This window comes from Crotalus tigris, unplaced genomic scaffold, assembly GCF_016545835.1.
Source record: "Crotalus tigris isolate CLP2741 ecotype Arizona unplaced genomic scaffold, ASM1654583v1 scf7180000017666.379230911805:20528666, whole genome shotgun sequence".
Taxonomy (NCBI): domain Eukaryota; kingdom Metazoa; phylum Chordata; class Lepidosauria; order Squamata; family Viperidae; genus Crotalus; species Crotalus tigris.
The window spans coordinates 15,538,834-15,610,922 of NW_024096552.1; the positions used below are offsets into that span (position 1 = coordinate 15,538,834).

At 37.2% G+C, this 72,089-nt stretch overlaps 2 protein-coding genes across 3 annotated transcripts; one reads left to right on the forward strand and one right to left on the reverse strand.

Annotated features, from left to right (window-relative positions):
• Positions 1–9,063: 9,063 nt before the first annotated feature.
• LOC120305063 lies at positions 9,064–15,533 on the reverse strand. The gene is made up of 2 exons (XM_039336370.1): positions 15,408–15,533; positions 9,064–9,853 (listed from the first exon to the last, which is right to left on the reverse strand). The coding sequence occupies exons 1-2, from the start codon at positions 15,486–15,488 to the stop codon at positions 9,185–9,187; spliced, it is 750 nt and encodes a 249-aa protein (XP_039192304.1). The 5' UTR covers positions 15,489–15,533; the 3' UTR covers positions 9,064–9,184.
• Positions 15,534–35,260: 19,727 nt separating this feature from the next.
• On the forward strand, positions 35,261–51,458 carry HERPUD2 (HERPUD family member 2). 2 transcript variants are annotated; one of them, XM_039336793.1, is made up of 9 exons: positions 35,261–35,778; positions 38,650–38,727; positions 40,896–41,009; positions 41,700–41,851; positions 45,895–46,014; positions 47,679–48,002; positions 49,303–49,422; positions 50,665–50,779; positions 51,151–51,458. In XM_039336793.1, the coding sequence occupies exons 1-9, from the start codon at positions 35,632–35,634 to the stop codon at positions 51,307–51,309; spliced, it is 1,329 nt and encodes a 442-aa protein (XP_039192727.1). In that variant the 5' UTR covers positions 35,261–35,631; the 3' UTR covers positions 51,310–51,458. The 2 variants fall into 2 exon arrangements, with proteins under 2 accessions (XP_039192727.1, XP_039192728.1); XM_039336794.1 differs by lacking the exon at positions 49,303–49,422 and having other exon boundaries at positions 35,268–35,778.
• The last annotated feature ends 20,631 nt before the right edge of the window (positions 51,459–72,089 follow it).

Below are 72,089 nucleotides of genomic sequence, written 5' to 3' on the forward strand. Positions count from 1 at the left end.
TGGCCTGACGAGCCCGGTGGGCGAGCAAGCAGGCCAGGCATCGGGGCACAGTCCTTGGAAGGCACCAAGGCAAAATAAGGAGAACAGGCTCACATCTCCCTCCAGTCAGGGAACTCATGCTAGTAACCCAGAGCTGAGAAGGTCACAGAGAGCAAAGAAATCTCCTAAGTACCTAGAGGATTATATAACATTGCTGGCAAGGCAAAAGCCAGCAAACAGTGGGAGCACTGGGGAACGGAACATTGTATAGAGTAAATGATTATATGTTGGTAATAGTTTTAGCCCGGGGGAAAGGGGTGTTATGTCCCGAGCCTTGCAAACGGCTCGGGCGTTTGCAGGCAGTCCCGGGCAGGTGCAAAGCTGCCCGGGACCAGACAGGCTGTCGCCAGCGCCATGCGCATGCGCGGGTGCTGGCGCGGGAAAAGTAACACAATTACCCGGGAGTTGCCTATATAAGAGGCTGCGAGCGTTTGGGAAGCTATGAAGCCATCTACTTGTAAGCTGAACGCAGAATAAAGAAAACTGAGAACTCCAACTGCTTCTCGTGTCTGCTTTGCGCCAAGGACTCAACAATCCCCATCCACTTGCATTTACCATTAGACCATCTTGCATTGGAAGTAAACAAATCAGATGATCACTATATGGCAATAAAGAGAATGCTAAATATTTTGCTATCATTCATTCATTATCTATATTTTTGCAGTCCAGATAGTTTTCCTAATTTGTATAGAGTTGCCTTCATCACTGAACAGTGGATTCTAAATTATAAATCCACATGCAATTATTTGGGATCATTTCCTTCTCTGGATTGTATTAAATTAGTGAATCAGGAAAAAAAAAATCCTGTGCTGCATAAAGAAAATGTGGAAACTCACTCCCCCATCAAATTTTTTTCTTTTTTGCATATATGATCCTACTGATTTCTCTGAGTAATTCAAGCAAGTATTTAAGCATGGATGCTTCAAATAAGGGATTTGCTATTTTCAAAGCACAAGAAAATCCAATTCCCATACCACTGGTAAGTAACATTCTACATCTTTGAAAATGGGCTGTAAAAGTTATCTCAAATCAACTGTTACAAAGTTAATCTTTATCAGTAAGAATTCTTCTCCAGGGTAGTGAGAATACAATTTCCATCAGCCCCAAATGGGCTGCATTGATGGGGCTTATAGTCTAATATGTATCTGGAGTTCAGTGATTCAACATAGGTTATATGGGACAGAATGCTCATTCCTTACAAAAATGTTTATAAGAAGATGCTAAAATAACTTTCTTGTAAGGAAATGATAAGGACAGCTATGTGGTCAACATTCTTGATTTATTTCAAGACAAATAGGCATTTAGTGAAAGAAAGAAAGAAAGAAAGAAAGAAAGAAAGAAAGAAAGAAAGAAAGAAAGAAAGAAAGAGAAAGAAAGAAAGAAAGAAAGAAAGAAAGAAAGAAAGAAAGAAAGAAAGAAAGAGAAAGTTCTCATACTATGAAACTTTTCAGCTGAGGTGGTCTATTATACATATTTGGAAAAGTAAATATAGTAACATGACAGGATTGCCTCCATTCCATGGCTGTTATATCATAAAAAAGGGAAAGCAAAGTAATTGTGTGAGTGCTGATTCATCTTTTTTAATTAACAGAAAAGCAATCAAAGAAGTAGCATATTAGAAGAACAACGCCAACTGAAATTGGAGGGTCTTTTCACAAAAACTCCTACACAAGAATTCAACAAGTATACAGTATGAAGTTAACATTATCTTATCCTTGCTTTATTGTTATTATTATTATTTAGAACAACTGTATCTAGAAATAGTTCAGCATGTCTCTTATTATTATTAGTTTAAATCAGTCTCAACCCCTCCCTAATTCAGCATCCTGTTTCTCACAGTAGCCAGAAGGTTACATCTGGGAAGTTCATAAGTATGAAAAACAACCAGCTGAGAGATAATTTGGAGGTGGCAATAGAAAGAAACGAGTTAGGATTGCATACTCTTGAAGAAAATTTTACAGAAATGGAGGGGAACAGATCTGTTGTAGCTGACTAATTATTAGCAAATCAAATAATCTTCTATAGTTCACTACATTACTATTTCCAATAATTTTTGAGGGGAGCCATCAGAGTTGAAAACAAGATAAAAGTATTAACTTTTTTGAGGAGTGAAATATGATTTCACTACATATGATATCAACTACATTGATCCTATATGGTTTCCTCTATGGTATTTGTAGCATGAGAATAAACTAATATTCCTCTGATTTTAATAATTTAGCTGTAACTCAGATTGATATAAATATATATAACAATAATGAACCTGTTTCATTTGAAATAATAGAAGAAACTAGATAAGGAAAGTTAATGCTATTTCTTACTGTATTCTTTAAAAAGAACAACAGAATTGTTGGTTTTATTTTTTCCAGTATTTGACCTTATGTGATATTGAGAAATATTCTGCTTCTATCTTATCACCAATACTGTATTTAGAAGAAATCTTCCCTATAGTGCAAGCTGCTTAGAGCAGCTATTTTCAAATTTCTGATAGATTTCTGTACTCAAATTCCTCATAGTTTGGCAGTGAGCCAATTGATGTAAATAATTAAAACTCCAGGCTAGAAACTGGAAGACTGTGAGTTCTAGTCCCACCTTAAACACAAAACCCATTGGACCACTTTGGGCCACTCACTTTGTTTCAGCCTTAGGAAAGAAGCAAAGGCAAACCTCTTCTGGGGAAAAAAAATCCTAAGAAAATGGCAGAGACTTGTCTAGCATCTCTGAGAACCAGGCATGATTGAATGGAGGAAAAAATAGTCTGGCAGTAAAATATAGAGAGTGTTAACATCAATTTTTTCTACTTAACTCTTTAGATCTCTCAAGGCACTGCAAAAGAGCTGGCAGTGTGTGGAGGGGACAGAAATGATCTGCAGTAAAGCATGCATTCAGCTGAACTGGCTTCCAAGACTAGTGCTTTTTTTGTAAAAAAAAAAAAAAAAGGTGCCAGAACTCACACATGTCATACAGCCTGCTTTGCCTACCTACAAGGTTCCATCCAAAAAAGGTGCCGGAACTCAATTCTGGACGTTCTATGACAAAAAAAAAAGCCCAGTTCCTAATATGCTCAGGAACTGTTGCTTTACATGGTTATTATTCAGACAACCATTACACTTATCTGCATCCTCATGGAAACTTAGAACTGCAGACTACTATAAAAATTTTCCATGATTTTTTTAAAAGTGTATTCTTTATTGTTAGTACGGTAGTACACTTTAGTGATGCAATCTTGTAACTATCTTTTCAGCCTGTAGGATGTGGATAAGATTTCTGAATGAATGAAAACTACTAGTTTTTCCCTTGATCATGTTCCTTTTGACTAAAACCAAATCAGAATTATCCTCAGATTGAGAAGGGTCCATAAACTGGTGCTGGGGAACTATTGCTCAGTAACTAGGGCAATGACTATGACATGAGTTTCCTAAATTATTGCCTACATAAGAACCAAACAAAGAAAAACAAGTGAAATTAAATTCTAATAAAATGGAATTACTGTTGGTCAGCTGAATTATGAACCCATATGCAACTATTTGGGATCATTTCCTTCTCTGGTAGTATTAAATTAGTGAATCAAGAAAAAAAACTTGACTAGATCTGAATACTGAGTTTTGACTTAGATGGGTTGCATTCCCTGAAAGAGTAGAAATGTCCCCCATCTTTGATGTTATAGGTGGTATTTATAGTGCGGTGAATATTTGCATAATTAAAACTGACATGTCAGCAGATACTGTTTCTGAGCCCATTGAATTTGGCAGTAGTTATCCAGAATTATTTACATTTGCTTAAATCCTGTTTTGTGTTCCGCAGGAGACTGCCCTTATACAGTCTGGAATGCAGTAAGAAACTCATTTATCTTGCATGTGGAAGAGTCTTCCCCCATGTCATTCCCACCCTGTGGAATGCACTCCTTTAGAAATTTGATCTGGCATCCATTTTTCCTTCTTTTAGAAAATGAGTCCAAGGTATTAACTATAAATTAAGTACTACATTCATGTTAACTTGCCTGTTAGAAGATTTCTGTTAAATTTCTCATTTTTTCTCATAATTTTTTGACCTTGGGTGATCAAATTGAATAGAGTGTAGAGACATTAATAAACAAATAAAACAAAAGGCTAGATAGATATATGTATTAGTTCTGAGCAATGACCTTCACTAGAGAGGAATGGAGAAACTGCATGCCAGTTCTAATTGTCTTTGATCACTGGGATATTGATAACCTAGTCAGGGCAAATATATCCAGGGGGATTGTTCTTTGTTCATTATTAAATGATGAAACATTTCATTCTCTTTTCTATTCATCAAGCATATAAGACTGCTTGAAAACCTAGTGTTTGAATGTTTGAACTAAAGCAGTGACCCCCAATATTTTGAGCACTGGGGCAGGTTCTGTGAAGGGTGGTTTTTTCCGCAGACCAGGGGTATGGTCCCATGTGCTACCCAGATCCCACACATGTGTGGATGGGCTTTGCTCACTTGTGTGGCCCAGTTCCTGATGACAGTCCACAGCCTGAATTAAAACATTACCAGAATCCTGATGAATTCCTACTTCCTTTCTCCCAAGGACATAAATTCCTTTATAATCTTAATTCTACTTTCTGTATCTGGAACAACTGAGTCATTGGATGACTGCAAAAACATAAAGGCTCAGCTTTTCAATTATATGAGTCCAATAGCATACAGTATATGGTAATTGGAGACAGAATCATTTAGGGGGAAAAGTTATGGTTTCCCAATCAATAATTTTCTTATAATTTTATTGAGGCAAGATCTCTCAGGAAACAAATTGCAGGTGAAAGAAAAGTGTTTAATTTCCTGTCTATCTGACAGGACGTATGTCAAGGAGTGCAACCTAAAAAACTGATTCGTCATGAAAAAAGAGACCACTGAACAAACACATTTCCTGGCTCAGAAAAAGATGAATGCCTGGTAAGTTCATCCAAGTTTAAAAATGCAACATTATTATCTCACAACAAATAGTAATAACACAAGAGCTAGTGAATATGAAAAGAGTTTTCTGTGATATGAAGTTCCCCTGTGGCATGCGGCTGCATGGGAGCTAAAAAGGGTCAATGCTGCTAAAAATTACCTCCCATTGATTTTTAACAATTTCAGTATATCCAAACCTGAAGTAGTACTTCTTCGAGGTTTTGCTCAGTTTCTCATTTTCCCTGCTACCCTTGTTAATACATATATTCCCAAGAGCAATTTTAAGAAGACATTTTCATGTTCTTTTACTACTATAAGAATATATCTACCTACCTACACCACTTAATTAATATTAAAGGCTTCATATCATGCAGGAGAAATCCACAATATGGCTTCTAACAGAGACATTGCTTTATTTCCTGGGATGTCATTGACCCATCCACATGCCCTGGAATATTTGACATTATAAAGGCACAGTGGCTCAGTGGCTTAAAGACACTAGAAATGGTATCTGCTCCAGCAGTTCACTCTGCATTGTTTGGCAGAGTGAGCTCCTATCAGTCGCCTCAGCTTCTGCCCACTTAGTAATTCAAAAGCATGCTACCTGTGAGTAGATAATAAGTACCACTTCAGTGGGAAACATGGTGGTATTTCATGTGGCTGATCAGACTTCTGCCAATGCTTGATGTGCTGCCCAGATGTGGTGCCTGACTGTGAGGTGCCATCAGTGGTGAGAGAAGACCCCGGATGATGCCACATGATACCACTTGTCTTTCTGGTGTGGAGTTAGTTCGCCCAAGTAGTGCACTATGTATAAGTGGATCAATGTGAACTAAACAGAGTGGGACAGCAGCCAAATAACTATTATGTACTAACGTTGTAGACTCTTGGCTAATTGTAACATCACCATATATTAAATAATAAATCTGACATTATGAGGCAGGGATAACAAAAATTCATATTGCTCTAGTGTCCATTTGTTAGGTGATATTGGAAGGATCCCTAAACCATATTATCATTTTACATAGAATCACATAATTGTAGAGATGGAAGGGACTTTCTGTTGAGATTAACTGTCTGTATCTCAGACAAGAAATTCATGGAAATATTGGTAACAGGCCTAGGAATAAATCTACTTCTTTATGATTGAATGCTGAAAAGAATTGTTCTTTATATTAAAACATGCACTTAAACATTTACTTATTTATCAAATTTGTATAGCCATCTATCCACAAAAAACAATTCTGGGTAGTGTACAGCATCCCAAAAGCCTTGAACAATAGGAAGCTTTGCATTTGGCAGGGAACATGTGATCGATCTTATATGGATTCCTTCTAATTTTCTCCTTTATCTCCTGTTCTTTTATTGTAACCATTAACCTGTTTGTTTACAGGATTTTTTTTTAGTTTGAGATACTCATTGCACAAGGCAGTCTCAGGATTAAGATATATTTTACATATTATATCATTAAAGTGCAATCCAACAAGAACTAATCAGCTTTATCAATCATCATGTCCTATCCAAATCTTCTGCTCCTTTGTGTCCCCAGCTACTAATACTTGTTAATAAAGATCATCTAGCTTTGGGCATTTTATCTCTGGAGCCCTTGATTTGAAACTGAAATAGTTAATATTTTGAGACAAGACTTTCATTCATAAAATCTAAAGAGAATATGTTCAACTAATGTGTATCTTGACAATTTCAACTGCAGCGTTCCTTTCTTAGCTTGAATAAACAACTTTTGGAAACAGTGATGTAGGGAAAGAAAAAATAGTTTGAAGAGGTAAGAAAATATGAGGCCCTAGAGCAGGGGTGTCAAACCCACAATGTCACATGACGTGTCATGACATATTGTGACTTTTTTCCCATTGCTGGCAATAGGGTGGGCGTGGTTTCCTTTTGATGTATCCGGCCTGCGGGCCGGGAGTTTGACACCCCTGCCCTATAGGCAACTTTAAAGTAGTGTAACTCAGCCAGGAATTATTACAATCATAATAGAGTGGCTCAACAATAGAAAATAGATACTTGGAAATGTAACTTGAGGAATACGGAGCAATTGCAAAAAGTAACGGTATATATCCAGAATAGAAGTTTGAGTAAATTTAAGCAAGAATCATTTCCCTTTTTATTATATGCCATATAAAAAGGCAAACTTTTTAAAGAGGAAATCTTAGATGGAAATATAGTAATTAGAAACAATTTTAACATTTATAAATAATTTGATATGAGCACCAGTAGGTGGAATGGGAGAAAAATATTGTTTCTTATGTTATTTTTTGTTTTTCCCCATAAAATCATGTGCATTTATTTTAAATAATAATAAATAGTGATAACATCAATATAAACTGAAAGTTTTGTAGTGGCTTACAATTACTCCTGATGATTATATGAACCTAGTTTAAATATTCAGCTATAATCAAAAGAATAATGGATTTTAAATTTTATGACAATTGTTCATTTTGTTTATTCACTGATATTTTACTTTCCATCCAGTATGTTTTTTTCTTTTTGTTTTTTAATGTAGTCCTTCATTTATTTCTTAAATGTTTTAAAATAAATAGAAAATAAAAATCAGAATCAGAATAGAATGGAATGGAAGAGATCCACGGGTCCATGGAGTCATGTAGTCCAACCTCCAGCCCCATGTAAGAGTCTAGTACATAGAATCACAGTATGGAATAGTTGAAAGAATCTATAATATGGATGTGATGATGATCACAAGATTTGGTTTGGGCCTCAATTCAGTGATGTAAAAAATAATCAGTTTCAGTTCAAATCAATCAGATGTGGTTTGAATTCAAAATGATTTAGAGAAAACAGAAGCTTTAGATCTGATTTGTCATGGACTTAACAAAGGATTCTGAAGCAAAGAAATCTAGCAATCCTACCCAAAACCAATAGCTAACCATGAGTAAATTCAAAATGAATTCTCCATTGGTTATGTTGCTAGAACATACTAACTCATAGTTTGAAGTAATTAGAGACCAATCATGGCAGGGTGCAAGGATGTCTGACTGCTCTTCACAGTGTTTATTGCTTTTTATACAGTTATTCCAAGCAGCAAAAGGTAACATAGAAACAGGATAGCAACAGCATTTTATTGGTGGATTCTCCTTGTCAATCCTTAAGAATATGTCAGCCAGGGGCACCAGGAAGGGGCAGATTTCTGCAACATCCTGCTGGTGTGAACCAGATGAGATCATGTGAATGAGGTGAGATCATGTACCTGCCAGAGGTAGTTTCCTACATCACCATGGCAATATGAACGGGGTGAGATCATGTATTTGAGCCGAGGCAGTATGCTGCACATGAACTCTACATGACCTCTATCCCTACATCTCACTCTTTTGTTTTTTTAGACGAAACATCATCGTAAGCGGGGTTAGTAAAAGAATCATAATCAGGAGAGGAACATCCTTGCAGTTGTTTATATAGGGCAAAATCTTGACCCTGAGGCAATGTGGGAGAGGTTTTGAGGCAAAAAGCTGTGATACATATGTTGAAAAAGGAAGGAATACACTGAACAAAGCAGCACCCACTAATCAAAATAGCACATATAATGATGAAATAATGTAGGACATTTCCCAATAATCCTGTGGGCAACCAAGCCCAAAGGCTTTCCCACCAAGATCCTAAAGTATCAATTTTCAAATCAGAGGCCAAATTGTGTAAAATATTGATATGGTGCTGGATGGTTCGTGACTCATCTGAAATTTTAAAACAACACATTCCTTCAAAACTTTCACAACCCAAATGCTGGCGCAGAAGCAAATAATCAATAGCAACGCGATTTTGCAAGATAGCCTTTCTCAAATCTTGCAGCTCATGGTTAATTGCTAAAATAGCTGAAGAAGTAGCATTAATTATTTTTGCTAAATTACACGCAACAGAGTTAATGTTAAGGTGAGCGCGAACAGCAAGTCCTGGCATACCCACTAGAGACACAGCCAGCGCTACATATTCTGCTTTATTAAGTAAGGCTGTCTCAGAGTCACAAGTGCTATCTAGAGTGACCCCACGTCGAGAACGGTTTGAGTGAAATTGTTGTTTGGAAAGCAAAACAGAAATCAGCCAGCTGAGGCAGCACTGCGCTTCACTAATATTAGCAGGAATATAATTAAAAGTTTCTTGACCACATGTAAAAAACCATCCTTGTGGTAGCCAAACATGGACAAAATTAAAGGAAGTCTTTTCAAAAGCTGTGCAGTTTAAAGTAGGTGAGTTAATACGAAGACAGTGAGGTTTTTTTACTTGAAGAAGTACAATCAACTACTTTACATTTACAGGAATTGCTACTACCGGGGTGTGCAAAGCAATAGCATCGGGGTAGATAATAAGCAGCGAACCCCCAATTAGATATAATCCCATAATTAAAGTTCCCATTTAATAGAAATCCACCCAAGCCAGTGAAGTTTTGAATTACTGCAGAAGGGGTGCAAACAGGGACTAAACATGTAGAAAGCAAATTTTCCATATCATATGCTTCAGATAAGCAAAAGACATCATTTTGTGTGATGTTAGCTAGCTGCACCCATAAGTTTTGCTTTATTCGTTGCTCGAGTGCTTGTTTGGGTGGGATGGCAGCTGCTGCTGCCAAAGGGCAGCTGTTAACAAACAAACAGAAACAAATGATGGCTAAGGAATTTGTAGTTAAAACCGCAAAAATGGCAGCACATAGGTTCTCGGGGGTTTGCTCTACTTGATGCTGCTGCAGCACTGCCTGTGGTTTGGCGGTCAAGTTCTTCACATCTCCACACGTCACTGGCCGACTGGCACGACAGGATCGGATTGGTCGCTGTGCCGTCTGTGCCATTTTTGGGACTGGATCCAGGGACTGATGCCACGACATCCTTGGCTGGGTGAATGCAATGTGCTGGAATCCACAAAGGTCCTGTAAGAGCAAGCACAGCAGCATAGCCCCACCTCCAAGTAATCAGAGGGACCGATCCCAACCATGTTTTATCTGGTAATGCCTGATAATATACCAGAGGGGGAGGCAAGCTTGTTTTCTGTTGAAAATGTCTCTGCTAAGCGGTGGAATTTTGAATGGAAACATTCAATTGGTTTAATGTAAATAATACTTTTTGAACCTGTTGTGTTACCCATGACAAATTGGGTACCCTAGAGCCCTCCTTTTTTATTTGTTTGTGGAGGCAGTCCTTAAAGGACCGATTAACACATTCCACGATGGCTTGACCCGTGGAATTATAGGGGAGACCATGAGTAAGAACAATATTCCAGGTTGTACAAAATTGCAAAAAGGCCACTGAACAATAGGCTGGCCCGTTATCAGTTTTTAAGGAAGAGGGCTTGCTCAAGGCTGTAATGGCCGAAAAAAGATGAGAAATAACATGATTAGCTGTTTCCCCTCGTTGAGGCGTGGCCCAAATTGCTCCTGAATAGGTATCAATAGATAAATGAATATACTTCCAGGGAGCCAAAGAGGGAACATGAGTAACATCCATTTGCCATAGTTGATTAGAGGTAAAACCATGGGGATTAACTCCCGTGTCCCCTGAGGGGGATACCCCAGAACATTGGGGACAAGATAAAACAATCTGCTTGGCTTGATCGAGTGGAATATGGCAAGCTTGTGCCAGCCCCCTAGCATTTTGATGAAAAAAGAGTGACTGAAAAAAGGGTCAGAAAATAGAGTGGGGAAAACATAAACCGCAGCATCAGCACGATTATTCCTTCAGAAAGAGGCCCAGGAAAAGATGAGTGACTGCATATATGAGAAATAAAATATAAATGCTTCCGATATTGTAGCAGCTGCTGTAAAGTTAAAAACAAAGCCATGAGATTGGGGTCAATCCTAGGCGTAATACAATTATTTTTGTTGGGTATTACTGTAGATTTTGATGTTAAAGAAACTAATTTGATGTTGAATCTTATAACAGCTGCAAGATTATTGGTGGGGCAATATTGGAAGAAAAATTTGTTGCCTACTTTGGAAGAATGGATACTTAAAGTGTCTAATTTAGCAGATATGGCGAAGATCTCAGCCTACTTGAAGGACCATTCAGAAGAAAGATATATTATGGTTTGGAGAAGATGCATTGATTATATTCAGAAGAAATATGAAGTTGAAAAGTATTATCTTGCTTTTGAGTAGATTTTAGATAATTATTAATAGTTTTAATTATATTATTATTTTTGACTTAATTTGTTAATATTTGTATTGAAAAGGAGTTAAAGTGTCTTATGGTTTTGATTAATAGTATAGTTGGTTTATGTTAGTTGGATTACATTTGTTTATTAGTTTGTTTTACCCTGTAATCAGCTCTGGGATGGGGGGATGGGGTGGGGGGTTTATATTGTAATAAATTTATAAAACTTTTAATAAAAAAAATCCTAGGCGTAATATAAGCACCTGGAAGATTAAAAATAAGTTGACACACATAATGAGAGTCAGAGATTAAATTAAAAGGTTGTTGAGAAAAGGTGTGGAAAGCTAGCATAGCAGCACATAATTCTCAGCATTGTGATGAAGATTGCACTGCAGTGTAGGACACTTTCTAGGTATCATCATGAGGATCCTTATAAGCAATTGCTCCTCTCGTTCGCCCTCCATCAGAAAAAACGGTAGGAGCTTGCGACAATGGAGAAGGAGAAAGCAGTGGGTGGACAGGAAAGGAAGAAGTCATTAAACAAGCAAACCAAGGATCTTTAGGCAAATGATATGAAATACAGCCTACATAGTCAGTTATAGCACACTGAAGAGATAAGTTATTCTGAAAATAAAATTGAAAATCAGATTTTGGGAGAGGAAGAACAATATTAATTAAATCGGTCCCATTTCGATGGCAAGCTCGAGTGTGTCCTAAGATTATTATTTCAGCAACTGCCTGGATAAATGGTAGAACATTTTGGGATGGGGTATGGGGTAAATAAAGCAATTCAATACAATATACTTTTTGCGCTTCTAATACAGCTAATACTCCTGTAGGTAGCTTACTAATAGGAAATATCAAAAGGGTTAACTGACAATTTTTATGTGGAATTCGGTCCACAAATTGAGTACTCAAATGCCGTTAATTTGCTCCACTATGGCAAGTGCTACAGGTGGAACTAAAATGAGATCTCCAGGTTGTTTTCCTTTGGTCAATAAATCAAATAATGGACTAAGTAATAATAATAGTAGTAGTAGTAGTAGTAGTAGTAGTAGTAGTAGTAGTAGTAGTAAAGTTGGAAGGGACCTTGGAGGTCATCTAGTCCAACCCCCTGCTCAGGCAGGAAACCCTACATCATTTCAGACAAATAGCTGTCCAGTCTCTTCTTAAAAACTTCCAGTGTTGGAGCATTTACTGCTTCGGGAGGCAGGCTGTTCCACTGATTAATTGTTCTCACTGTCAGGAAGTTTCTCCTTAGTTCTAGGTTGCTTCTCTCCTTGATTAGTTTCCACCCGTTGCTTCTTGTCCTGCCTTCAGGTGCTTTGGAAAATAGCTTAATTCCCTCTTCTTTATGGCAGCCCCTGAGATATTGGAATACTGCTATCATGTCCCCCCTTGTCCTTCTCTTCGTTAAGTAAATGTGTAGAGAAAGAAAAATATGGGTGGACCCAATTGAGGGTACCCAGAAATTGCTGTAAATTGACCAACGAAATAACTTTGGGTAAGCTCAAGCGAGGAAAAGCTGGAGCAGAATAAGATTGCAACATTTTATGTGCTAAATAAAGATAAGGAGAGTGCAGCTGTATTTTTTCCAGGGCAACCTGCATCCATAAATACCTAAATCATTTTGTATTTCGGAAAGCCAATTAGGTTGTATCTTTGGGGCTCCAATTAAAATATCGTCCATATAATGATATACCAAAGCCAATGGATGACGTTTACGAAAAGGAGCTAATGCTGCAGCGACATAAAGACGACATAATGTGGGACTGTTCAGCATTCCCTGTGGCAAAATTGTCCAGTGATAACATTTCTTAGGTTCTGAATGATTCACTGCAGGCACAGTAAATGCAAACTTTTCCTGATCAGGGGGGCATAGAGGAATAGAGAAAAAACAATCCTTTAAGTCAATTACCATTACTTCATGAACTTGAGGAATCAAATTAGGGTTAGGCGTCCAGCACTGCAAAGGACCCATAGGTTGAATACAAGCATTAATGGCCCTAAGGTCATGCAAGAAGTGCCACCTGCCACTTTTTATGACAAAAACGGGTATTCCATGGACTAGTGGAAGGCACAACATGACCAGCAAGCAGCTGATCGTTAACCAGTCTGGTGGAGAGCCATCAATTTTTCATGTGACATGGGCCATTGATCAATCCACACCAGCTCTTTAACCAGCCAAGTCAAAGGGAGGGCAGTAATCTCAGTCTTCCAAAGTGAGGGTGGCACCCAATTTACTAAGTAGGTCATGTCCCCACAGGCTGACATGAATATCTAATATAAAGGGGTGGACCTGAATAACCAAATCTGAGTTAGTCAAATGGGCTGAAAGAAATCGTGCACTTTGACATGCACTTTGACGACCCCCCCACCCCACACACTTAGACAGGACTCAATTGGCCAGGCATCAGGCCACTGCTTGGCAGAGATCACTGAAACATCCACTCCAGTGTCCAAAATTCCCTCAAAGGGCTTACCCTGCAGCACAATGATCTGATGGAGCCATTGAAATGTGATCGGGGTAGTGATGGCAGCTATAACAGAAGTGGCCGGGTTAGTAGAACTGAAGCCTCCTTCCCCTCTCTCCTTGAATTCTCCCCCTGCCAGGACAAAATAAGGCAAATGCAAGAGCTGAGCAGGGCTAGTGTAAATGGGCAAAAATTGAGGCAAATTGGTCCACAATTGAACATAAATAATTCCAGTATAGTCCGAATCTATCACCCCAGGAATAACAAAAATACCTTTTTTACCCATGCTTGACCGTGGAAAGACAAGCTCTACATAATTTTGTGGCAGGGGGCCTGATAATTGAGATGGAACTACTTGAACCTCCCCAGGAAATTTAAATTTAACTTCCTCCTGCAGTATCAAATCAACTACTTTTTGTAGCTGCAGGAGTATTTCCTATTGTTGGTCTGTTGTCTCTGTTTGGACTGGGGCCGGAGACCAGCCCAGTCGGCAGTTTCTCGACCGACACTCATTTGCCCAATGATAACCTTTCTGACACTTTGGGCATTTTGTTTTTGGTTTTGCTCCCCGATGGAAAAGGGAGTGAGCTGCTGCAGACATTCCCCCCCTGGATTTCTACATTCCCTTTTAAAATGACTGGGTTTGCCACAGTTGTAACATTTGCCTTGAGGCTTGCTGCTTTGTGACAAAGCAGCTGCCAATAAATTGGTTTGGTAAGAGGCTGTTCCTATATCTTGACACGCTCTAATCATATCTGCCAAATCAGGATCTTTCCCCAGACCAATAATTGCCCTTCAACATTCAGAAGTGGTGTTGTCTTTTGCCAGCCTCATCAGCCACTCTTGCTGAGCTTCAGGATTATCTATCTGCCGCCGTAAAGCATCCTGTAGTCTATTAATAAAATCAGGATACGGCTGATATTAGAGAAGGCTTGATGAGGCTTGCCAGAAACAGGCACTTTTCCGAAGGGTCTATAGGCACATTCAGAAGAAATCTGTAAAGTGGCAGCCAGTAGAACAACCTGTGCATCAACTGGGGCAAAGGGACCAGAACCATACAATTGATCAGGAATAATGACTCCCCCCCCCCCCAAGTTAAGAGCACGTACAGCACATTGATGTCCCAACTTGCTGTCCCAAACTACATATTGTGCTGGAGTAAGCAACATACAAAAGGTAGTTTTCCAATCTTCTGGCACTAAGATATGATTTCTCATAGTGGCTTCCAGCATTCCCTGCACATAAATATTCCCCAACCCCATATCTCTAATTCCTTTTCTAAGTTCTATTAAAATTGCATAGGACAAAGGGCGATATTCCACTATTTGAGCTCCATTCTGATTTACTTGTTCCGTGGCGTGTACTGGACAAACAGAAAGCATATCAGCAATTTCTTCTATATTCCCCCCCCTTTTTTTCTAATTGTTCTTCTAATATTTTCCTTATGGGGGTGTACGATGGCCGTAAGGAAGCAAAAGAATTAGCCTCTTCAGAAGGAGCTGAAGATCTACTTGGAGATCCTTTTGAAGTGACAATTTTTATCTGGTCATAATCAGGCGGGGGGCTTGTAGTTAATTGTTGCCCTGCCAAAGCATCAGAGCCAAATTTTTCCATTGCTTGACGGCACTGATACCATCGATGTAATATCTGTACTGGAGCCTGGGGTTCAAGATGTAAAATATGCCCAATCCTGTAAATGGAGTGTTCCGCGCTCAGGATACCAGGGGCAATGTTTCCCTACCTCCTGCACCAGATTTCTTATATCCGCCTCAGGCGCTGTCACACCTGATTTATGTAACAGGAATTGGAGTTCCTGTACATGTTTATGCTGGTGCTGAGATAGATTGCAACCCATACTTACCACTGAGGGGTGCCAGAGGATGAAGGTGCACCTAGGGGTCTGTTCCAGACGATGGTAAGTATGTTGGCTGTTGCTCCCCATGGGGGGAGGAAATGAGGGCAGATCCCTATTCAGGCGCCAGATGAAGTAATGAGAGACCAGTGAATTGGTGAATGCTTCCAATTCCTGTGTTTTGATTTTGACCCAAGAATCATCCACATACCTATACCAGTGAGATCTGTACTTTGGGGAAATGAAATAACAACTTCATAAACATATGGCACAACATAGAAGAACAAACCCATCAGAATCAGATTCAGCAATCCATCTGCATTTAAAAGGCAAAGGACACATTTTGGACAGAGGACCGCTGGTTTGAAAGAGGGTTCAAAGAGGCCATCTATGTCAAAATTGAACAGCCCTCTCTCAGCAGAGAGGGAGGGATACGACATCATCTATTGCCAGTCTTCAATACAGTCTTTTCAACAGTTCCAAGAAGGCTCCACACACATTTGCACCACTCAGGTGATTCTGAGGACACAGTAAGCCTCCAGGTAGCATCAACGACTTGCTAAAAGAATGCAAATGAACTGCTGTCTGCCAGGAGTATAAATCTTTCTATTCTCCACCATCCAGTCAGAGCTGAAGAAGCTTCTTGGATGAAAAGAAAAATGTCTTCAAAGAAAAACAAGAAAGTCCAGTTGCCTCATGAAAAAAAGCATCTTTGGGATAACTATAATAATATAATAATAATAAAGTTGGAAGGGACCTTGGAGGTCATCAAGTCCCACCCTCTGCTCAGGCACGAAACCCTACACCATTTTGGACAAATGGATATCCAGTCTCTTCTTGAAAACTTCCAGTGTTGGAGCATTCACCGCTTCTGGAAGCAGGTTCCACTGGTTAATTGTTCTAACTGTCAGGAAGTTTCTCCTTAGTTCTAGGTTGCTTCTCTCCTTGATTAGTTTCCATCCATTGCTTCTTGTCCTGCCTTCAGGCGCTTTGGAGAATAGCTTGACTCCCTCTTCTTTGTGGCAGTCTCTGAGATATTGGAACACTGCTATCATGTCCCCCTTCGTCCTTCTCTTTGTTAAACTAGACATATATCCAATTCCAGCAACCGTTCCTTATATGTTTTAGCCTCCAGTCCCCTAATCATCTTTGTTGCTCTTCTCTGTACTCTTTCTGGAGTCTCAGCATCATTTTTACATCGTGGTGACCAAAACTGGATGCAGTATTCTAAGTGTGGCCTTACCAAGACATTGTAAACTATGACGTGGATGACTGAGAATCTCCACAGACATCTGAAAAGAAAGAACAAGCATTTAATAAATAATGTTTGAACAATAATATGTTTCTGATTCTATTAATAAAAATGTCTTATTTTTGAATTTTGCTTTGCTCTTAAGAACTAAAAGCACAGATATTTAAATTTGTTGTTTTAATAGCATGATTTTAGTACAATATCATAATAAATTTGTGTAAGTGTGTGTTAAAAGGATCTTTACAATATTGGTTTACAATATTCCACCCAATTATTTATGTAGGCTGGCATAATTGCCTTGAAAAAGAATAATACAATATAATCCCTAAAAAGAATTTGGCCAAGACAGCATGCATACTTTTTAACTGCATTTAACAAAGAATAAGAGAATATGGTCAATAGAAGAGAATGCTCAGTAAAGGATATTGTCTTATGAGCAACTGCCTAAACAAAAGTAAAATAATTCTTTTCTTTAAAAGAAAAATGTTTTTTTATTAAAATGCCAGATTAAACTTGCTCACTTTTCAGTGAACTTGGATGTTCATTATCTATTTTCTGATTACATGTAGGATGTATTTGCTTTTTTGTCTCTGCATGTGTCCTGTTCTTTCTCAGCCTAATGCATATTTTATTCATTCTTCTGAATCCTCTCTGGTTTATGCTTGGCAGCATTGAAACTGCTGATGGTGCAGTTACCATACTCTGTCTTTCAATTGGTTTACAGTACTTGCTGTTTGGGGAAAGAAAAGAAATATGAAGAAATAGTACACCTACAAATAAAGAGAAGTTATGGCATATCTTTGTTTCTTTAGAGGTCCAGCCTCAAATATCTTTAAACAAATCAATAGCTAGCTAACTTGCATCTAGAATGTTTCCAGACAAGGTTTTCTTTTGTGATCTCTGTCTCTTACAGCTAATTTTAGGGGCAGTCTAGACATTATCATTTTCCATACATACATTTTCCAAGTTTTTCCACCCTTATAAAATGTGGTTTTGATTTGGCATATTGTATAAACCCAGCCATTGTAAACCATGACCAATAGTTTAGTAAGTTGTGATTTTGTCAAAGAAGGATTGGAGAAGCAAATGTTATGATAACAGAAATGAGATTCTTTTATGGAAATACCAAGAAATATAGAAATACCAATAAATACAGAATTGTAGAAATTAACAAGTTACCTGCAACCAACCAAAAGGATTGTCTAAAAGCACATATTCTTTGCATATTTCCTGAAAAGTCCAGTAGAATGAACTGATTTTAGATTACCAATCTCTTAGACAAACAGCAGGCAGATAATAGACAAAGAAAGCCACTGAGTAAATCCTCAAGTCTCTTACATCCTACTCCCACTTTGTGGTTAATATGGCATGAGGTGCTGAAGAGTCAGGGCCATTATATTTGGACCTCCAACAGTATCTGAACCGCCTAGATAGGCATCATGTTTGTACTCCTCTAAACCCCTTGCACTTCTCCCAATCAACCTAACTTTATTTAGTTACTAATACAGTGTATCTGTGCAAAATTCAGGAGAACATAGAAGTCACGCACCATCTTCTTGTTCCTAATGCATGGTTCACTAAGATACACCAAGTAAGACTGTAATGGACATCCAGATTTCATAAAGTAATTACAGATGTCCTGGGGAAAGATACACCACCAAGCCAGAACAGTACACAGTGGTGTACGACAAATGGTTGCTTAAGTGCAATAATGATATCAATGACTCAGTTTTTTAAAAAAAAATATATTCTAAGAATATCCATTTTTTTACTTGCTGCATTTATTCATGTGACTCTTTCTATTGAGAATGGCCGAAAAGATCATTGGCAGCTCCCTCCCTCCCATCCAGGACATAGCACCGAAGCGTTGCTTGAGCAGGGTCCGTAAGATTCTCTGGGACACTACACATCCTCTTTATGACCTGTTTTCCTTGTTACCTTCTGGGAGGAGGCTTCGTGGTATCCGAAGCAGAACATCCAGATTCAGCCATAGTTTTATTCCATACAACATTAACCTTGTGAATTCTCAAGCTTTCTCCTTCCGTTATATATTCAAGATGGACAGTATTTAATATTGATTTGCTACGTATATGTAGGGGTATGGGTCTCTCTCTATATATATATGTTCATAGTATGTTTAGGTGTGTGTCATGTACGTGTTTCACTTTGAGAGCGGGCAACTAAATTTCATTTTTGATGTGTGTCGTTGTGCCCACAGTAAAAAAATGACAATAAAGGCTTATCTTATCTTATCTTATCTTATCTTATCTTATCTTATCTTATCTTATCTTATCTTACCTTACCTTACCTTACCTTACCTTACCTTAAACTTTATCCTTACCTTACCTTATCTTATCTTATTGTTTGACAGTTTGAAAAAGGGACCATAAATAGCACATTTATGCTGTATGTGCTTTCTCTGAAATTTGAACCATTTTGAGAAGTGGGATATGTTGGATTGTGAAAATTAGCATGCAGCATTAAGATCTAAAGACTTTTTCTTTCTTACTGCATTTGACCCATTTGTTTTAAAGATTTGTTAAGTACAATATTGTTTTAAGGTCAAGGTCTTCTTCCTAGTCAAACTCAAAATCTGGTGTTTAAATGGAGATTATCAGCTTTCATTAGAAACAAATTGGAAGCAGTTTGCCAGCATGCTTGTTTTTCTGATTTCCCAGTCTAGCCCACAGCTGTGGGATTTCCTCAGTGTGGTTCAGAAGATGCCAACCAAGAAAAGCTACTGGTGATTAATTGTGTTGAGCAACAACACACTATGAATATGAATTTTCCCATATCAGCCAATAAGCCTTTGCTGGGCAACTTGATAACTTTGGATATAGATCTATATCAAAGACTCTTTCCCCCGGAACATACAATTCAAAGCTTTGAAACATTTGGTCACACTTCTCACTCCAAATCAGTGTTTTGCCACTAATTTTAGCAACTTGTTATTCTCTAAGTGTGGGCACGAGTGTGTGTGTTATTCTCTTATTATGATTTAATGTGATATCTAATCTGTTTTGTTTATGTATGTTTATTATTATGAATTGACTTGTTTCCTGGGAACTGGAAATAGTTACACTTGGATATGGCCCTTAACAGAATTTAACTCTATTGTCTTCTGATAATTCTATATGCCTTATTTGAAAGATTGCATTTTATAGGCCAGTGAAATAAATATTGGCTGTTCATTCACAGAATGCTGGCAGCTGGGAACTAAAAAGCAGCTAAAACACCACATCTCTTCAGGCTTTGGAAAACTACAATATGTAAGGGAAGGACTGAATTGATATTGCAGCAAACTCATAGATTTTCTTCATACTATACAGTAAACCTTTAATCCAGGGCTACCTGCAGTGAAGCAGGAAAAAAGAGCATGTGTGACATCAAATAGCAGCTATTAAATATTTGTGTCAGACAATCTTAGGGCTTCAGAATTTGCAATACAACAGTGTAAAATATTTGTTTGAGTTCTTTTTGCTGTTATTCTGACTCATGCAGTTGGTGCTGCCTGGACTATGATGCATCAACCAAAATGGCAATGATGGTACTCATAAATAAATGAAAACATAGTATCATTTAATCTGATAGTCTGATTCACTGAGCATGATGACATAAAGTGTTTTGCTTGGTTTTGACATGATCTTTTTTATAGCACAAAATTTGGTTTGGCATGTTGTGCAAAAATGCCAACAGGGTTTTCTTGGGTGACATAAAGGTTGTCATGACTTCCAAGTTTGATGGAGTGATTCTTATAACTGCCACTAATTCTAGAAAGAGCCCTTTCTTTGAAAGTTAAATGTTTCAGAATTACCTGATTCTAATTTGCTACTTTCATTCCTACTTGCACCACAACAGCAATATATCTTGGAAGAAAGAACCACAACAGATAAAAGTGATAATGACATATAAAATCATGTATTGAAGGAAAAATAAATTCTACCTTCCTTTGCTTACAATGTTAAGATCATCCACTTAAACCAAATGCAAAGAGACTCAGGACCAAACAAAATATTTTCCCACACAATGGGTTATTAAACTGTGGAATTTGGTACTAGCAGTTAGGTAAGAGGAGCCTATTTGAATAGTTTGAAAAGAAACTGAAGATGCTCATGGGGACTCAAGTTATCAGTGCCTCATGATATGGAAAGTGTGTTACATTCTGAATCATAGGCAGCATTCCTTAGATGAGGGGTGTCAAACTGGCAGCCTGTGGGCCGGATGCGTCACACACAGGCCACACCCACCCCAGCTCGCAAAGGCAAAAAATGTTGCGATATGTCACGTGACATGACTGGGTTTGACACCTGTGCCTTAGATGCTGCTTGCTAAGAGGGGCCTATCCAAGCTCGCAGCTTCCCAAATGCATCCTGTAGACCACTGTGTGACATAGAAAAGTATTCAGATGAGCTTCTCTCCTGATTGAGCAGGGTGTTTCTCTTTTTAACAGTCAAATCAGGGAAATGAAAATCTATCCTAGTTGCACATCATCCAATTTCCTTCATCAAAGAACATTAAAAAATGCCAAGGTGGCGCAGCAGTTAGAGTGCAGTACTGCAGGCCACTTTAGCTGACTGTGTTCAGCAGGTCAGTGGTTCAAATCTCACCGGCTCAAGGTTGACTCAGCCTTCCAACCTTCCGGGGTAGGTAAAATGAGGACCCAGATTGTTGGGGGCAATGTAAATATATATATATATATATATATATATATATATATATATATATATATATATACACACACACATATACATATATATATATATACATTGCTTACTGGTGTACACCGCTTAGAGAGTGCTTGCACTTAAAGCGGTATATAAGTCTCATAAATAAATAAATAAATAAATATCTGTTGGCATATCACTTATTAAAGAAAAGAGCCAGGGAAGAGCGGTATTAACTCAAGAAAGGGCAATATAAGGAAATGGGTCTTATATTGGGTAATTAAATTTGTTCTTGCTGTACAAATGATTGTCAGAGCCAGTCTTGTTATAGAGCAGGAACAACTTGGACTCAGGCAAAAAGAAATGGGCAAAAAATGATGATGGAAAACTTTTATAGGGCTCTGGGGAAGGATGAGAAAGCAGAACAGGAAATGTTTATGTAGATAAAGGAAGCCTGTGAAAGCGTGGGGGTAGGGATTGCAGGAATTTCAGCCTGTTTGCCATCAAGTGGAACTGTAATTGGGAAACATGAAAGGGTCCAGAGGATAGAAAATAAAACTGCAAATTCTGAAGTTTTATGGTACAACCCAAAATAGCAAGAGTTTGAAAAACTGAACTTCCAAGATTTCACATTTCTCTCTCCAGAAATCTAAATAGCCCAGTTCTGAAATAGCGAGTTTGTTGACGTTTCAGGTCATATTCCACAACTAATCTGTTTTCTCAGGCCTAGTGGAAATAGCTAAAGAAAGTCAATTGGCTTTAAGTAACTGGGAGATTTCTGAACTTATTTGGTTATTTTTTTAGCAATAGCAAAGGAGAGGAACAATATATAGAATTGAATTGTTTATGACAGGTGTCTTCAACCCCTGGTCCGTGGACCAGTACTGGACTGTGGCATGCCAGCAACTGGTCCGCACAAACAAGCAAAGTCCCATCTGTGGGATGCAGGCAGCACACAAAACCACGCACTCTCCGGTCTGCAGAAAACCCTTTCTCCACGGTACTGGTTTCTGGTGCCCAAAAGGTTGGGGACCTCTGGTTTATGAAATTTCCTCATTTTTTGACAATGGGCACCAAAGTGGGTAGCCTTTAAATTTGCTGTCAAATTCCAGTAGCCACTTTTTGTAGTTTTCTCATGATTGTGGATACAGACGTTAATTATATTTTCTAAAACTAAACTGTAACTAAATCCAAATATTTGCTTTTTGCATACTAAGATAGATAATACCTTTTCAAGATTTTGCACCATCTTATTATGGAGAATAGTTTAAATAAAGTTCTTGAAAAGTCTTTGTACCTTGAGGGGCATTAAAATGAGAAATGGATATCAACATAAATGCATGTAATGATCCAAATAGGGCACAAAGCAATTACTTTACATATACACTAGATAAAGATGATTCAGTCATTATCAGATCACGAAAAGAACTTTCAGGAATATAGTGTATTGCACCATCAAAAGTTCGTTCATATCTTCTGTGAAAGAGAAAACCATTATGAGAACAAATTATCAGAAGACTAGAAAATATTAACTCTGTTATTCTTATCTATGCAGTCAACTTTGTCTAAATTCAATCATAATGGCAGCCTAATAGATCCTGAGATAATTGATTTCAGTGCTACAGTGCCATCAGTGAGTGCCAGGTAGGTTAAACAGATTCTTTTTATTCCATTTTTAAAAGTTCTGGGGATGATTAAACTGACAAAGTGTTGAGGGGAGAGAATAGCACCTGTTTTCCTTCTGAATATTTAGAAAGCTTATTTTATGTTTGAGGCATGATTTTGTCCTGCAGACAGAATTCTTAAAAAGTTTTCAATGGGAAATCATTAAACACTCCCCTTTTCTTCACATCCCTTTCTACTGGTAAGTGTTCCTTCAGTGACAGGGTTTTGTTTTTGTTTTTTGTTTTGGAACTGGGCTATTAAGCTATCATAGAATATGACTGCAGGAATACATGGGCCTTTTGCCTCTACTCTTTATTTTATTGCTTTAAATCCAAAAGCTGACAATTAGGTATACATCTAACTGTAATTATGTTCTACAGGAATCAACTAAAGGATAACTCTGCCTTCATTTTGACACTTGCATTAAAAATAATATTCTCTGGGAGTTTAAAAAAAAAAAGACTTGGCAGACCCTTTTTGGACAGTGAGATGGCTAAGTATTCAGAATTTTCCTTGCGCTTTAGAAATCAAAAGGATGATCTGAAACTGCATTAACTACAGGCAGCCAATGAAACTTGTGTTTTCAGCTCTTGGAGCCATTTGAGATTTTAATGTATAAAACAAAGACATAATTTATAAAACCAAGAACAAACCTAGATCACTTCCAGACCCGCATGAAATATTTTTTGCACTTTGAATAATCTATTCTCAGCCTCCCACAAATGTTAATGTAACAAGGTTACCCACTTTAGAAATTATTCAGAGTATAAAAAGTTTAGAATCTACTTCAAGAAGTTTGCGAAAAGTATTGACAAAAGGCTCTAAAACATCTACTCTTCCATCTTGATTCCATCATACTGTATACAATCGAACTGTCTTGTGAAAAGACTAACGCCTTCCAATTAGAAAGGACTATAGCCTTCTAATCTCGAGATGTTATTCAATCAAGCCTTTGTCAGGCAGTTCTGTTCATGCAAGCAATGTTAAGAGTTACAGTAAATGGCATCATGGAGTGAACATGAACACTGAGCAAATGAACACTGAGAACAGTCCGGTTTCCCTGAAAAAATTCTCCTTGGTCAGGAGAGAATGAGTGCGGGTAAAATTCTGAACTGGCAGCCTATTGAGCTATACACAGTTGAAGAAAACATCGGCTTCTATTTTTAAGTCTTTGGAAATTCTTTTATTCCCCACATCCGGGCAGTGCATACGGAGAGACAGTTTTATCTTTCAGGAAATGTAGCAATAGCGCTATCTAGTGACTCTTCACTTAATTTTGTATGAAGGTATATGCAGGGTTTTTTTTGTTTTGTTTTTTTTTTGTCATAGAACGCACTGGAACAGAGTTCCAGCACCTTTTTTTTTGACGGATTTTCCAGAGTTGCCTTGAACAAAATCCTAGTCTTTTAAATACACTAAAAATTGAGGGTTTTTTTTTTCAACTACAAAGGTAAACCTTGTAGGGTAGGCAAGATGGATTGTATAATGTATGTGAGTTCTGGCACTTTTTTTTTTTTTTTTTTTTTTTTTACAAAAAAAGCACTGGGTATCTGTACAATCTTCTTCCCTTTGTGTCATCAGATCAGCTCTAATGCTGTTTACTTTCTCAAAAGTAAACACAAATCTCACAGGTTCATGCAAATACTTATCAACTATCAATATCTGATGAATTGGTAGATCACAACATAATAACATAGTAATTATATTTAGAGACCTTGACAGGGGCCTATCTAACAAATGAAATTTAATATGGAGAAAAGCAAGGTTTTTCACCTAGGCAGGAAAAATCAAAGGTACAAGTACAAAGTAGGTGAAATCTGGCTCAAAAACAGTACCTGTGAGAGGCACATCAGAATCCTAGTGGATGATTAATTAAATATGAGCCAACAGTGTATAGCAGCAGCCAAAAAAGTTAAAACAATCCTTGGTTGTATAAACAGAGGCACAGAATCAAAATCATGTGAAGTATTAATAGCGCTGTATAAAGTCATAGTAAGACCACTTCTGGAATACTGCATCCAGTTTTAGTCATCACATTACAAAAAAGATATTGAGACTTTGGAAAAAGTGCAAAAAGAGCAACTAAGATGATTAAAGGCCTAGACTAGAGACTAAAAATATGAAGAATGGTTGCAAGATTTGGGTTTGGCTAGTCTAGAGAAAAGACGGACTAGGAGTGACATGACAGCAGTATTCCAGAATTTGAGAGCTGCCACAAGAAGGAAGGAGTCAATTTATTTTCCAAAGCACCTGTAGGCTGGACAATGGGTGGAAACTAATCAAGGAGAGAAGCCATCTGGAACTAAGGAAACACTTCCTAACAATGAAAACAATCAAGCAGTGGAACAGCTTTTGCCTTCCGAAGTTATGGGTGTTTCATCACTGGAGGTTTTTAAGAAGATGCTAGACAGTCACTTGTCTGAAATGGTATAGCGTCTCCTGCTTGAGCAGGGGGTTGGACCTGAAGACCTCCAAGGTTGTTTCCAGTTCTTATATTATTAATTATTATATTATTATTCCCTATTCTCAAAGTAATTCTCGGGGACATATAGGACAAAAGACAAACATATTCAGGGCCAAAATATCCAAGTAAGACGTTCAAGCTTAGTACTCAGCCCAATACTTTTGCTTCTGGTGTACAACGATTCAAAATAGAGGACAGAATCTGTTTTAGAATCAGAATCAGAATAGAATTGGAATGGATCTTGGAGGTCTTCTAGCTCAATCAGGAGACCCTATACCAGTGATGGCGAACCTTTTAGAGACCGAGTGCCCAAACTGCAACCCAAAACCCACTTATGTATTGTCGGCCCATTGGCTGGGTATGGCCCATTGGGTGGGTGTGACCCATTGGGTGGGCGTGGCTGCAGTGGTAATGGCAGACTGGATGGGACTAAAAAGTTCAATCAATCAATTCCAACTTTGTGAGATCTTTTTTCCTGTGAGAAGTTGAAATTGATTGATTGATTGAACTTTTTTTTTTTGCACACGGCGGCAGAGGCATAAAGTGAAAAGGTTTTATAAAACCCAGCTGAAGGCCTAGGACTGGGGTGATGGCGCGTGTGCCCACAGAGAGGGCTCTGCGTGCCACCAGTGGAACATGTGCCATAGGTTCGCTACCACAGTCCTATACCATTTCAGACAAGTGATTGTCAAGTCTCTTCTTAAAAACTTCCAATGATTGAGCATTCACAGCTTCTGGAGGCAGGTTGTTCCTCTGATTAATTGTTCTAACTGTCAGGAAATTTCTCCTTAGTTCTGGGTTGCTTCATCCATTGTCCTGCCTACAGCTGCTTTGGAAAATAAATTGACCCCCTCCTCCTTGTGGCAACCTCTCAAATACTGGAGTACTGCTATCATGTCACTCCTAGTCCTTCTTTTCTCTAGACTAGCCAAACCCAAATCGTGCAACCGTTCTTCATATGTTTTAGTTTCCAGGCCTTTAATCATCTTAGTTGCTGTTCTTTGCACTTTTTTTCAAAGTCTCAACCTCTTTTTGTAGTATAGTGACCAAAACTGGATACAGTATTACAGGGGTAATCTTATTAGGGCTTTATAAAGTGGTACTTACTTCATGTGATTTTGATTCTGCACCTCATGTTTAAGTGATTGTCCACTATGACTCCAAGGTCCCTTTCTCAGTTACTGTTTTTGAGCCAGGCTTCATTTAATTTATTCTTGTACCTTTGATTTTTCCTGCTCAGGTATAACACTTTGCTTTTCTCCACATTAAATTTCATGTTATTGGATGGGCCTATTGTTCAAGGGTGTCAAGATCTTTTTGGATCCTGAGCTTGTTTTCTGGGGGGTTGGCTATTCCTGCCAGCTTAATGTCATCTGCAAATTTGATGAGTTCTCCTTTTACTCCCTTATCTAAATCATTTATGAAGATATTGTAGTACCATTAAGGGCTACTCATTGAGTATGCTTTGTCAGCCAGTTACAAATCCATCTGGTGGCAATGCTGTCTATCTCACATTTTTTTAGCTTACCAAGAAGTAGGTTGTGATCTACTTTGTCGAATGCCTTGCTGATGTATAAATATACTATGTCCATTTTGCTGCTCTATTAATGGAATCACTTTGTCATAGAATGAAATAAGATTGGTTTGGCATGATCTGTTTTTAACAAACCCATGCTGGCGACTAGTTATAACTTTGTTTCTAGATCAGTGGTTCTCAACCTGTGGGTCGGGACCCCATTTGGGGTCGAACGACCATTTCACGGGGGTCGCCAAACAACGCAGTCCGCCATTTTTTCCCCCTTTTCCTTAGCTGTGCTACTCCCTTTTATTCTATTGGCTTTTGAAAGCCAATAGAATAGACTCTCTTGAATAGAGTCTAATTCTATTGGCTTTCAAAAGCCAATAGGAATTGTCCAGGCTGTCTCTGCCCTGCTGAGCCCGCCAAAAGTCCCATTCTGCAAACGGTGCTGCACCAGTTGAGTAGTCTTCGACTTACGACCGATTGAGTAGTCCTCGACTTACGACCGGTTGGGGGTCGCGGCATTAAAAAGGTTGAGAACCACTGTTCTAGATATTCACAGATCTATTTTTTATTATTTTTTCCAGTGTCTTCCAAGGTATTGATTTTAGGCTGATTGGTCTGTATTTTCCTGGATTTGTCTCCCCCCCCCTTTTTTTTGAAGATGGGAATCACATCAGCTCTTTTTCAATCCTCTGGTAGTTCTCCAATGTTCCAGGATTTTTTAAAATATATGATACAATGATTCTGAGATAACATCTGCCAGCTCCTTCAGAACTCTGGGTTGTAATCCATCAGGTCCCAGTGATTTATATTCATCAAGGTCAGACAGGTGTGGCACTACCATTTTCTTGCTGTTTAAATTTTTATTTCTAGTCTGTCTTTTACAGTTGTTTTTGGTGGATTGATCTATAGTTTCTTTTTGCATGAAGATTGATGCAAAGAATGAGTTAAGCAGCTCTGCCTGTTACTTCCTTGCCATATTCTCTCTTTAGTAAACTGACTGTTTCCTTGTTATTTATATGTTGAAAGAAACTTTTTTTTATTATCTTTGACTTTTGTTGCAAATCTTTATTCATTCTGAGCCTTTGCTTTCCTGACTTCATCTTTGCAAATTTGGGCTATCTGCTGATATTCTGCCTTAGTTATGTGTCCTTCTTTCCATTTTTTGTACTTATCCTTTTTGCCTTTCAGCTTATCAGAGAGAACTTTGTGCAACCATGCTGGTTTCTTTTTTCTTTTTCAGTGGTATCATGCTGGACTGGGCTTTTATGATTATAATTTTCAGTGTTACCATGCTTCTTGAGTTATTTTCCCCTTTAGGTTTTTCATCCATGTAATTTTTCTTAGGCTCTCTCTGAGTTGTTAAAATCAGATCTTTTAAAGTTTAAGACACTGGCTGTATTATGTTCTATTGCTTGTGTGTTTGCATTATATTGAATTCCAGTATGATGTTGTCACTCTTGCCCAAGGTTCCGGCAATTTCAACTCCCTCTATCACTTCTTCTCCATTAGTAAGAATTAGGTCCTGTATTGCTTTTCTTCTAGTTCCCTCCTCTATCTTGTGGATGACAAAGGTATCAGCTAAGTTGGTTAGGAATCTGTTTGATATCCCATTTGCTGCAAAATTTGTCTCCCAGTTGATATCAGGGTAATTAAAGTCTCCCATTACTACTGTGGTATTTTTCCTACATACATTTGTTATCTGGTTAGCAAGAGTTCATCTATTTCTTCTGCTTGGTTGGGTGGCCTGTAGTATATGTCTATAGCAATTCTTTTTTCCTTTTATATTGAGCCATATGGATTCTAGGAGGTTTTCATTCTTGACTTTGTGTATTATTGTAGAGATGTAGTGATCTTTTATAAATAATGCAACACCACCTACTCTTTTGTTCAGTCTGTTTCTTTTGAATAGTTTGAATCCTTCCATCAGTACATTCCAGTCATGAGTTTTATCCCACCAAGTTTCAGTAATGGCAACTATATCATATTTGCCTTCATGTACTAATACTTCAAGTTCACCCTGTTTGTTCCCTATATTTTGAGTATCAGTATATAGACATTTGAATCCTTTATTGGTCTTGGTTATGTTTATTGTATCTCCTATGTTGTAACTGGGATTTTCATACTCTCTATTTCATTACGTTTTTCTTTTCTTTTTTCTCTTTACTCCCTTCTCCTTATGTAATTGGTTATATAGTGGTTTTAGCTTGCAATTAGGTTCTATAGGTCATGAAGTTTGCCCCCACTCCATTTTTAGTTCAAAGCCCTTTTGATAAGATGAGCCAGTCATTTTCCGAATATATTCTTTCCAGTTCTTGCGAGGTGCAGTCCATCCCTCTCCAGTAGCCCTTCATCTAGGTAATGCAGACCATGGTCTGGGAAGCTGAAATTCTGTTGATGACAGCAATTTTTAAGCCAGTGGTTTGTTTCTAAAATCCTTTGCTCTCTCGTTGGATGTGGGTTTTTATTGGAAGTATAGGTGAAAACACACTTGTTCTAATTTTTAACTTTCTTCCCTAGCTGTTTGTAATCTCTTGTTGTTTTCAGATTCCGAGGTGGCGCAGCAGTTAGAGTGCAGTACTGCAGGCCACTTTAGCTGACTGTGTTCAGCAGGTCAGCGGTTCAAATCTCACCGGCTCAAGGTTGACTCAGCCTTCCATCCTTCCGGGGTAGGTAAAATGAGGACCCAGATTGTTGGGGGCAATGTAAATATATATATATACATTGCTTACTGGTGTACACTGCTTAGAGAGTGCTTGCACTTAAAGCGGTATATAAGTCTCATAAATAAATAAATAAATTATTGTGTCATTGTCCCTACATGTAGGAGGAGAAAGGGATAGTAATCTTTGGGGTTGATTATTTTAGTAAGGTACTCAGTTACATCTTTGATTTTGCTCCAAGAAGACTATATACCTTCCTAGTTTGACTGCTTAATCTGCAGACTCTAGTTTCTTTTCTCCCAAGAATTGAATCTCTGATCACCAATATTTGCCTTTTTTTCTCTAGGGAAGTCTGAAATACTTTTCTTCCTGTCACAGGAAGGGTGGGTTGTGCCTCTTTTTAAGAAACTATTGATGAATGCTCTTTTGTGGGTGCCTGTATATTTTCTTCCAGGGGGGGTTATGAAAACAATTGTTCAGTTTCAGAGGGGCTTCACTGGAGTGGGCTAGGGTGGATAGTAGGGGTTTTGCTCTTGGTTGTTTTCTTCTAAGAGCAACATGTTTCCATCGATCTTGCTATTTAAGTACATATGTAGGCTTGTTTTTTAATGAAGTTGTTTGTTCCCTATTGTGTTTGATTTGGGTGTATCAGTTTTCTTCTTTATGTTCATATATGGGGTCATCATTTTTTTAGAAGCTGTTTGCTCCCTATTGTGTTTTATTTTGGTGTAGTCTTCTTGTTTAGGTTGGGATTTCTCACTTTGCTCATTGAGTTTCAGAGTGCTATAATTGCCTTTAAACCCTTTACTTTTTCTTCCAATAATTCAAACAATTTACATTTGATACATACATAGTTTGGATCTTCTATAGGCATAAGCTGAAACATATGGCACACTTTGCAAATCACTATAGTGTCAGTCATTATCACCATGACGTTTTTGTTTGCTAAAAAATTTAAAATTTCTAAAAATTTAAATATTGTCCATGTTACAAAGTGTCAGCTTACAAGTTTACAAGATTTCTTGACCTTTGTTCTCTGTCTTGAAAAATTCATCAGTAACTTCCCTGTTTTAAGCGTCTGTCTCTTTTTCTGTGCTTTTTTTATTTTTTTCCTCTTAGATCATTAAGAATTTAAAAATTTCTACAGAATTAAAATAAGTAATTTTTTAATGTTTAGTTGAAATAAGAAATTGAAAAATTTAAAAAAATTGAAAAAAGGATTTTATAAAAAATTGAAAAAAGCATTAAAAAACCCCCAAGAAAAACAAAAGCATTAAGTTGAGAAAGCTATATAATTCAAACTAAGAATGGAGCTTCCTGTGTTACTGAACTCCAGTTCCTAGAACAGTGATGGCGAACCTTTTAGAGACCGAATGCCCCAAAACCACCCCTGCCCCACTCCGCCCCATTCTGCCCACTCTGCCCCATCCCCAGCCTGCTCTGCCCCACCCCACCCTCCCACAGGGCCATTCACCGCTTCCAGGACCTACTGCAGATCACCCAGGTGGCCCAGCAATGCTATGGCGGCCATGCCCTCCACCCACACCTTGCAGCATCATCTGTGCACAATGGAGTGTGAGGGCAGAGTCTTGTCCCAGCTGCCCGGCTCCATGTGCTTGGCTGCGCTGCTCCGCGTGGGCTGTGCTTGGGGGCAACTCTCCTCTGGGGGGGGGGCTGCTGGTGAGTAGGGGGCCATGGGGGAAGGCAGGGCTGGGGCGACAGCACGCATGCCATAGGTTCACCACCACTGTCCTAGAATCTTACCATTGGTCATATTGGCTGGGGATGATAGAAACTATATCCTGTATTAGCAAGCTATACATGATCCCAAGTGCCTACTCAATATTAAATTGAAAAGCCAGTATAGAAATATCTAAGATACTCCTTCAATTAAACTAAAGGACTGCATAATAAGAATTCCTCATGCCCATAACTGATATGTGTTCCACAAAACTGGAAGGGCCATGAAGCATACAATTGCAACAATTCTCCAGATTCGAATATTTTATTAGTTTATCAAAATATAAAATATAGAAGTACTAAGAAAAATGAAAATAATGGGCAAATAAGGGAGGAAAAGCTACTTCTTTTTGTTGTGCCATATCCATTATCGGACGTTGGCGATCCTGTTTTTATCAGCAGCCGCACAAAAAAGTGCTGGTGAATTTTGTGCAAACCAGTCCCTTAGATTTTGAAGCCACAATGTTCTTCTCCTGCCTGGACCTCGTTTGCCTTCAATCTTTCTCTGGAGGATTAAATGGAGCATGCCATATTTTTCTGGGTGTCGCATCACATGTCCGAAATATTCTAATTTTCATTTTTTAATTGTTTTGATGATTTTCCTTGGCTTTCCCAGGCGACTTATCACCTCTTCATTTCTGATCTTGTTTTGGACATTTCTTGGATAGTGCTGTGTGTTTTCCCAGCTTCGTATAGGCTTCTCAGATTCCATGTATCAATTCGTACTTTTGGGTTTATCATGCTTCTAGTGGACCAGGAGATTCTTAGCACCCCTGCCCCATTTAAGGGGCGCCCGTACTCGGGGCCATTGTTAGGTTTTGTTGCCATTAACATGATTTTCCTGGGAAATATACAGTGTAGTAGTCTTCTCTTTGCTTTCTACACTGCTGTGCACACGCTGTTCAAGTGGCTGCCACCACACTGTGTGCTGTTCTTCTGAATCCGTTCCAACCAATATGGTCTCCGCCTTCAGTCGATATTGGGGAGCCAGCTGCCACTCACCAGGCCTGTTGTCCATGGGAGGTATTTGATTCTCTCCAACCTGCCATTACGGTATAAAAGCCATAATGGGTAGGCCCCCCCAATCCGCCACCCGGGGACGCGCTCTGTGGGGGTTCCAGGCTCCCCCTAAGAGAAAAGCTACTACAGGGAGGAAAAGCTACTAGAAGCCCATGAAGTAGTTGAGAAATGGCAATTCATTCAGTGTACCCAGTGAGCTTCTGTGGTTGAAAGTATACTAGAACACAGGTCTTTCTGGATCCTAATGCACACCTTAACTATCTAACTACTAAATGCACATTAATAATCTCAAGATCCATTTTCATAAGAACAGAGCATTTTGTAAAACCATTCTGAGCTTTAGTAATGAGTACAAATTTAATTCTAAAGTAATATCAGATGAGAATTTCAGTCATAAGTTTTGACAATCATAAGTTGAGGCATCACACAACTTGACCCAATTTCACAACCATTTTTATCATAGATGTTAACCAAATCATGCAATTATAAATACATTGTTCTGAATAGGGGTTTTTTGCTCAAACCCAGCAAAAAACTTCACAAACCACAGTCATGCTGCAACAAGTCCTAAATATAAGCGGGTTGCCAAACACCTGAAATGCAGTCATATGACTGTGGGAATGGGGTTGGTGCAACATTTTATAACAGCCAGAAGTGAAGTATCTTTTTGATGTTTTTTAACTCTGAAAGGTCATTAAACAACTGGTTGTAAATTGAGGACCATTTGTAAATAACATGTTTGTCACCTCATCCTGCTAATCACAAAATTGACTAGTTCCAATCTGTTCTGAATTAAAAAAAAGTGTACACATATACACAATTGGAGTAGCAGTTAGATTGAAAACATTTTACAATGCCATAAACTGCTAAAATTTTATCTATGACCTAAGCTGGCCTTTAATAATCATTTTTTCTTATGTCAAGAAAAACACCACTAAAATATTTATATATGCCAGTTTATTTGTTATTTCATAATTTCTTTTTTTATATTTTATTTGTTTATTAGTGCTTAATAAACAACATGTTGTCTGGGTCTTATTTTAATATGTAGTAAAATCCTACATGGTTTTTCCAGCCATTGGTAAAATACATCCCATATTTGAAAATATTCTGTATCTTCTTTTTCTTTAATCTTCAATGTGAGTCTGTCCATTTCTGAACATTCCAGTATTTTCTTAATTATGTCATCTTCAGAAGGCGTTTCTTCATTTTTTCCAATTTTGAGCAAAAACAATTCTTGCTGTTGTTAATACATGTACCATTAAATATACATTTTCTTTTTTATCTTTTCTTGAAATAATTCTGGTTTCAAATCTACATATTTTTTAAATATTTTTTTTAACCAACTATGAATTTTTATCCAATTTTTTTTTTGCTTTAGGGCATGTCCACCAAAGATGATAGTAAGTTCCTGGTTTTTGCCTGAATTTCCAACAATTGCTAGACATATTTTTAAACATTTTTGCTAGTCTGGCCTGTGATTAGTGCCATCTATAAAACATTTTATACAGATTTTCTTTATATGCAGTTCCCATTGTTGTTTTATAGTATCTTTCCCAAAGATTTTGCCAGTTTTCTAACTCTAAATTGTGCCCAAAGTGTTTAGCCCATTGTCCTTTTACTTGTTCATCTGCCATCTTTAAGCTTTAAAAAAAATTGTACAATTTCTTAATCAGTTTTTCGTCTGATGTTAATAGTACCTGATCAAACAGTGTCTGCTCTTTATAAAAACCATATATTTTGTTATCTTTCTCGTATTTTGTTTGTATTTGTAAATGAGGCCACCATAAGTCAATGCCCTGTTTTTTCAACTCTTGTTTGGTTTTTAAGTTCCCTTCGATATTCAAGATATCAATATTCAAGATAATTTCTATTCTATTCTATTCTATTCTATTCTATTCTATTCTATTCTATTCCATTCTATTCCATTCTTATATTTGGGAGTTAAAATTAAAAGAAGGAAAAATAAACTGGCTTCTCCTTTCTGACAGTTTTTGTAAGTAGAGAGAAATGCTAAAAATATATATTCTAATATTCAGGCACCAATTTAATAACAAATTAAACTATACTCTACAATAACATTTATAATATGCTCTTTAGCTGAAAGTTAAATTGAAGCTCTATGCATACTTCCAAGCCCCACTAACACCAAAGAGCCATCTTATTTGCCTGGCTAAGCAGAGCCCATTGGCTTGTACCTCCCTCTCCCATCCTTCAGTAACTTCATAAGCACTTCATAAAGAAACAACATGGACTTAAATTTCTTAACAAAATAACGTAAGAATGAATTCAAATTCCAATCCTATATTTAAGGAATGTAGGGACATTATTTGCATATATATTGTAACTGGTAGCTTTCTCTAATTTCTCACACAGTTGGCTCAGGAATTCGGGAGTTGAAGTCCACGAGTCATAAAAGAGCCAAGGTTGCCTACCCCTGCACTATGGTCTACGGTCCTTCCCCAATTGGCATCTTCCAGATGTATTGAACTGTATTACACCTCCCTGACTTTTTGCAGTGGGAATCTAACGCATCAAAGGGGACTGTTGAAAACTCGCTGGGTCCTTAGGCAAACTATGCCTAAATATAAAATGACGTTTTATCTCCTATTGTTTTGTTTGCTCATTGCTTTTTCTCCTTTTCCGCTCGTTTTTCTTGTTGCCTATCGCTGGCTCCGAGGCATAGCCGAACACAACAATTCGGAAAAGCTTCATTTCCCGAGGACTTTTTTGTGACTCAGGGACTCGAAAAGCATAAGCAGGAACCACAGCCTCTCGCTGTCAGCGACTATCCGCTCCTGCCTTTTGCCTTCGTCTGTTCCGGACATCGCTACTACCGCTGCGCCACAGTGCCGCCTGGTGTCCACGCGGTAGAGCAGCAGCAACAACCTCCGCCGCTGCCGTGCCGCGCTCTGGCCAGGTGGGGCGGTTGGTTGTTTTCCCGGACTCCATTTTAGGCTCACTCTGGCCTAGGAAGGGTGTTGGGTGATCGGCTGTTTGGGGGGCAGCAGCGGGCTACCTCAAGGCCGGTCCCGGGCTGGGGCCTTGTTGCGCATGGCCGCTGTATGACGCTACCCTCCTGCCTCCTGGGGCCTGGGCCGTGCTGAGCTGAGGAGGAAACAGCAGCTCCCAGTGGACAGAAATGGGCGCTGGGAGCCGCGCGGCCACTCCCGTTTCTGGAAGGCACTTCTATGGTTCCTGAGCCTGATTTCCCGTCTGGCGCCTAGACAGCCGCCGGCCCCGATGGAGACCCCTGTAGCGGGGGCGCCAGTCACCCTCATCATCAAAGCGCCCAACCAGAAATATACTGACCAGACCATCAGCTGCTACCTGGACTGGACCGTCGGGAGACTGAAATGCCACCTCTCCAAGGTGTATCCCAGTAAGCCGGTGAGCCCCTCGCCTTTCTTTTAGCTCCTCCTGAGTCACCGGACGGAGCAGAACAGCCGGTGGGGTTCGGGAGATGCCGACCGAGAAAAGCAGTTGCATGGAAGAGGAACGCTTTATTTTTTGCTTTTGGGCTTGCTGTAGTTATGCGTTGAAAGGAGTCTGGTGTTCTAAAATGGAGTTTTTCACACGTTCTCTGTTTGAGCAAGCTTTCTCTGCTACATTTCAGGGTTTTTAAGTCATACAATAGTCAGAAAAAAAAGATAGCATTCCTGCTGGTATCCCAAGGGACCTCAATGCCATTTTTTAAAGCTACCTCCTCTACCTGCTCTTTCCCAAGCAATGATGTGAGACCTTAGCATAGTACTAACAACTAGGCCTTTCCTTCCTCATTCCCCAAACCAAAATCTCACTTTTCCAAAGCGTACTCCACTAAGACTGTGTTTTTTCATTCAGTATCCAACAATGGGCTCACTTTCTCTTAATTACTAGATTACAGATACATCAATTTTAAATGCATATTGTCTCCTAATAGTGCATAGTTTTCATTATTGGAATTTCAAGAAAACCATTTCTATCCAAAATATACATACTAAGTCACACATAGAGTACAACTTTGTGTTATGAAGGAAATAACTAATCAGAAATTTGACTACCATGTCTGCAGAGACAAATCCATGTTTTTCAGTAATTATACAATCTGCAAAATAATCCCAAACTTCTAAATAGTTATGTCTAAAAGTATTTGCTGAAATGAATCCTCTAAATGGTACTGGGTGGGCCAGTACCTCTTGTAACTTATCATCCTACTTAGATGCTTTGTTGCAAACTTTTTGTTATTTTTCATAAATCTTGTTATCATATCAAGAGCTTTAGCTTGTTCAGTGGTGTCATGTTGTGTTGTCATCCTGAGCTTCATGGAAATCATATACATATACATATTCCTAAGAAGATAATCATCACAGTTCTAGTTAATTACACTATTGTTATTGTTATTATTGTTTCCATCCTGACATTTGTTTAGCTATGAATTCATTTTTGTGGTCTAAAAAATCAATATGCTTTTGTTTCCCTGTATTAGAGCTGTGCAGTATTTTGAGATTAAATCTCCAAAAGGAGATCTTAATAAACAGCTCTGTCTCTTACTGGGATTGCATAACCACTAGTCACATGATCCGAGGAAAAAAAATACTGTTTAGGTATGGGGTTGTGTTTGCACTTGTGTTGCTCTGAAATAACTTTTGGAGATTGACTCCAACTACTGCAAAGTCCTGCCACCTGCTTGTTTTTGCAAATGACTGGAGCAAATAACCACTTTCTTTTAAAGATGAGTCTCTTCCTTTTCATAATACTGGGGTGAACACAATTGTCTGACCACTCTCTATCTCTTGATTCACTTTATTCAAGATACTATATAACTCAGGAAAATACAAGGTGCTCTTGATTTTTCTGCAACTGTTTTTTGCATCAGCTAGACAATAGATGCTTCCATTTCTGCTGAAGGCTTTTATAGACTATGTTTGAGCAAACTAATATGTTTTTTGCCACATAACATTTTCAATAGATGAAAACTCATTTCCAAGACCTCGCATGCACTTTCTTGTAGTTGTACATGCAGTTCAAAGCTTCCTGACAGTGTAGTGATGTTTTGAAATTATTTATGAAAATGAAGCATGATTTTTTTCCCCTAGGTTGTTCTGTTTGAATTAAAATAATCAGTATTTGCTGGTAACAAATATGATTACTGTTTTTTAAAATACACTCTGAAATATTATAACTAACAAGAATGTTTAAGAATGGTTTGCTTTAATAGACAGTAAACCAAAGAAAAGTAAAAAAAACTTAGTATTTTTTGTGGATTTTTTTTTATGTGTGTGTGTGCTTTCAAGTCAGTATCGATTCCTGACAACTATTAGTCCCTGCAGTTTTCTTGGCAAAATTCTTAGAAGTGATTTGTCATTTTCTTGTTCCTAGACGCTAAAAGAGTATCAAATGTCAATCTGAGTATCTGTCTAAAACAAGACTAGAATTTATATTCTACCAGTTTCCAGCCTAGTACCTTATCATTTAGTGATATGCCTCCTGATTTTTGTTTAGAATTTATATATAGTACTCAGTGCATTTTCTGGGTCCCAGATTTTGTACACATTCTTTATATGGATTTGAGATACATTGATTAAAAATTGTTATATTATGATGCTCTGTTTGGGCTAATTGAAGGTTACAAACTGACAAACAGACAGGAGAATTTTTGTAATCTATGGATAAACATCTTCCCTTTGGGATATGTTATTTAGAGTTGTTCTGAGTAAGGCTAGTCAAATATCACTTATTTCAGCAATAAATTTGAATCCCTTATTATCACATAACACACTGATTGCTAGTGAAACTCACATTTAGAAGTTCTGAATCATATTAATATTATTCACTAAAGGAGCTATGTATGTCAGAATAAAGTTTAGTTTAAAAAAGCAGTAGTTAAAAACTGGTTAAAACATAATAATAGTGTTGTGAGACAAAACAATTAGTTGTGATATTTTATTCTTATTTCCTTCTAATTTAGCAATACCAATATTTAGCAATACCAATAGTCAAGAGATATCACACTTGACAAATAAATTACTTAAATGTATGTGCATTTTATTTTTAAAACTGACTGGATGAACTATTCCATGGCTCGAAGTAATAAAAGTATTTTTGTATATGTGTATTATAAATGTGCGTGTAGATTGAAGGTTTAGACACCATTTACACATATTTCAAATGTTAAATATAAGAGAATTTTAAATTACACTATTAATCTACAAATATTGTTTGCAGTTCTAATACAATGCTTCTGAAAAAGATTAATTCTTCCTTTGTCACATCTCTTAGTCTACAAAGGATCAGAGATTGGTCTATTCTGGCAGGTTGCTTCCTGATCACCTGCAACTAAGAGATATTCTCAGAAAAGTAAGCTTTACTCAATTACCGTATTTTAAATAAATATTTTACCTTTCAAAATAGTGAATTCTAAATACTATTGAACTATGTATAAATTGTCACTACTGTAAAATGGAGCAATCCCAATGTTGTATGATGAACACAGAAATTTAATGAAATATGCTAACTTTGTTTACAACATGAATTGATTATCTGTTTTAGAAAATTATTGTATTGTATGTTTTGGCTGGGGCCCCTGGTACCTGGTAATGAGCCGAGGTGGCGCAGCAGTTAGAGTGCAGTACTGCAGGCCACTTTAGCTGACTGTGTTCAGCAGGTCAGCGGTTCAAATCTCACTGGCTCAAGATTGACTCAGCCTTCCATCCTTCCGGGGTAGGTAAAATGAGGACCCAGATTGTTGGGGGCAATGTAATATATATATATATATATATATATATATATATATATATATATATATATATATATATATATACACACACACACATTGCTTACTGGTATACACCGCTTAGAGAGTGTTTGCACTTAAAGCGGTATATAAGTCTCATAAATAAATATTTCTTAAGTGTACACATACATGAGGTTAGATATTTTATATATCATAAATATGAGTGTTAAAAGTTGTCATATTTCCTAACTAATTTATTGCATTGATTAGATCTATTGCTGCTCTAATTCTGAGCAATTACAGTCCTTTCTAATAATCTCTCCCTGTAATTATTTGTTGATAAAGAGGAGATTAAAATTGCTGACTGTAGCTAACAACAGTATAGGTTTTGAAGAATTAGTAGTGATTAATGATGGTTCACTTGGACTGATGGAAAAAGGGAGAACTTGTTGACTGCCTGCTTTCTAGAGTGTTGGTGGAGTCAATAGGTTGCTATAGGTGGAGCCAAGGGGACTAGTATTCTGCTCATCTTCTCTATTTCAGAGATACTAAAAGATACTAGAACAATCCCTATGGAGAACAATATTTCTCATCTTACTGAGAGTCACATATGCAGTCTAGTACAACAGCACAAGATCATTTCCTGATAATGCAGTGAAAAGCAAAATCTAAATACTATCTTTGTTTTTAAAAATTGCTCAGAAAAAAGCAAACTCCAGCCATTTATTTAAAATATAGTTTCGATACATAGGTAGGTAGGTAGAGAAGTGTTTGGATTTTGTTTAAGTCATTTTTGCTAGGACTAGCAAGTTATAATTATAAAGCAACACTATTTTCAAATAAAGTAACATAGAGAGGGCAAAGCCTAAATTCATTATTATGGTGGGAGAGAAGTATTTATAAAACGGTGTATTTTTTATTGAATCTACATTCCTGTATTCCCTATGATAAAAATCCATTGTAGACAAATGGTAATTTCTTAAAAAATTGCTCTAAATATTTATTTGATACTGGATAAAGCAATTGGAAGATTGAGTATAAATTTAGGAGCTGGGGTGATCCAGATATTAATATCATTTATTTTTCACATATTTTTCTGATACAGTGACTAAGAGCCCCTAAGCCTCATTGTATATGCAAATAAGTTGAGATGTTCCTTGGTATAAAAATGAGAATGGGGTCATACTCATAAACAGATCACTAGATCTGTTTTTCTTGAACGTTCAGGAAAATAAAATAGGGAATTATGATATACATAAACACATATACAGACAGAAACTTTCCTTCTTTTCTCCTTTCCTTCTTTCCTTCCTTCTCTTGCATTTGCTCACTTGTTCTGTGTTTTCTCTTTCTGATAAGGAAGAGAGCCAGCCAGCCAAGAGAGTACTGTATGTACTGGCTTACCCATTGCTGTGTGTGCTGGGCTACTCTTTGAAAACAAACATTGTTAGAACTTGGTTGGTTCATACAGATACTATAGCTGTAATGGTCATTATAAACGTGTCTACATTTGGTACTCATTGGCTGAATTAACTAGGTCAGGTTATGACCTAGAAATTGTATTTGCATAACTTACAAGCTTGAGTTTATTTTGTTCTGCGAATCCAACACATTTTGTTATAGTCTATATACAAATGTAGAAAATGGGTTAATTCAGTAATATGTTCAGTGTGTTGTGCAAACATACCTATTGTACTAATTATATGAACACTTATACTATGATTGGTATTGCTAGTCACCATGGATTTAATGTGAAAGTAGACAGCACTAAAAATACTCCCTTTTATTTTAGCAAGATGAATATCATATGGTTCATTTGGTATGTTCTTCACGGACACCCCCAAATTCCCCTAAACCTGATACTATTAGAGAAAGTCATGAGTCTTCAGCATCTAGCAACAGCTTGGTAAGTTATCTTTGTGTGAGATGTAATCATTTAAATTCTATCAATAAATATATGCTGTTTTAATATATTCATTTCCCCTTATAATAGTGATAGTACTGTTATCAGGAAGGCATTATATCATTTTGGCCAATCTAGAATATTAGTTTAATGATTAATTAAACAAGGAAGTATAATAAAAGATTTTTAGACTGACTTTTAGAACTGTGCTTTCTAAAAATCAAAAGAAAAATGTATTATTCCCCATCCTTCCAAGAATATGTACAATTTTTGGAGATTTTTAATAGATGATAGCAAATTTTTTCCAAAATATTTACAGATGTCATGGTCCAAATAGAGATGGCTCTGTAAAGGCTGACATTCACATGGCAATTATACTATGAGTTCCTGGATTCATGATGATGTTTTCCGATTCATAATTTGCTTATCTTTTACAGTATTGTTGATGCTGGTGGAAAAGAAAAAAAAAGTGTACTATTTTAGCCAGCAAAATATTCTGTTAGTATTTTAAAAATCTATGCAATGCATAAATCTGGGACAAGATATAAAACTGGTATAAGATATAATAATTGGATTACTAATAGGAAGAAGCTAATGTCCAATATAGAATATTAGACTAGTTTTCATAGTATTTTGAAGAACCAGCACTGAATGCTTTGCACATCTAATTCAAACTATTATCTGCATTTTAAGAGTTCAGAACATTTGGGATTATCATCTCCTTCCCCAGCTCAAGAAACTGTATATACAGCTGTCAGTAATTCTGAAGGTGTGCGACATCGCAACTTTGCACAGACACACAATTACCAAATACAAAGCCATCCATTCTCATATATACTGCAGAGGTAAGTAGCATATAAATGATTTGAATGTTAGAATTTCATTCAACATTTTATAGTGTAGGCAATATAATTCACAGAACACTGAAAATGTATTAAAAATAATAAAGAAATTAAAAGAATAGGAAAAAAATACCTGAATAAAATTAATGTACAATAATAGCATTCACTGTATCTCTGCCTGTCTTTTTATCCTTGCAAACTACTCTACTCTTCTTTCATGTATAAACATTGTGAAGTGTTTTTTTGTACCAATAGAACAGAGTATTTGTAGCTCAGGGTTAAATTGTGGAGTTCTTGATGCTCTCTGAGTTTGATGGTTTTCTTGCAGATGTTTTTCAGACTTTTCCCCTCCCTTACTTTAACCACAATTTTGTTTCCCTTTATCTTGTACATTTTTCTTTCAGATGATTTGTTTTGCTGTTTGATCCTCCTCCTTTCTATCTATAAGATGCAAATTTCCTATGCACGGATAATTTTCAATTTAAAACCAATTAGTTCTATATATTATCTCACATCGATCATACCCACTTCAATTTCCAGTGCACGCAAATTCTATGTTTCTCCTGACATATCCAACTTTCATTTCTATGTAACAAAGTGGGGACAACATAGTTTACATTCATTTTGCCATTCATAATTGATCATATATAAACCACTATCTTTCTCCCTGGATGTGTAACTTGCTATTTTCACTTCATTTTTCTGGTTGCATGCAATTATCTTAATCTTTGATTGTTAATTTTCTAGTTGCATCATACTGCAAAGCATTCGGATTTTCAGCCAATACATAAAAACATACAAAAAGTACATTCGTATTTCTAGCCAATATAGTTCTAATGTTAGCACAACTACCCCACATTTTTTTATTCATATGCAGACAATTCTGGACCTATGACTACAACTGAACCAAAAATTTATGTTGTTAAGCAAGATAGTTATTAAATAAATTTTGCCTCATTTTACAACCTTTCTTGTCATAGTTGTTAAATGAACAATTTATTTACATGGTTGTTAAGTGAATTTAGCTTCCTCATTGACCTTGTCTGTCAGAAGGTCGCAAAAGGTGATCACATGATCCTAGGACACTGCAATTGTTATAAATACATGCCATTTTGCCAAGCACCCGAATTTTGAATATGTAACTAAGTGTGAAAAATGTTTATAAGTCACTTTTCAGTGTCATTGTAATTTTGAATGATCACTAAATGAATGGGTGTAAGTAGAAGATTACCTGTATTATATGATTTCTCTAAATCTTTATGCTTTCTTTTAATTGTTATACATTTTTTTAGAGAACTAAAAAACCTCATTGCACATAACTTGTATGAAACTATATTGACCTTCCCTAATTTTGTTCATTGTCACATTTTGTACTGTTAGTCAAAATTCTACCAGATTCCTTCTCAGGCTCACTTAACGAAGTAATTACCTTACATGTTTTGTACTCACACATGATATCTTTCCCCTTGTATTGCAGAACAATAATGGAACAGATACTCTATTTCTTATTTAGCACATTAAATGAATTGGCATTGCCACTCTTTAAATTAATGAACATGTGAATATTTTAACATTTGGTCATCTGTACTAGCTATACTATTTTTCAATATACTCATATTTTTGTGGCTTCCTTTTCGTAATTTTGTAAAAAGATTCTGGTAGTTACAGCATTAGTTTCAATTCTACTCTTCAACATAATCTGTGTCATCTCCATTCAAATATCTAAAATATTCTCTCCTTTAGTTATTTATAAATATTTTCATTATTTGTTATTCCTTTTATTCTATTGGAAGCTTATCCTGTGTACTCTTTTCCAATGCAGTTTTATATCTTAATTGCTCTGCATTTTCTGGGTCTCTTTTTGTCTTTTTAAATTATTATTATACATTATTATTATAGGACCTAAATAATAGTTTAATTTCTCTGACATTCCAAGTTATAATCTTCTTTGCATTGTGACTGGATGGGTTCATAGATATTGACCTCTGCTACCCAATGTTCTGGTCATTGAAAAATTTTGTATTCTTTTTAGTAAACTGCAAAAGACACAGACTAGAGTACCCGCTATCTATTCTAGAGGTTCCCAACCTTTGGGCCGCAGCCCACTACTGGGCTGTGGCCTATTCGCAACTGGGCCGTGTGAGTAGTGGGCTGGCATGCACAAATGCAGCCCAACTCATGCGAGCAGTTGGTGCCGGTGCTTGCAGCCCACTTGTATGAGCAGCGGGTTCTGGCATTCTCATTGCTACTTGTGCACTGGTGCGTACATGTGTGTGTGTGTGTACATCTGTTTCTCTTCCCCCCTCCCCCCCACCGGGTTACCAACCCAGAAAGGTTAAAGAACACTGATCTATGCTACATGCAGTCTTCTCTGCTAATAATAAGAATAGTACCAGGCAATTAGGGCACATTTTGACCAATACATCACAACTGCAATCAAAGCCCAATTTTACTCCCAAGCATCTTCATGGTATTCCATGCAAGCTAGCATTCTCTAATTTAGAAAATACGTTGCCTGTATCCCACCCTGAAGTATATTAAAAACTGAGATTGTTATCAATCTATGTTTTGACACTAAAATAAATAGTTACAATTTTAATGTTTTATTTGCAAAAAATCAATTTGTCTCCTTATACCACATATTCTTCTACTTCTACACAAGATCTAAGGAGTCTAAATAGTTTTTTAGGGTTAATATTTTTCTCCCAATTATTTTTAAATAACCATTACTATTGTTTATCTCTTCTTATTACTAATATTTTTATATCTTCTCAGTCTGAATACACAGAGAATTACCAAGGTCTCTTGTGACACCTTGCAGCCAACTTTCTTCTAAGATATAATTCTGGTATGATGCAATATGATTGCATCAACTTGTATTGCAGTGAATCCTGTTGTTGCCTTTAATAAATATGTATAGCATTGTCATTGTAAAATTTGCCATTTCTGGACAGAACATCAGCCTATATAATTGAAATTGAGATAAGGAATAAGTAAATAAAAACCAAGTAATAGTAATGACAACTGTTATTATTTTAGCATTTTCTCTTTCTAACTAAATCATGCTCTTTGCTAGGCAAAACATTATATCTGCAAGCCTTGTTACATTTTTAATAGAACACAATTTGTGCTAAGTTATTCTGTTAAGGTGTTTTATTTTCTTGAAAGCATAATATAATTTGTTATACATTCTTTTTGGGGTAAAGTATTATTATAATAAAAATCTGTTCCCAGGTTATTTACATTACAGCCATTTTACTTATTTATTTAACCTAAATAGCTTTCAAATATCAGAAAAGTGACTTTCAAATATCAGAAAAGTTACCTTGTTTGCCTCCTAGCTTTCAAATTAAAAAGATGATACTCCTAGAAAAAGTGGAGGAAGAAGGGAAAAAACAGGTTTAGCCATCACTTCTTAAAGCAACAGGTGAAGATTTTGGTATGAAGAGTTGGTGAATGTGCTAGCATTTTACCTTCCAGAATTTATATTGACTTTTCTATAGAAAGAAATGGGTAATCACCTTTTGTGTTGGAGACTGATTTAGGATACCTTCAATATTGTGATGGTATTCAGTTGTTTTGAACTCATTGCAGTCTTCTATATGTTTGCCAAACACTTGATATTAATTTTTTAAATTATAAATCATGGGGAATGATGAAATTATATTATTTTAATATCTCTTTGTTCTTTTTATGCTTTTCTATGTAAGAAGTATCCTAAAATAAGACTGGAGTTTATATTTATTTTGGGAGGAAATGTGATGAATCAATTATTGTTCTGTTTTTATTGTATGTTTTATCAGTTTTGGACTATTTTAAATTCTTTGATAGAGACATATATATATATTGTAAAAAAGAAATACTTTAATTTTATGCCTACCCAGATCTGGGCTTAAAAAATCCCAACTACTAGAGGGAAGCAAAGAGATACAGAAATGCTTACTCTTTGTGCTTTCTGAACTTCTGCAGCTCATATATTTTATCTATATGTACCTCTGTTATATAAAACAGAGACATATAATTAAACTTCAGTGTGTTTCTAACAGTGTAGATAATCAATTTCCTGGGCAAGGAATATCAACTGGGTTTCCAGTATATCCTACTTTCAGCCCTCTACAGATGTTATGGTGGCAACAGATGTATGCACGTCAGTATTATATGCAATAGTAAGTACATGATTTTAATTAGTACTAAGATGAAAGATTGGTAATTAAAAAAAAGACTAGATTGATTTTTTTTGTAGATTAGTTTTAACAAACCAATTCTGAAATAAAAATACAGCTTTGTTAAAACATTTACTATTGATTATTTAAGAGTAGCTTTATTTTTGTTTTAGTGGCTGATTCAGAGATATGCTTTATTATGGAGAAAAGTTATTACAAATTGAAAATTTCCATCCTCCTAGACTGTATTTGGGAAGAATTTTATTAGAAAAGCAGAAGAACATGTCAAGATACAATTCTGTATTTCCAGTTTCTTTTTATATAAAAGTCTGCCTTAGCTGCATATTTGTGTCAATGGGGAAATCACTTTACTATACATGCTTGAAATTTATCATATATAGTGGCATGATTAATCTTATTCATGATAATTCAATGAGATTGAAGAAAAAAATAAGGATAATTTTTATTTGTGAAGTATGTACTACTAATTACTAATAAACCCAAACTTCTAAGATTTTTTTTTTTTTTTTGCAGTCATTGCTTCTTCACTATACTTCTTGTCACATAAGGAACATTTTACCTCAAATGTACTTCTAAAAGATGTTATATGTGTCATGGTGAACAAGAATAGGATTGAAATCAGACCACAGATTTTCTGATAATTCATTTAGGGTGGAGAGAACCTATAAACGTTATTTATTGAAGGCAGAGAGACACAGAAGAGAAGGCTATGTACTGTGCAAATTCTTTACAAACCACTTGAAGGGCATTTTCTCGCCTACCGTGTTTCCTCAAAAGTAAGACCTACCCCCCAAAATAAGCTCTAGCTTGATTTTTGGGGGTGGGCCTAATATAAGCCCTACCCCAAAATAAGCCCTTGTTTTGGGGCGAAACACATACCTAAAAATCAAGCTAGGGTGGGGGTGGAGGGGTGGAGCTGTTCCACATGCCCTGCACCGCTTATCGTTGCAGCCAGACCTCCCATGAATTGACACTTGCCTTGCCGTCCATTTCTTCGGTGGCTGCTTGCCACCGCTCATGCGTGTTGCCCCCGCCCTCCATTTCGCCCCCAGAAGCCTTCAGGAAATGCCTCTGAAGCTAAGAATGGAGCTTCAGTTTGATGCACGCAGTGTCCCATAGCCTGAATTTAGCCATCAGAGGCCTTCCGGAAAAGCCTCTGCAGCCAAGAACTGAGTTATGGATTGAATTATCACCGTGACACCCTCGCACATTCCTTATACTCCTTTGTGCTCTCCTGATTCTCATCGTACCTCACTCACATATACCCTCCCTGATCCTGCCTACATCTTCCTCACACTCCAATGTACCCTCTCCGATCCTTGCTGCATCTTGATCCAAATAAGTCTTCATTACTTAGTGGTGAAAATTCTGGTCCCAATTGCCATTATAAGTTGAGGACTGTACAATTGAGGACATTTATCTGTTCATAATTTTAGTGTTTCAAGCTGACTCTTATTTTCAAAATGCCTATTTCAGTTACCAGTGTGAGGGAATCTTTTTTCCCTTCCTTAGTTCATTCCGAGGAGAAGGATGCCCTTCTCACAGCAGCTGATTTAAATACCATGATGAGATTCTTTTGTTGCATATTATAAATAGCTAACCAATATGCCTTACTTTTGAGAAGCTATTCATTAATTCTGTTACAGTCAAGCTGCAGTTTCAGCACAGGCAATCCTCAGTCCTGATTCTACCAGTCCTCCAGTTCCAGAGCCCTCAAGTTCTGATCATGTTCCTGCAAATGAAGCCCCAGCAGCTCCAAATGTAGCTCCACAGGAGAACAGACCTATAAATCAAAATGTGCAAATGAATGCTCAAGGAGGCCCAGTCATTAATGAAGAGGACTTCAATAGAGATTGGCTGGACTGGATATACACATTCTCCAGAGCTGCTATTCTCCTTAGTATTGTATATTTCTATTCATCCTTCAGTCGCTTTGTTATGGTGATGGGAGCTATGTTATTAGTTTACCTGTAAGTAAATATGATATATTTATATAGCACATAATTTTGTGAATTTAAATTTGAGAAACTGGAAAAGTTTATACATTATATATTTTGTTGTAAACTTCATCAGTTTGCACTCCCTAGCACTCACTTTGAAAACAGGTATATGGATTAGTCTGCGGTTTTAAAAATTTTTTTTCTGTTACATAGTTAAGCAACTTACCATTTTAAGAAGATGGTATAAATGCTACAATTATTTTTTTACATGGTCTAACTATTTGGAGTACTTACTAGTATAGCACAATCACTTGCATTTAAAACACCTCTAAGATTGCTTTAGGAAAATCTGTGTCTCAGTGCACCCTGTCTTCCTGGATAATTGTATATTTAAAAAGATGGCTGTCTTTTGAGCAAGTTAGCAACAATTATCTAGAAAAGAGGATATATTTTTGCTATTGCATCTGGGTCATTTCAAACTTGTGATTATTCTGCATAGCAAATGACATCCTTTCTAACTATTCTGTAATACTAGAATCTGTAAAAATAATTGCAAATTTAAATATGAAAAGGAACCCTGAAAAGACTATATGAACATTTAAGTTTACAATGCATTTCTAAAATTTGAAGAAACTAATGGGAATATCTGTCTTAAAACAGAAATGGATCATGAACAGAATAAAAACTATTATATCCATCATTATATCAAATTAGTTCTTCCAGTAACACTTATTTACTAGTGGAAAGACAAATCATTATAGTCTGAGGGATGAATACTTTGCCTAAGTTTATCCAGTGAGTTCATAACTGAGGTGAGAATTCTGGTGCTTTATATTAGAAAATCCATAGACTGAATTCAGAAGGATCTCCTTGATGTTAATCCCAAAGTGTACATAATTGTCAAACGTTCAGTTAGTTATATAATTTGTTTTAAGGTTTATTTCTATTTAGTATCTTAAATACTTGTTTTAAAAATATATAAAATTGTGTGATGGAATGTACCTCTGCAGGAGCAACGGGGGACAGGTTTGGTAATACAGTTTTTTCAAAGAGAGGCCTGAATTAAGAGACTGTGCAGATCCAAACTGGATGGGGTGGTAGATGAGGTTCAGGATAACCACAGTCTAGAATCTTTCAATATACTCTTAGTAGGTTAGATAGTTACAGCTTTAGTTTGATAAGACTCTATCCTTTAGGTGTTAGCAATTAAAGGATTGAACTCAATTGGATTTTGCTTTATCATCTCTGGGATTGGACCTGATAGTTCAGTATATTTTTACACATTTATATGTTACTGGACAAATATTGACCCATTAGGTTATTATTTCAGAGATATTTCCTTACCTAAACAGAGAATCAGAATGACCACAGATGGGACAAAAATCAGTGGCACAGCAACATCTGTCTTCCTGTTGGCTTCCCCATTGAATTTTCTTGTGGGAAACTGGCAGTGAGTGTTGGACATTTTTCTCTCCTCTCCTCTCCTCTCCTCTTCTCTCCTCTCCTCTCCTCTCCTCTTCTCTCCTCTCCTCTCCTCTCCTCCTTACTTTATTTTGTTAAAAATTTATGACGTTTAGTATACTCATTTGTTTGATTTAAATACTGCCTTTCCTTCACAAATTCCCTTTCCCAATTTTCTTACAACAACCCTGTGAAGAGATAATGATTATCTCAAAAATCATCAACTAAATTTCCATAACCAAAGCAGATCTAGGTCTCCCTAGTCCTATTCCAGCACCATCATCCTATTAGCTCAAAATCATATCCAACACATGGACAAATGGCAAATAGCTCACAACTGGAAATGGATGTTGTATCTTTTACAGCGGTTTTATACAAATTTAATTATATTTAGATTCACTGAAATCTACTGAAATGTTAGTTTATTGTAAATTTTAATCCATTGTTCAGTAAATATGAATATTTTTCATTTCTGAAAGCTGATCAATAAGTAACACTCATAAGATTTACAGTGAATTGTCATGTGGTCTTCTAAATTAAAACAGAGTATGAGAGTGAAGGTTTGTTCTCTAAGCTTGTGGGTTTCGTTACCAGGCTAAGTAATATCTTCAGCAGAGTTTAGGGGATGTTAGTGTCAGTATATAACTATTCGTCAGTGTGTGTGTGTGTGTGTGTGTGTCAGTGTTCTTCTGTATATGTGTATATGTATATATGTACACACACACACACACACACACACAGAGAGAGAGAGAGAGAGAGAGAGAGAGAGAGAGAGAAAACACTGACACTGATATCCCCTAAATTCTGCTGAAGATGTTACCTAGTCTGGTAACAAAACGTTCAGAAATCAACCCACAAGTACGGAGAATGAACCTTTACCCTTATCCTATACCTGAGCTATAGATATTTATCACCATTGCAAAATAGAGTATGTTAGTGCTTGTACATATTCATTTTATATGTTATATGTACTCAAAAATATATAATTGAATGATTTCAACTATACATCATGAAATTACATCCAATACATTTAATTGCATTCAAAAATATGTATGATTCTGGCTGAGGAATTCTACAAGTTGTACTTCTAACACGTCTAGAAAGCATGATGATGGGGAAGAATGAGTTAGATGATATTAGTTTTAACAGATTATTATTCGTTGCTTTTTATTGTTTGCTGACCTAAATGTTTTATTTCTTCTTAGTAATTTTCTCAATGTCTTTTATAAAGGCACCAAGCTGGATGGTTCCCATTCAGACAAGAAGGATTCCAACAGCCGGCAGCAAACAATGCAGATATAAACCATGATGGTCAAAATGTAAATAATGCTGGTCTTGAAGAAATGGTAAGGAGATGAATTGAACAACACGACTACTTTTAAATTTAAAAATTACTGTTTTATGAAAGTTTAACTCTAAATTTAAGAAATAAAAATAAAATGATTTCATGCATGCTTAATAGGGAATAAATGTAGTTAAAATCAGAGCTGAATAAATTTATATTACATTGCAATATTTGATTATTCTTTATAATTTATAAACATAGTGTTGATCTGTCTATAATCTATCAAATTTGCCAAGAGGAATACATTGTGTTTTGGTATCTAGATAGAAAGAAGGACACATATTTTCCAAGAAACTGTAGATTACAATAATTATGTTAATACAAATTACATTAAAATGATTAACTCACTTAGTATTTTTTATATATATAAAGGAACGTCTCATGGATGAAGGTATTGAAGAAGATAGTGGCGAAGATATTGGTGATGTCAGTGCAGAACAGAATCCTGGATTTATGTCTTCTGCATGGTCTTTCATTACCACTTTCTTTACATCTCTTATTCCTGAAGGACCTCCACAAGTTGGCAACTAAGCAAAGGAGGAACTACTAATAGAGCATGGAAGTTGACTGTGGGAGAGTGGTATTTTAAATATAATGCAATTGCGCTATATATATATATATATATATATATATATATATATATATATATATATATACATACATACATACATACATACATACATACATACATACATACATACACATACACATACACATATATATGTATATATATGTATATATATATATATCAGTTTTATACATACATATACACATATACATTCACACAGTATAAATATGTACAAAAATGTGATTTTTTTTCTTTCAGCTTTCTCATGCTAATGAATATTTTAAGCAGAAATGGACTAGTAGATTCTTTAGAAATATTTTTCTGTTAAGAAGAAAAATGTAAAAATTGATCTTTCATGTTTTTGTTTTAATTGTATTAACACAGGGTAGGAACCTGTAACTGGTGTGAAATGCCTTTTCTTCAAAAAGTTATTAAATTACCGATCTTACCAATAATATTAGAAATAAGCTCCTTTATATTAAAAAAATTTGTGTTGGAATCTTTGTTGTTTCTTTTTTAAAAAAATGAGTATCAAAAATGTATATTGGGTTTACAGTTTTTAGCAATAGCCCTGCCAGCGGTATGTTCTTTAATTTTCCCCACTCACCTCATGATACTAATAATAAAACAATATTTTGAAGATAATACATAATAACTGAGTGCATTACAAACATTTAATTGATAAGAAATCTATTTTAAAAATAGTTATAGGACACACAGATGAATGTAAATAGTTTTTAAATTAAGTTGTAGTAGTGAAGAAATTAATCTGCAAGTCTTCAGTATTAATTTGCATGAGCAAGACTCAATATTTCTGTTAAAAATCATAGAGAATGTTGGATACATATTAACTATATTATTTATAACAGCATAATCTAAATTACCATCCTCATGTGTTGGGCTTCAATTACCTTTTACCATAGCTAGGGATGCTTGGGAGTAGGGCAGACATAATAGATCCCAAAGCTACATGTATCAAAATGAACAGTATCAATAAAGGAGAATATTTGTAGCTCAGAGTTCAAATGAGGGGTCCTCGGTGGACTCGGAATTTGGTTGTTTTCAAGTCAGACTAGCACTGATGATATTACCTGGTTTAGGTAATGAAATTTCTGCATGAAAACAAGCTCAGAGAGCACCAAGGACCCCTCAAAATGAACAATCCTAGGTGCTGCAACAAACTTATTTAAAAATCAATGCATATAATAACCTAGAAATACAAATAAATAATGTGTTATGGCAGATTCTGTGAACTTTCAGTGGTTGGCCTAAACAAAAAAAAAAAAATTCGTTATAAAGGTCCCCAAATGAATGATTATGATGCGCCATCAAGTAATCAGCTCTTTGCAACTACAAATTTATATAAACATGTTTGAAGTAAGACAATTTAAGCCGGTGGTTTACATCTTGAATTGAATTCATTTAGATTTTTTTTTAAAAAAGATTGCTAATATTTCTTAAAATGCTAATTCCAGAAGGAATTTTAATCCATTAGACTGCAGCTACAAATATCAAGACAGTCATTAAATTGGCCTTGACAGATGCCATTCTTAACTGCCAATTGAAGATGAATTTGAGTGCCTTCTAATTTTGGTAGCCAAGAGGCAATTCAATCCTTTCCCCATATGTTTTGATTTATGTGTGAAAAAAAATAGTTAATGGTCATAATGATCACTGTCTTGATATGGGATAAAGGCATACAATATTTGATTCTAGAGAAAAAACTGACCTTAATTGGAAGAAACATTTGCATTTTTCAGATTCAGGGGTTGCAGTGGGAATGTTCTAATAAACATAGGCCAATGTGAGGTAGATGTTGCTGGCCAAATTCCTTTTGTCTAAAACTCTTCCATTTATGTCAACCCTGATTTTCCCCACAATTGGAAAGAATAAAGGAATTAGGAAAGAATTTCAGAAATCACAGTGAGGTTACCCTTGATTCTGGTTGAGAACATTATTAACATTTATTAAGCCTATAGAAAAATAAGCTCCATTGATTATCAATATGATTTTGCACACCATCAAAGCTGACACCAGCCAGAACATAGAAAAACTCAAAGAAATACTGCAAAATCGGAAGATGTGAAAAGACCTGGCCCATAGAATGCCAAGAGTCAGACACCACTGAATGGATAACATCATCATCATAAGTAGGCATAAGGATTTGCACGACTCTTGATACTATGTGGTTAATCAAAAAAACCGTTTACTGAGAAACAGTGGTTGCAGGAAGGTCAGACGGAATCTTAATGATCCCGCGCAAAGCACAATTCTTCCCATTCTGAAATCCAAGCCCCCTGACCAGTCCACGGGCAGCCAATACAATGCTGCAAGGTTGTTTTGAGGTACAGGACAGATAATGGGTCATCTTCAGAGAGCAGTGACCTTGGAATCCTGCTGGAACTATCTGGGAAGAAGTTCATCCCGTCTCCAAAGACGATCCCCTTTCATAATTCCCATGTGATTACAGCAAAAGCGAACGCATGCAAAGAATGCTCCCCTGGAGCTGCCTTCTCCCCCCTCCAACAGAATGGCAGGGCACCCAAAAGGGGAACTGACAGGCCTTTATTTTTTCAGAATGAAACAAAACATGAGGAAAATGTTAGAAAAAATATCTACAATGGATGCTACCAACTAATGTGTGGGACTCCATATGATAAATCACTTGAAACTTTATTTATTTATACCCTCCCTTTTATTATTTTTTTATAAATAACTCAATTTAATACTCCTTCCTTCCATTTCCTGGGAAATGTTCATTCTTCCTCCATCCTCCTCCTCCATTAATTATGATAGCACAATGGGAAACAAATACTGAATTTATTTGAATCCTGGACTAACAATATCTTTGAGGGTACATATTTGAGAGCCATGGTGGTTAGAATGCAGTACTGCAGCTGACCGAGCTGCTAGCAGTTTGGCGGTTCAATTCTGACTGGCTCAGAGCTGACTCAGTCTTCCATCCTTCCCAGGTCAGTAAAATGAGGACCCAGATAGTTAGGGACAATATGCTGACTGTAAACAGTTTAGAGAGGGCTGGAAAGCATTGTGAAGCGGTATATAAGTCTAAGTGCTATTGCTATTGAATAGTGACAGTGGAAATGGAAAGTACCAATTTTGTTGCAAATGCGACTTCATCATCCTATGACCAATCTTTATTTCTTAGCATATTTATATTATCTTCATATCTCACTAGATGGTGCAATAGTCACAGGGATTGCTTACTGGAAAACTACATAAGAACACTATTTGGCAGATTCCTTTTGTGGATAATCCTTATAAAAATTGGGAAACATATCATGGAATTAGAGATTGAGGCATTAGGAAAAGCATGTTGGTCAGTGTCTATATTTCCATCTTAGATTTTAAACTGATGATTTTTTGTCTCATTTTCTGTGCTTTCTTAAACAAGTCAGTAGAAATGATTATTATTTTGCTTGTTAAATAAGAAAATTCTTAAATATTGGGAAATAGGGCTTTGTTTCATTTTTCTTGAGCTGTGTTAGTAAAATGAATGTGTATCTGAAAATGAATAATTCTCCTTTCATTCATCATGGCAAGGATTTATGAGTTTGTCCTGTCCAATGTGGTTAAATCATCTATGAAATACAGTATTTTTGTGTAACTGGTTTCTTCCAAATCCTGAAATCACAGATGCTTTCTATTATTAATACCATAATATTTATATCAATTGATTGCTGTATATTGATCATAGCTGGTATCTGAAATCAGTGTAATCTTTTAAAAAAATGTATGAAAAATTAGTGGGAAAATATACAGAGACTGTAAAATGAGCATGACTGAAAACAAAAGATCTGCAAATTACCAGTGTAGAGAAATATGGTTGGATAGAAAGATAAAAAACAGAATTGATGTAAAGGCTTCAAGTAGCCTGGATAGAGATAAAAAGAACACTGAGATCTCTAGCAGAATGACTTATATCACAACTATTTGTAACTTTGTTTTAGCTTAACACAAAGACTAAATTATAAAATACTTGTAATATGACTTGTGATGAATTCCAGAGAGACTGATCACAACAAAGATTATTGAGGTCACAGATACCCAGATGCTTGGAGATATCTATTTCTATATGACTTTGTGTGACGATCAATGAGGGATATTATTAACTTTTTTTTAATGAAATTGAATTGTACATAATGCAAGTTTTGATTTCATGCTTAGGTTGTTCAATGATCTTTGATCATTCCTGCCTTTGTGAGGACATTCTGTTAAATAAAACTGTGTCTTCCTCCTTCACTTTTTTTTCGAGCAGCGCCCCCTTTTTTTCTTTTTTATAAATATTTTATTAATTTTCTAGTTTTACAATCATAAATACTTAATAAACAATGTGCTGTCCTGGGTCTATTAGTAATTCAGTGGTACATATTAACTTCTTCAATCTAGGCCCAATATTACACCATTCAATGCTTTCTCTTGTCTTCCGATGGTACACATTTTCCCACATTAGGCAAATGCAATTCTTATTGTTGTTAATACATTTACAATTGAATATCAACATCTTTTGTTACATTTTCCTAATAATATCAATAATATTGGTTTAAAATATCTTTTCTAATCAAAATATATCTTAATTGCATTTGCACTTAATATCCATTTGTTCAATTAATATTCTGTTTTTCCCGCTTTTTAAATTTTAATTTTTCATCAGTGTTCAAAATGTCTCTATTGCTTATAATTTCTCATAATGTTATATTTGGGTAACCAAAAGCTTCCCTTATTCAAACCCTCTTAGCATTTTCCTATTTCCCTTCTTATACCAAAATATAATATTCTAGTTATAAATCCTATCTTTCTAGTTATAATACTTCTATTTCTAACAATTAGCTATTCTCACCCATGTTCAAACATCTGATTAATAGTATAATATCCCATCTAATGGGTCAAAACATCTATTTTTTCAGTCTTACTCTAGCTTTCTTCCTTTGCCAACTAACTTTTCAAGTCAATGCATTTGAATCATCAAGTAATTCTCTATTTTTGTGTATATTGTTTGGAATAAGAAAGACAATTTCATTAAAGTATTTTTGGAATACTTTACAGCCCATTGATATTCATTAAACAGCCTCCCTCTTTCTCCAATTTCCCACAATTCTCCTAACAGCTCTATCTTCCATTCAATCAGCTCTTCTTTTTTATACTCAAGTATGTTCTGGGATCTCAACAGGTAAGATATCTTTTCCATTTCTGATATTATTCCTACATTTTCTAATTATTTGTCTGAGTCTGTCTGTTAGTTCCTTTCTTTAGGTCCTCCATCTTTGGATCTGCTTCCTCTGATTTTCCTTCTATTTTCTGGGTTGCTAGTTCCTCCTTTGTAGTCATTTTCTGAGTTTGTAGATTTAGATTAAAGAATTGTTCTTTTTACCTCCTTTGTGTTATTTTTAGTCTCATCATGAGCTAAGGCAATTGTCTCTTGTATTGATTTTAACATAGGCATTTCTTTCTGAAATTCATCAACATTTTCTTGTTGGTACATCAAGCTGGGGACTTTGGGGACAGGTGTTAGGGATGGTTTTTTATCATTTAAAGCTAAATATCCATTTTGTTTTTGTATGTAGTCTTTGTAGTCCAATCTATTTAGAGATTTTAAAAGTTTCAGTCAATTGTCATTTGAACTCCTAATTATCCAGCTGGCCTATCAGTCCGTCCTTAAATCTCCCTCAGCAAATATAAGTAAAGTTCAAATTTTTCAAATTTGTCTGTCTAATGAAAAACACATCCTTTCCGTTCAGAGAGAGAAGAGCAAGTAAAAATTGTTCAGAGTTTTATAGTCCAAAGTATTCCATCATCTCAATCAATAATGCATGTTTCTTCTACAGCAGTGGTTCTCAACCTTTTTAATGCCACGACCCCCAACCGGTTGTAAGTTGAGGACTAAACAACCGGTTGTAAGTCGAGGACTAAACCGATCGTAAGTCAAGGACTACCCAACTGGTCATAAGTCAAGGACTTTCCCTGCCTGGGAGTGCCGCGCATGCGTGGTGCTGCCCCCTGCGCTGGCCGAGGCGTAGCTGGCAAGCAGCAGAGATGGAGCAGGCCAACCACCGGCTGGGCCACCAGCTGGCCCAGCCCAAGGGAAGTAAGGCACCTGCCGGGCCCCACGCGTACCAGCAACCCTCCCTGCGCCCGCTGGCCTCCCACCTCCCACTCCTGGCCCTCTTTTACTTACATTTTTAGTAGTTGCTCAGCAGGGAGGGGTGGAAGCTTCCAGACAACTTGCAGCACCGTTTGCAGACTGGGGCTTTTGGCGGGCTCAGCAGGGCAGAGAAAGCCTGGACAATTTCTATTGGCTTTTGAAAGCCAATAGAACTGGACTCTATTCAATAGAGTCTCTTCTATTGGCTTTCAAAAGCCAATAGAATAAAAGGGAGTAGCACAGCTAAGGAAAAGGAAAAAATGGCGGACTGCATTGTTTGGCGATCCCCGTGAAATGGTCGTTCAACCCCAAATGGGGTCCCAACCCACAGGTTGAGAACCACTGTTCTACAGATAAATAGCTCCATAACACAGCTCTAAAAGTCAGTTAGTATTTGTATTCATAATCAAGGCAGGTCAGTTTCAAAATAGCTTGTTGTCTCTGCCACACAGATAAGCAGCCCAAGAGGTATTTTCTCCTCCTTTTCTCAGTTGCAGTCTTCAAAAGTGAAAGTTTCTGAAAACAACAAGAATCTGATCTGAGTCTGGGCTTCCAGCCAAGTTTCCTTTAGGCATAATAAATTGTAGTGTTGTAGTTCGCCACTATATGTCATTGACACCATCTTCCAGCTTTTTACACCCAAACATATATTACAAGCTTTTTAAGTCTCTTTAAAAAAAAAACCTCAAAAGCTTTGGAGGCAGGTGCTGAAGATGATTTTTTACCATTTAAGGCTGAGTATGGAACACTCATTTTGTTTTTGTATGTAGTCTTTACAATCCAATAGGGCCCCCAACCCAGATAAGCAGCCTAAGAGTTTTTGTTTTTCTCTTTTCCCAACTGCAATCTGCAAAAGTGAAAGTGTCCAGGAACAACAGAGTCTTATCTGAGTCTGGGCTTCAAGCAAAATTTCCATTAAGCCATAATTGTAGTGCCATAATTGTAGTGCCATAATTCTCCATTAGATGTTGACACCGTCTTCCAGCTTTCCAAGCCAATATTTGCAAACTTTCAAATATTTTTTCTAAAAAAGTCTCAAAGGTACTTTTAGTTCCCAAATATCAAAGTTATAGATCTGCATTAGTTCCAAATTGATCTTGTAGTTTCCTCTGTTTTTCCCCAAAGCAATTAATTTGCCGCTTTTCTTTTCCTGAGGGAGCAAGGCAATAACTCCGTTTCCCTCTCGCATTAGGGAGGATTCTTTGCTTTGGGCAGTCTTTTTTCTAGGAAAGTAGTGTTAGGGCCATAAAAAGAGGATAAAGACTCACCCAGTTCCATCCACGTTGCTCAGAAATTGCTAGTTAGTGCTTGTCTTCAGTTGTCAGCAGCTTCTGACTGGCCACACAAATGTAGCCAGTCTTTCCCCTGCTGGTTTGGAGGGCTTCCTCAGATCCAGCAGAAGGGCTGCTGCCCCTCTGTGATTGATGTTTGACCCCTTTTAGGGTCCCCAGCGGGGCAAAATTGAATGTGGAAGACAGAGCCCCATCTTCCTGTGCCCATTACACTGCGACGTCAAACCAGAAGCTCAATGAATTTTTCTTTACTGAGTGGCTTGTATATACAAAGATACGTATTTATAAAATAAGTTCAATTTCCCTTCATGATGACAAGAAAGGACATCATTACCATTTCATTGCATCTGAAGTGCAATACAACATTTAAAAATGATAAATTTTCCCTTATTTTGCATTTTTCTTTTGATATTTTTTTTAGTGTTTTAGTGTTCAATTCTGCCAATTTGTAGGGTCTTTTTTTATTTTTCAATAAACAAGATCTCTCAACATTTGGTTATGTACAGCTACATTTCCAAACCAGAGTGATATTGTCTCTGGGATATTTGCAATAAATGATACCATATACATTGTGGTATTATTTTTTCTTAAATAATGATGGTATATGTTCATGTTTATACTGAGTGGCAGTTGTGGAACTTTTACCTTTAAAAGTGCAGCTATTTTTGGCAGGGGAGAACTGTGTTGTAATTAAACATCCATTTCTAAAGACATTCAAGGTAGGCAGTGCAAATGACTTAGGGCAATTGAGAAATGATGGAAATCTTAATTATGGACATGAGAAAGGATAGATAAAGAAATGTAAGAGAAAAGACAGATACAGAAATACCATCATGAACTTCTGAGTCTTAAAATAACCTCTAATCTAATGAAAATAGATTTTGTTGGAGAGATTGTGCAAATACAATTAATTATTCATGGCAGCAACATCATTAGGATTTCATTTTGTCTAAAGGCCTCTAAATGACTTAGAAAATTGGGTTAAATTGAAGAAGAGTTTCAGGGGAAAGAATGACAAGCTTTTCAGTATATTGACTTGGTATATAGCACTTTCCAATATAGGAAAATGTACATTATTTCTAAAATCCCTTTCAATCTGGATATAAATTTGATCAAAAGAGTCAGGCAAACTGAACTAAATGGTGGACAGGTTGGGAATAATTAAAATTAAATGACTGTAAAATTGTTGATGGGTATTTTTTATTTAATAGAAGTAGATGTTTATGAATTTGTTGAAATAGGAAGATGTGTTCAGAGATAACAAACATAAATTTATCATGCAGAATTTCTCTGTTATTTATCTCAATCCTGATTTTCCTAAACTTGTGAAAACTTACTGAAAAGAAGCAGTTTTTAAAATATTCACAAGGTAGTAATCTAACTCGATTAGCTCTTTTGCATTTTATGCAACAGATTATGGCTATATAACCATGTGGACTGAGAATTCTGGGAATTGCAATCCCACCTACCATAAGACGGATACAAAATAACTTGTTCAGGATTCCTTGACTTTTATCCAGCACATTGGAGACAAATGCTTATTGTTAATAAGACACCTAACTATTGGAAGATATTCTGCACCTACCCAACATACAAAAGGAATAGAAACAGTAATTTTATACATGTGGCCCAAGGAAAGAAAATTGATTCCACTAAGGCAGTATTTTACAGACTTGGCAACTTTTAACATGTTCAACACTCTGAATTCCCCCCACCCAGCATCTTTGATTGGAAATTTGAAAATGCTATAATAAATACATTATTTTTGCTTCTGACATAATAAGAGGAAACAACATCTTGTTGCAGCCACTGGCTACTGTTGACATGAAGAAGAAAATATATTAATGCTAAAAGAGTTGATGTACGTCTATTTTACTCTGGCTTGAAATAAGATAAAGGCAATAAGGATCGGACACAAAAAAGATGTTGCTAAGGCATGTTTCTGCAGTAATTAAGTGCAAGAAGTGAAAGGCCTGAAGAAAACAATAAGGATTTTCAACTCCTTTGACCCTGTTTATGAGGCTTATCTAGATAGTTTCTTTTGGAAATGGAATAGGAAGATTTGGTATATCCAGCAAAACAAATCTTGCATTATTTCACAGTTGCTACAATTTTTAGTTTAAAACAGGATACATACATTTTTTTAAAAGGAAAAGTTTTAAAAGTTGATTTGGGAGCTGAATTTCTGTTCTCAAGCCTTGATCTTTATATGGATGGGTCTTCATATCACACTATGCTAGGCTGAGCAGTGAACATTGACCGTGCTCTGAGAAATGCTTTGATTAAGCATGAAAGTTAAACTGAGAATTATTCTAGAATCTGATTGTTTAAAATGTCTGCCCTTTTCTCCTGTACTCCATCCCCTTTTATTTTATTGTTTGTTTATTCATCTCACAATTCTCTCAACTAATTCATGTACATAATTCAGGATCAGATTTAAATTAAAGTAGACAGCTTCCAGTACTGGGCTGTCTTTTACACCATTGGGTTTGTTTAACATGGGCTGTTTGCAGAATGTTTGGAATGCACGGAATCTATGTGCCTATTTTGTTTTTCATTTAATAATGTGCCTGAATGCTACTTCTGTTAACATAAAACATTTGTCTGACAGAGATGCTAAAACCTCACTAATGATTGGCCAAATGTCTGTAAACTATTTCCAATCCCAAGGGCAAAGTAATGGTAACTTGGAATAATAGGCCAGCAGATTTGGGGCAACAAAGTTTTCTAGTTATATAAGAGGGATAACTAAATAATTAAAAAATAACAATGGCAGATAACATCCATAGACAAAGAATTAGTGAAAGAATCCATAGCAGCAGTAGTGTACAACATATCTGATCTAACCAAATACACTAAGATTGAAATATTCAGAAACATGGACCTATCAACCTTTGTCTTACTATATATGTTTAGTTTTATGCACAAATATATCAACAACTCAGAAGAACACCCACAGGTCACCACTTTCAAAACTCAGCAAAGAATGTAATGCAAAATGTAAGGACCCACCCCACTTTACATCCTAAGAAGACAGAACTCTTGGAATATCTCTTCCAACAGGCATCTTTATTAAGAGAAGATGGTTGCAGGCGTTCTAGACAGGATCTGAGGGGCCAACCCCTACCACTCAATGTTTTAAGTGTTCCCAAGCAGCCCCCATCCCACCGTCCTTCCAGTGACAATCCTCCATGCCAGTCTAGGTGTGTCCAGACTTAGTTGAGGAAGAAAGCCAGCTTCAAAAGTGGCTTTGATTAGAGGAGATGGTGGTGGTCTCAGAGTGGGCCAGGGTCCTGGAAGCCATCCTATGCCATAGGGATACATCCATGTCTGGGTGCCATACATCTGGGTTGGTGGTGGCCACCAGCCAGCTGGTCAAGGCAGTGGGGCAGCCACTGGCAGCAGGCCATGGGTTCCAGGTCCCAGGCTGGGACTGAGCCAAGGAGAAACTCTGGGCTGCAGGCTAGCAGTCCCTCCTACTGCTGCAGCTGTAGCTCCTGATGGAGACTGGGGTGAGGGGACTGGCGTCAGTATTGAGAGCTGGCCAGACCCCATCTGGAGGTTCAGATCCAACCTCCGAACCAATTCTCCCAAACGCACCTCCAAGCTGATGAACTTTTGCCTCATTTGTTCCACCAACTGGCTGCCACACACTGGTAGGTACCACTCCACGGGGGCTGGCCATTCTGAAGTTCTCTACTCCCACCAACTTTGCTCATGGGAAAGATCAGCTCAAGGATAGTGCAGAGGGAATTCAGCTTTGGCTGCCTTTCGCTCCCCATCTTGCCACTTCCCCAGCTCCAGCTGGTTGAAAGCTGTTGTTCCACCTGTCCACTCCAGGGTTGGTAGCAACACCTTCCATTCCTCCTTCACCATGGGCTGGGTCGAGTCCAACTTGGCCCTGAAGCTGCCCACAGCTCCTGCTGGGCTCCTGTTGATCGACCCAACCCAAGTTTAACTGGTTGCTCCATCTTGGCCCTGAGTCATCACTACCCCTCTGGAATTTGCCAGATGGGGTGTGGGGGATCAGGACCCCTTAATTAGAATTGACTTTAGTAGAGAGCTGGTTTAGTGTCATGGTTCCGGCTAATGATCCCAATGAAGTAATCATTCCTGAGACACTGTAAATTCTAATAAAAAACTTTATTGAGCACAGCATACCAGCACTAATGAATGAAAACCAGATCTGGCAATATGGCACTAGAAAGATAATTAAAAGAGTAAAACCTTCCCTCCCCTCTCTTACAGTTCAGGTCATATTGTCCAATTAATCTTCAGGCCATTGCTATGCGAAGAATCTGTCTTCTTGGCATAACATTTCTTCTGCGACCTTGCTTCCCATATGGATAGAAACCACCAGTGCATTCCATATGTTCCTCTCCCCCCTTAGAACTGTTGGCAAGCTATAAGCAGCATGGCTGTCCCAGTGCAAGAAATCTTCATTGTTTGACAGTTAACTAGTTGGATAATGAAAAGCCTGCAAGAAAACAACCAATCTCTGGGAGCACCAAGGACTCCCAAATTTCTGTAATATCATCTTTTCCAAAGAACATGCCTAATAAAAATTCAGATGTGCCAAGAAGAAGTGGGGATCATTATCAGAGGACAATTGCAAGATAATGTATATGTTTAGTATTTCCTCATTACTTTTTCTCTTTTGTTTTGCTGAGTTCAGTATTACAATCCAGTTTTGGTCACCACGATGTAAAAAAGATGTTGAGACTCTAGAAAGAGTACAGAGAAGAGCAACAAAGATGATTAGGGGACTGGAGGCTAAAATATATAAGGAACGGTTGCTAGAATTGAGTATGTCTAGTTTAACGAAGAGAAGGACAAGGGGGGACATGAAGCAGTATTCCAATATCTCAGGGGCTGCCATAAAGAAGAGGGAATTAAGCTATTTTCCAAGCACCTGAAGGCAGGACAAGAAGCAACGGGTGGAAACTAATCAAGGAGAGAAGCAACCTAGAACTAAGGAGAAACTTCCTGACAGTGAGAGCAATTAATCAGTGGAACAGCCTGCCTCCAGAAGCAGTAAATGCTCCAACACTGGAAGTTTTTAAGAAGAGACTGGACAGCCATTTGTCCAAAATGGTGTAGGGTTTCCTGCCTGAGCAGGGGGTTGGACTAGATGACCTCCAAGGTCCCTTCCAACTTTACTACTATTACTATTACATTTGCTGGATAAAAACTATAAAAGATATTAGCAAAAATGAGCACTTGGGAAGTAAGCAACCAATCCCTTTCTCTATTGAGTTCCTGTTTTGGAAGTCAGTCTGAATTTGTTAAGAACAAGTCTTAGCACGTTGTCAGAAACCTGTGAACACAATATATTTTGGCTTCATCAATTTTTATAAAGAAATACATATGATATTCAAAGTACAAAACTAGTTAAGCATAAGTAAAATAGAATTCTGTTTGGTAGGTTCACATTTGGGTTGAATAATATAGTCAAAGAGTTTTTAACCATGGATCCTCCTCAAACTAGAAAGAGTTATCAAGTCCTACAGGATTAAATCCTGTACCTATTATTAATTATTAATATTTTTATTAGTAACTTTGACTAACTGCTGAATACACTTATCAAATTTGCAGACTATGCAGAACTCAATAGATTAGATTAGATTAGATTAGATAGATAGATAGATCAGACAGATAGACAGAAAGACAGACAATATTCTAAAATCAGAAACAATGTACAATAAAATCCTAAATTTTTTTTAAAAAAACTCAGTTGAAAATAACAGAATTAAATTTAATTGAGAGAACTGTGAAGTCCCTTACTTAATGATTAATTAAATATAGATATTTAATGTTGAGGACATCTGATTTGAGAATAGTATGCATGATAAGAATGTTGAAACAAGTTCCAAATACATCTGTTTTGATGTCACCTAGCATTCACACAATTCACCACTAGCTTCCAGACATAGAAACATCAATCTCAAAAAGAATCTTCCTGACTGAGACAGGGATCTAAGCACATAGTTGAAAGAGTTCAACCCAGCCTCACCTCTTCTAAAGAGAAAAAGGAATATTCTCTTCTAGAAAAATCAAAGGATCTGGAAGAAAAGAAGTACAAATGAAGTACTGCATTGGAATTTGATTTTTGATTTGTCTAGTTGTGTTGAGCTTTACATTTGACTCTCTAATATTTATGCTTTCTATATGTTTTCATTAGATTCTCTGCTCTTTTTCAACTTGGAAAACACTTTACTGCAAGGTTCCCCGTCTATTCAAAACCATGTATACTCCTTTATCTCTTTTCTTCCAGTAATCACTTTTCAACCACTTTCTGCAGATACATTTACAGGATCTGAAAATTTCATCAAACCATGAAAGGAACATCAGAATGAAAATAACACTCCTTTTATACTGTAGGAATATCACACTGCAAAACAAAAAGGGCAGAGTTTGTGTTACATCAGCACAAAAGTAATGCTGTTTTTGTCATTATTCCTAACCCCCAAAAGCTCTGCTCTCAGACCTATGTCCTCTATTTTGAGCAGCTCTACAGCTTTATTTATTTTTCCACTGAATGTCTTGTCAGTGACTATTTATAAATTCAGGTAAGTAAGTAAGTAAGTAAGTAAGTAAGTAAGTAAGTAAGTAAGTAAGTAAGTAAGTACTTAAAAGAAGAAAATGATTTTTTTACTTTCTCTTTTTTAATAAAGTACTTTTATGTCTTGTTTGTGAGAGAGATCTGTCTCCCCATGGAGCAGGAACTAATGCCTCTAGTCACACACCCATAATTCAGGGCCAGAAGGTAATAGTATAGAATTTATTTAATTTTCATATTTTTATTCTATATTTGTCAGTGAAGTAGGGGTGGTCCTATCTTTCTCAGACATTATGATTAAGATGGAGGATGCTAGATAAAGAATGTCTGGCTTAGTTCATTGTAATACTTGTTTTGCAGCTGTCTTTCATAGTACTCTTTTCAAATTTGGATACTGTTCTATCTGCAAACAAATTACTAGTCTACATGTATAGATTACTTATCTAGAGTCTGTAATCTGTGATTTTCAGGCAGAAATTAGGTGACCAGTTCAGCTTTCTGTTCTATTGAGCTACCACGCTATCAGCCCCTTCTACCACAAATATCCTGCAGGAGAAGGGCAATATGGACAACCGTGGGATCTGGCAGGGTAAGACCTGCGAACCATAAACACAAAGCTTTTGCTGTATAATAGACACAGTGCCTTTGCTAACCTTAATAGAGACACTAAGGTGACAGGTCAAGGTAGTTGTGATGATAACTCAAATAAGCAGGGCATCATGGTCCGAGATGAAGAACTTGTTTTGGACAGGGGAAAGTGTGAATCAGGTATTACACATCAATCATGCAAGAAGAGCAAGGCATCCAAAAAGAGAAGCCATCTTCTAGTTGATGATTCAATTATAAGGGATGTAAATTTAGGAAACGATACACAGGTTTCGAAAGAGGTCAGGTGTCTTCCAGGTGCTACTGCCAGCAGGGAAAAGAAGCATATTTTTAAGATAGTCAAGAATGCCAGCAAGATAAATCTTATTGCATTCTTTGACCAAGTGACAAAATTGGTGAACTAGAGGAATGCTGTGGATATAATTTACTTGGATTTCAGTAAGGCATTTGATAAAGTAAATCACAACCTACACTTGATAAGATAGAAAAATGTGGGTTAGACAGCATCACCACCAGATGGATTCATAGCTGGCTGACCGGCCATACTCAGCATGTGGTCCTCAATGGAACTGCATCTACCATAGGGTAGGAGATACAGAAACATAGCCAGCCATACAAACAGGCTGAAGAACAGCTTTTATCCATGGGCTGTCAGGCTCTTGAATGGGACATAATAATTTTATGCATGACAGACTTGTGAGGCCGGTGTGCTGTGCAATTAGCTCACAGGGTGTAATAAGTTGGAGTTGTGGTGGTAGGGGCACGGAGGAAGGCTCAGCCAATCTCACTGTATACATGTTATACTTTAATAATAAAAGTTCATTCATTCATTCACATGGAGGGAAATATGTAGTGGGGTGCCCCAGGGCTCTGTTCTAGGCCCGGTGCTCTTCAACAGCTTCATCAACGATTTGGATGAGGGGATAGATGGGGAACTCATCAGATTTGCAGACGACACCAAGCTGGCAGGATTAGCCAACACTCCAGAATATAGGCTTAAGATACAGAAGGATCTTGACAGACTTGAACATTGGGTGCCATCTAACAAAATAAAATTCAATGGTGAAAAAAGTAAGGTTCTACATTTAGGCAAGAAAAACCAAATGCACAGGTACAGTATAGGTGGTATCTTGCTCAACATTAGTAACTGTGAAAGGATTTCAAAATCCTAGTGGACAATCACTTAAATATGAGCCAGCAGCGTGCTGCAGCTGGCAAAAAAGCCAACACAGTGCTAGGCTGCATAGAGGGATAGAATCAAGACCATGTGAAGTGATTATAATAACTTGATAAGGCCACACTTGGAAAAGTTTTGGTCACCACAAAGTAAAAAAGATGTTGAGACTCTAGAAAGAGTAGAAGACTCTACTATTGAGATTCTAGAAAGAGAACAGCAACAAAAGGATTAGGGGCCGGAGGTTTTTAAGAAGAGACTGGACAACCATTTATCTGAAATGGTATAGGGTTTCCTGCCTGAGCAGGAGGTTGGACTAGAAGACCTCCAAGGTCCCTTCCAACTCTATTATTATTATTATTATTATTATTATTATTATTATTATTATTATTATTATTATTATTATTATTATTATTAATCATCACATAGTCAGCCAGATGTTCAGACTGGATTTGGCATTTTGTCTACCTATCGAGTCCTTACCCAGGACCTGGGATAGGCAGATGTGGATGTTTGATGGTATTAAAGATATCGTCGCAGGATGGAAGCAGTTCCTAATAAGGCCGCCTTTTGCAATTGACTAATAGCGAATTTGTTAATGCCAATGGTGTTCAAGTGGTGCTCCAGTTGTTTTGGGATTGCACCCAAGGAGCCTATGACTATTGGTACTACCCTTGCTTGCTTTTGCCACAGTCTTTCTATTTCTATGTCTTTGTATTTTGTTATCTTCTCCAGTTCTTTCTCTTCTATTCTGCTGTCACCAGGCACTGCCACGTCCACTATCCAGACTTTTTTGTCTTTAATAGTTAAGTCTGGGGTGTTATGTTGCAGGTGCTTGTCTGTTTGAATTCTGAAGTCCCAGAGCAGTTTTTTATTATTATTATTATTATTATTATTATTATTATTATTATTATTATTATTATTATTATTATTATTATTATTATCGATCATTGCACAGTCAGCCAGATGTTCAGACTGGATTTGGCATTTTGTCTACCTATCGAGTCCTTACCCAGGACCTGGGATAGGCAGATGTGGAGTTTGATGGTATTACAGATATCGTCGCAGGATGGAAGCAGTTCCTAATAAGGCCGCCTTTTGCAATTGACTAATAGTGAATTTGTCAATGCCAATGGTGTTCAAGTGGTGCTCCAGTTGTTTTGGGATTGCACCCAAGGAGCCTATGACTATTGGTACTACCCTTGCTTGCTTTTGCCACAGTCTTTCTATTTCTATTTGTAGGTCTTTGTATTTTGTTATCTTCTCCAGTTCTTTCTCTTCTATTCTGCTATCTCAGGCACTGCCACATCCACTATCCAGACTTTTTTGTCTTTCTTATCGACAATTGTTAAGTCTGGGGTGTTATGTTGCAGGTGCTTGTCTGTTTGAATTCTGAAGTCCCAGAGCAGTTTAATTTTATCATTTTCTATGACTTTCTCTATTTTATGATCCCACCAGTTTTTGCTTACAGGCAAATGATATTTACTACTACTACTACTACTATTATTACATCCACCCAGGAAGGTAGTGTTGGCAGCAATAAGTACCAAACGGCTACACCAAGACAGAAAGATGGGATAGAGGGAAATTTGGTAGTGTAATATGGTTGCAAAAACCAATAATGCAATGTTAGTAGTTTGGCACTGCAATAATAGTTTCTATGTCATACTTGAAGAAGAATTCAGAAATCTGGGATAAATGCAAAGAATATCAGTGAGGATAAATAAGCAATTTAAATTAGGCCACAGGGTTCATTGGAATTGGACAATTAATACATTCAAATAAATACATAAACAAAATGCTCTCCTCCCTATCATCATAGTCTCTGCAGCTTCCACAGATATGCCTTTCAACCTACCACCCTATCTTTCCAATGTATTCCTGCTATCCACTGCCAGTTTTCCAGCTGGCCCATCCATCTTCATCAGTATGTTTTGCTTAATAAAATATATATAATATAATAAAATATGTTTTACTTAATTTGTTGTGGAATGACAAAAGATGAGATGTCCTTTAGGGGAAAAAAATTAAGAACCTGTTCATGTGAACCAGCTAGATAACAACCCTTATAAAAAGAGGAAATTCAAACCATCTGGAGGGGACCAGGTTGGAGAAGGTTGTTTATATTTTTTACTGTTAAACATTTGGCAGAAATAATCCTCTCTTTCAAAGCTAGATGCTTGGCTTTCATCACCGGGGTGGGGAGGGGGGGGTGAGATTCCCAGCCTCAGTTTGATCTCACAGCTCTCAACAGAAATGAAATACAATGTCCAGGGACAAAGCCCATTTTCCGTAAGCACCCTGAGGAAATGTTTTCCATGTTAGCTCAGTTTGTAGTCACACTGGGATAATTTGTTTTTACACCTAATTGATGAATGATTTCTCGGTTTGGGGGAGGAAAATCTGTGATGGTTGAGATATAAAATTCTGCCTTGGTGGATTTTCCAATCAAGAATACTGATGTTGAAATAAATAATTGTGTCTCTATTTCAGCCACGGTGATTGTAGATTTCCTTTAGCCTCTCATCCTTTAGCCAGAAAAATAAGATTGTCTTCTATGGACATTTATTTTGAGAACTGGTAAAAAATTTCACTTATGAACTGGGCTTGTAGGGAAACCTGACATAACTATTGTTAATGATATCTAGTTAAAAGAGAAGAAGAAATAGCCAGCATTTCACTACCTACAAAAAGCCATACTAAAGGGAAATCTTTCATAGCAGGATGCCCAGCACAAAAAAGTAATCAAAGGGAAAAGGTGGAACTGGTAAGAAGGGACCTCCAGAACAAATCCAAGATGGTTTTGTTTGAAATACAAGTAGTCCTTGAATTTACAACTACAACTGAGCCGAGAATTTTGACTGTAAGTCATGTTACCCATATAATCACCTCCTTCAATCACCGTAATCCTAATTTCTCTTTTGCAGTTATTGAGCAGTGATGCAGGTTGTTAAGGGGTGCCTCAAGGGTTGGGGAGCTCCTGGGAGATCCAGCATCCACTTATATGCAGAAATTTGCCACAAGTTGGGAAGCCTCAGTCAACTAGGCATACCAGCACTTAGGCATCCTCTATCCTCCCCAACACTCCTTAAAGGCCTGAGCCTTCTCCTTGTCCTATCACAGCTCCATCATATCTCCACTGATATGCAGAAACCTATCAAAGACTAGAAAGCCTTGGATGGCTAGGACCACTCATTTGTGGGCCTCCTTCCTCCCACCATCCTCTGCTCCCAAGAACCCTGGGCCTTCCCCGTTCCACATTGTGTGGGTACAGTTACCTTTCCCTTTCCCTGCAGCTATTGATAGGCATGCCCAGCTGGTGCATGTCTCAGCTAGAAAGCTAGTGTAGCGTTACCCCCTTAGAGGCCGCCAAGCCCAGGCCCTCCCAGCCCCATTCCCCTCCATCGCACTCAGCAGCTGCGCTCTTGAGGCATCAATAAAGTGTCTTTTTCAGCAGGAGCAAAGCAAAGAGGTGGCAGATTCTCGTTGTCAAGGGGGAGGCTTTCAGGAATGAAGGTGACCAGCCCCTAACCCCGATAGTCAATGTGTGGTGGTGTTTAACAGTCCTGGCAGTCACAGCAGCAATAGTCAATGATTTTACAGCAACCGTTCAGAAACAAAAGGGGTGGGGAAAAGCCCGGCTCAAGGCAGCGCTGGGAACACGAACAAAGGTAGTCAGTGTTCTGCAGTAACAGCTTGCCCTGCGAAGGCAGCTCCCCACAATGTCTATAACTTGCACAAATAACAGTAATCAAAGTTTGGGCGGACGCTAATCCCCAAAGTAACAGTGACCAGCCTCTCCTTCTCTTCTGTCATCGCTCACAGTTCCAGGTCTCGTCAGCATCAAAACCCCTCCCCCTTCTCTTTATTGTTAAAATCTGAATTTAGCAACCCCCACAACTCATGTTCATATGCTTATTTGTACATAAATAGGAAAAGCAATTTGACATCACTTAATCCATTGTATCACAATAACTCATATTGTTTTTTAATTGTGGTCTGTTGAATAAGCTACATTTCATAATCAGCACACAGCATTTTAAATTAAAAGTTGTGAAGTCACTTTATCTTTTAATGAAGTGACTGCAGGTCCCGGTGCTCTGTTCAGTTCTTTTAGACATCCCTCTCTTTCTTTTTCCTCTCTTTCTTTCTCTTTCCTCTGTCTCTCTCTCTTTCTTTCCTCTCCCTCTCCCTCTCTCTCTCTCTCTCTCTCTCCTCTGCTCAGGATATCCCCCCTTGTGAAAGAAAGCAATAAAATTCCACCTTCTCACTCTCTCTCACTCTCTCCTTCCCTCTCCTTCAGAGAGAGGGATCAGCTAAAACCTCAAATCCCTCTCCAACTTCCCCTGGTCTCTCCCTGACAACAGCAACAAAACCCACCCCACCACCTTTCTTTCCTCTTTTTTCTTTCCTTCTGCCCAATCCACGCCTGCCACGCCCAAAACTGGCGGCAGCTGTCTGAGCCTCCCTCTCCCCAGGCAGGCTCCCACAAAGTCTTTCAGCCAGCCCTGCTACACTAGCAAAGACAATCTTCCTCAAGGGTAGTCTTTTTCCAGCCTTGTGAAAGACTGCCTTTACTAGCTTTCTAGCTAAGCCTTGCATAAGTGGATGTGCCTGCCAGTAGCTGCAAGAGAAGAGAAAAATAAATAGACTTGATGAAGCAGGGGGAAGGCCCAGGTGTCATAGGAGTGGGAGGGGATAGAAGGGAGGCAGAGTTGGTCGAGGCCTTCTGGTCTGTGGCATGTGTCTGCATAGAGTTGGCCTAGCCAGCTGAGGCCTCCCATGAGAGTGGGAGAGAGCTACAGTGCTTCCATGGCCATAAGGGTGAGCACACTGCCAAGAACCTGAATTTTAATCATGTGACTGGAGGGGCTCTACAATGATCAGAACTGCAGAGGGATCATAATTCCCTTTTTCAGCACCACTGTAATTTCAAACAGTAACTGAACGAA

What these genes read in the sequence shown, in the direction of transcription:
- LOC120305063 (XM_039336370.1), bottom strand. Translation starts at nt 15,488, where the DNA reads ATGGGGAGCAACAGCCAACATACTTACCATCGTCTGGAACAGACCCCT. An exon ending in TCCTCTGGCACCCCTCAGTG is followed by an intron (nt 9,854 to 15,407) that starts GTAAGTATGGGT and finishes TTGCTCTTACAG; the next exon opens with GACCTTTGTGGATTCCAGCA.
- HERPUD2 (XM_039336793.1), top strand. Translation starts at nt 35,632, where the DNA reads ATGGAGACCCCTGTAGCGGGGGCGCCAGTCACCCTCATCATCAAAGCG. An exon ending in CAGCATCTAGCAACAGCTTG is followed by an intron (nt 41,010 to 41,699) that starts GTAAGTTATCTT and finishes CTGCATTTTAAG; the next exon opens with AGTTCAGAACATTTGGGATT. An exon ending in TTTCTTGTGGGAAACTGGCA is followed by an intron (nt 49,423 to 50,664) that starts GTGAGTGTTGGA and finishes TCTTTTATAAAG; the next exon opens with GCACCAAGCTGGATGGTTCC.